At 47.1% G+C, this 69,886-nt stretch overlaps 3 protein-coding genes across 5 annotated transcripts in view; all 3 read right to left on the reverse strand.

Moving 5' to 3' along the window:
- Positions 1-5,909: 5,909 nt before the first annotated feature.
- On the reverse strand, positions 5,910-14,245 carry LOC148125965 (uncharacterized). The gene is made up of 6 exons (XM_087928742.1): positions 14,105-14,245; positions 12,893-13,091; positions 12,271-12,411; positions 11,652-11,795; positions 8,263-8,394; positions 5,910-7,634 (listed from the first exon to the last, which is right to left on the reverse strand). The coding sequence occupies exons 1-6, from the start codon at positions 14,243-14,245 to the stop codon at positions 7,459-7,461; spliced, it is 933 nt and encodes a 310-aa protein (XP_087784868.1). The 3' UTR covers positions 5,910-7,458.
- Positions 14,246-17,202: 2,957 nt separating this feature from the next.
- LOC113452065 (waprin-Phi1-like) lies at positions 17,203-45,774 on the reverse strand. Of its 3 annotated transcripts, XM_087931968.1 has the most exons (5): positions 29,827-30,001; positions 29,378-29,527; positions 20,759-20,926; positions 18,567-18,719; positions 17,203-17,359 (listed from the first exon to the last, which is right to left on the reverse strand). In XM_087931968.1, the coding sequence occupies exons 1-4, from the start codon at positions 29,927-29,929 to the stop codon at positions 18,568-18,570; spliced, it is 573 nt and encodes a 190-aa protein (XP_087788094.1). In that variant the 5' UTR covers positions 29,930-30,001; the 3' UTR covers positions 17,203-17,359; position 18,567. The 3 variants fall into 3 exon arrangements, with proteins under 3 accessions (XP_087788094.1, XP_087788095.1, XP_026579256.1); XM_087931969.1 differs by lacking the exons at positions 29,378-29,527; positions 29,827-30,001 and adding an exon at positions 45,614-45,774; XM_026723471.2 differs by lacking the exon at positions 20,759-20,926 and having other exon boundaries at positions 29,827-30,087.
- Positions 45,775-64,637: 18,863 nt separating this feature from the next.
- LOC113452064 (waprin-Phi3-like) overlaps positions 64,638-69,886 on the reverse strand; it is a 6,685-nt gene continuing 1,436 nt past the window's right edge. Inside the window, exons 2-3 of the mRNA XM_026723469.2 lie at positions 67,274-67,408; positions 64,638-64,841 (exon numbers count right to left, since the gene is read on the reverse strand). Of these exons, the coding sequence (XP_026579254.1) occupies positions 64,831-64,841; positions 67,274-67,408 (146 nt within the window). The 3' untranslated portion in view covers positions 64,638-64,830. The remainder of the gene's footprint in view (positions 64,842-67,273; positions 67,409-69,886) is intronic.

Genomic DNA, 69,886 nt, shown 5'->3' on the forward strand with positions numbered 1-69,886 from the left:
TATTCTCTCAGCAGGCTCTTAAGCACAACAGTCGCACCTTTTTCCTCCTCCAAAACAGTTGTGTCAAATGACAGATTCTGCTAGCAGCTCTTTCATCAGAGTTAATTGTTGTGTCTTATTTGGGACATCAACTCTTTCCCAAAATGTGAGACACCCTCTTCTCTCACCCCCACCCCGCACCACATCTTCAAGCAACTGCAGGAGGTGGAAGGAAGACTTGTTTACACAACCAGGCTGCCAGTCACAACCCAGCCTCTGTTTCCTTCCCTTTGTCCTCACCAAAAGCAGATTCTGGTGAGCTTAGCACAGGGGCCTTCAAACTTGACCGCTTTAAGACTGGTGGACTTCAACTCCCAGAATTCCTTCTTCTGTCATGTTAGCTCAGGAATTCTGGGAGTTGAAGTCCACCAGTCTTAAACGTGGCGAGTTTGAAGACCCTTGGCTTAGCAGAATAACAGAATATCAGCGCTGGAAGTAGCCTTGGAGGCCTTCTAGTCCAACCCCCTGACTAGGCAGGAAACCCTACACCACTTCAGACAAATGGTTGCCCAGTCTCTTCTTAGAAGCCTCCAGTGTTGGAGCATTCACAATCTCTGGAGGCAAGCAGTTCCACTGGTTAATTGTCCTCACTATTAGGAAGTTTCTCCTGAGTTCTAAGTTGCTTCTCTCCTTGGTTAATTTCCACCCATCGCTTCTTGCCCTGACATGATAGAACTCTTCCAATATTTGAGGGGCTGCCACAAAGAACAAGGGATCAACCTAATCTCCAAAGTACATGAAGGCACGAGAACAAACTAATCAAGGAGAGAAGCAACCTAAAACTAAGAAATTTCCAGACAATGAGGATGATTAATCAACGGAATTGCTTTTCTCCTGAAAGTTGTAGGTGCTCCAGCACTGGAGGCCTTCAAAAAGAGACTGGGTAACTACTTGTCTGAAAATTATATATGATCTCCCGCTTGAACAGGGCGTTGGACTAGAAGACCTCCAAGGTCCCTTCCAATTCTGTTATTCTGTTGAGTACCTATCACAAAGTTAAAGTCCCTCTTCATGATTTTGGGGTGAGAAAATCCAAAACAACGGACTTCCAGTTTGGGCTTCTTCAGCGACAGACCAAAACCTCGTCTCTGTGAGTTTTCGATCTGTGATCGCCGCTGGAGCACCTTGAGCTGGCTGGTTTCGGGGCTAAGCCACCCCGTAGAGGTGGTGAAGAGGGGGGAGACTGCCTGCAGGGTTGAGGAGAGCCGCATCTCTCCTCCTCAGCTGGCCATTACTCCCTTTCCCGAAGGTGGTTGCAGCGGTGGTCAGAAATGGCCACCATGAAGAAGAACTCGACCAGAAAATAATGTGCAGGAGGAAGATAAGAAGAGAAAGTTTTGGTTGCCCGGGTCAAACAGCAAAAGCAACAAATAAGGTACCCTGGAATTGAAACTATTAAAAAACAATAACATTGTTCCCTAAGAAGATTTTTAAGCTACGAAGGAGAGAGAAAAGGGAAAAGATTTGGTTTTTTTTCCTCCTTTTCCTATGCTGATAGCTAAGAGACTTAAGTAAGAAATTGGAAAAAAATCCACTTTGACATCAATAGGCATTTAATGCTGAAAATAAAAATTCAAGAGGATAATAAAGATTTCTGGATAATTAAAAGCTTTTGAAAATAGGAAAGGAGAGAGGAAGAATAAAAGGGCAGGATCTGGAAGGGAGGAGACTGCCTGGAATTAAAAAGAATTTACAGCAAAATCTCAACAAGACTTCCAAATGATACATTCTAACTGAAATATTGCAACAAAAACCCCAGGAAGAGAAAGTCGAAAAAGAAACAAGAAGATATAACTTGAGACTATCTGGATTACTTGATGATTTCTGGATTTTTGGTTATTGTATTTGAATGACTAAAATCAATTGGGTGGTTGTTTAAAACTGTTTAAAATGGCTCCACTTTTAGAAGAACTGAAAATGGAACTTAAAAAGTACAAAGAAGATGCACAAGAAGGGAAAGGTTCTTTTGGCTTCGTATTTCAGTTTTTAGAAATGGAGATTTGGAATTATGAGAAACAACAAGAAATGCCTGCAGAACAAGAAGATTGCGACAAAGAAGAAGCCATCTTTAATGAACAAGTAATCTTAGATTGGGGAAAAAAAAGGAAAGTGGGGGAAGAGAATGGAAAGTTTAAGATTGGGGGAAAAAAAAGAGAGAGAGTGAAAAATAAGTATAAAATCAGAAAGCAACAGAAGAGGGAAATGCAGAAGAGAGAATTAGAAGTAGAGAGACAACGGGGTAAAAGGGGGAGGGAGAAGATGAAAGGGAAGAAAGAAAGGAAAAGAAGTCATAAAGGACAGAAACAAAATATAGAGAAACAGGGCCTATTTAGAGATAATGGGTGATAATTTAATGGAAAAAGGGATTCTGCAAAGGTACATAAGATAGTATGGTTATATTAGAAACAGAAATAATTTTAGAAAATATGAAACAATGTATGATTAAAATATCTGATAAAATAGCTATTGTAATTCAGTGGAATGCTTGTCAATAAATAAACGTAACAAAAGGTATATTTAATGATTTATAAAACATATGTAAAGAGAAATAAGGGAAACATTAATTATGGAGATTATATGTGTTTTTAAGGAAGTATGATATTTAATTGAAAAGTGTTAAAGATGTTAAGATTTTAATGATTATTAATGATAGAACTGAACTGGAATGGAATGAGGGTTTATAATTGCATATGTTTACAATCTTTCTTTTTTTTAAAGAGCGCTGGAGAAATGCGTGTTGGAAATGCCAACCCACGTTTCCAGTGTACTCTCCTCTGTCCCGAAGTAGGGTTGAGTGGAGGGAAGGGAGCAGGTCATGTCCTTCTAATGTCAACCACCTAGTATTTCTTAATGTTATCCATTCCTTAACCCACATCAAATTTGTAGCTTGGTAGTACAACTCCCAATTAGGCAAACCAAATCCTCCTCTTATTCTAGCATCTTGCAAAAGTTTTAACTTTATTCTCGCTTTCTTACCTTGCCATATATATTTCAGCACAATTTTATTTAAATCTTCAAAATAATCTTTTCCAAGCCTAATTGGAATTGTTTGAAACAAATATAAAATTCTGGGTAATATATTCGTCTTGATTGTTGATATTCTCCCTATTAATGACACTTGTAAATTTTCCCATTTCACCAAATCTAGCTCTATCTGCTGTTTAAGTTTGATATAATTATTCTCTTTTAGTGTGCTGCATTTTGCTGTCAAGTATATCCCCAAGTACTTGATCTTATTTGTGACCTGAATTTTCAATAGGTCTGCCAATTCTTCCTTTTGTCTTGATAGCATATTCTTTGTCAAGATCTTTGTCTTATCTTTATTTATTTTCAAACCAGCCACCTTTCCATATGTCTCTATCTTTTATATCAATTTTGATGCTGTTTCTAGTGGGTCTTCTAAGATAAAAACCAGATCATCTGCAAATGCTTGCAACTTAAATTCTTCCTTTTCAATTTTCATCCCTTTTATATTCTTTTCCTCTCTAATATTTCTATTTAGCACTTCCAAAGTTAACACAAACAACAGAGGTGATAGTGGGCACCCTTGTCTTGTTCCTTTTCTTATATCGATAGATTCTGTCAGTTCTCCTTCTATCATTACCTTTGCTGTCTGCTTATGATATATAGCTTCTATTGCTTGAATAAATTTTCTAGCAAAGGCCATCTGTTCCAGCAGTAATAACATAAATTGCCAATTCACATTATCAAATGCCTTCTGTGCATCTAGAAATATCAAAGCCATTTGTTTTTTGGGATGTGCCTCGTAGTATTCCAAAGCTTGTTTGATCCCTTCCTGCCTTGGGCTCATCTGCAGATTTGATAGGGATCTTTCAACTTCTTCATCACAGCCGTCAGAGAGCATAAAAAAAGCGAGAGTTAGACTATTTTGGAAAAATACCACCTCCTTCACTTCATCCTCCAGGGAAAGATAGGAAGCAAACGAGATCCAGGCAGAAGAAGAACATTGTGGCTTCAAAATCTAAGGGAGCATTTTGGGAAAAATTCAGAAGCCCTTTTTCGTGGGGCTGTTGATCAAAATAGGATTGCCAACATCCACTGACAGATATGGCACAAGAAGAAGAAAGACTGAGGAATTCTGGGAGTTGAAGGCCATAAGTCTTAAAGTTGCCAGATCTGGAGACACACACACGCACCGATCTAGGTTGTATTTTTTTTTTCATTTTATTCGGCAGAAAAGCAAAGCTGTTCTGTTGGAGGCTGTGCAAAAATCCATTGCATACAACAGTTCTCTAATCTAGTAACCCATTACGAGGGAGGTAAAGTTCAGTCACAACGTCTCTGACACAACTTCGTGTTGACTTCCCTTATTTGTCCAAGCTGATTAGAAGTTGCATAATATTGGATGCAAAAAGATATTGGACGAAAATCCACGCATGGTTGGAAAAAATGACAAAACAACACATACTTTAAACCAGAGATATTTTTCTTGGAAATTATACCGGAAATATATAATAAAGAATTGAAATATTTGATTGTAAATGTCTTAACAGCAGCTAGAATTGTATTTGCTAAGAATTCAAGAAATGAAAAAATTCCTATGCAGGAGGAAGTTATTAAGAAAATCACGGATTGTGCTAAAATGAGTAAATTGACATTTGAAATTAGCAAACAAGAAGATAAACAATTTTACAAGATATGGGATTTATTTTATCAATGGTTAGACAAAAAGACATGGTAATGAAAAATATTAGGAAATTTCATAAGATAAGACTAGTAGAATGATATAAAATATAATATAAAAATATATAACCATTGGATGAATGCATAATATAAATTCATATAAAATTTAGAATATTTTGTATAAAATGAACGATTCATCATTGATAATGTATAAATATATGTTGGATTGATAATGTGAGAATCTATACAAATTGTAAGTGGAGACTATGAAAGGATAGCACAAAAGATCTGTAACCAACTGACACACTGTAGAGGTGTATAACCGGAAGATGTTTTTATGTTTTTTATGTTTTGTCTGTGTTTGTTTGTTTCAAAAATATTTCTTTTTTTATGAAAAGAAAAGATGTTGCATAATAATCCGCTCGAAGAGTTGGACTAGTGTAGACATCAAGATGACAGGTCTATAGTCCCCCTGGCTCTTCTCCTTTCACTTCTTGGAGGTGGGAAGTGCATTGGCCCTCCGTATTTTGCCGGGACATGATTGATTCCTCCAGGAGTCTTCAGAAGGTTGCCCGAAAGACCTGAGGCCAATCATGTTGCAATTAAAGTGGAATTCCAAGAGTGCAGATCATCCCTTGTCCCTGTGGGTGATTTCATGGCACCAGCGAATCCAAAACCCCAGTTAATAATTCACAGGTCTCATGTTTTCAAAAGGCAGCCGGACTATGTTTTCTCCCTGAAGATGATTCCCTTCTCGTTTAAGAAGCTTCTCCAGTTCAGTTCTTCTTGGATGGGAAGCAAAACATCTTCATGGAAAAACCTAGTCCAGTTTCTGTTTGAAAAAGCATCTCTGGGACAACCAAGACGTGGATGATGGAGAATCTCTACAGACATCATCACGCATCACCCATTTTGTGGCTTAACATGATGGGGTGCCCCAATTCACTGCCTGGGTCCTACAGCACAAGGAACCACAACCTACCCCACCCCTGTTTCAATCGAGTGATATGAACTGTCCCAAAGGGGGCATAAGCGCACCGATCGTGCCTACCGTCCCCGTCCTATTGTTTCTTTCATTTTTCTTATATGTATCCATGTATTCATAACTATGTTTTTACTTATACCTATTATCTTGTAAGCAACTGACAAATAAAAATAAAATAAAAATAAATAAATAAATAAAAAGTAGCGGACCTCGCCGAGCGAGACAAACGCTGAAGAAAAAGAAGAAGAAGAAAATAAATAAATAAAAAGGTGCATTTTCAAGAGGCAACTGGACTTCCTGAGCAAGCTGTAAGGTAGAAAATGTGCCTTTTTTTCTCATTCGTTGCTCTTGTTTTATTGTGTTACTTGTGCCTTCTTTATAAATTCTGTGACCTGTTCCAACACTTCTTCGCCTTCTTTTTTAACAGTTTATCTATCTATTTTCACGTCACATACACACGTGCTTAATGAGCAGCATGTTGTCTGGATCAATTTATTTATATACCACAATACTTTCCCCACTCTTAATTTCTACCTCTGCTGCCCAACCATTTCTAAAAGAAGTCCCACGTTCGGAAATACTCAGGATCTTCTTTTTCTTTTCTTTTTAATGTCAATCTATCCATCTCTGCCAATCTAATTTTTAAAAAAAATTACATCATCCTCTGTGGGTACCTCCAGGGCTGGGATCCAAACGTTTCAGCAACCGGTCCTCTGCCCAACTGAAGGGTGGGTCATGGTTGGCATGGCCTAGTCAATCTCCTGCACCATGGCACTGGGCGAAGCGTGTTTTCACCCTCCCCAGGCTCCGGAGGCTTTCCAAATAGATGTGTGTGTGTGTGTGTGTGTGTGTGTGTGTGTGTGTGTAACCTCGATACCTGTGCTTTATTATAAAACGATGTGGTCAGGCTTATTTTGGGTGGGAGCAAAATAAGGGAAAAAGAATCTGCCTCTGCCTATCAGTATCCATTGTCCTGTCAGTGTGTGAGAGAGTTGAGGGCTACTTGGAAACTGAAGCAGTATTTGCTGTGTGAGCAAGGAGACAGCAAGGAGCCTGGGTGTGGCTTAGCTCAACTGTTCTGTACTCAAGTTGCTTGGTGCTGTAAAACTAAAACTGAAACTCCTCTGCTTGTGTGTTGCAGTTGGAAGAGATTTCTTTTCAGGTGGGGAGGGGGAGTAGAACTCCTGCGCATCAGAGAATAATAATAATAATAATAATAATAATAATAATAATAATAACAACAACAACAATAATAATAATGATGATGTAGGAAATACTCTAGATGCTCTGATGGTCATTTCGAAGAATCCTTTCTTAGTGAGCCCCTAGAGGCCAAGAGGAACCTATGGGCCCAATTTCAAGTTTGTAGGCTTGACGGTTCTGGAGATTTTGTGAAGATGCGTGAGGAGTATTCCGCTTTTATATAGATAGATATAAAATCTATCTATCCATTCCATTCCAGTATTTGTTTGTTTCGTTGTTTCTTTGGCTGCCCAGCTCCCTCGTGGTGACCAGGCAGCTTACAGAGGTAAAACCCCAAACTACAAGCCCCCATGGGCCCCCCTCGACCGCTGGGGACAAGGATCGAACCGACCACTCGATGGGCTCCGTGTCCCCCGAGGGTCTCCGGGCCCACTGGCGAAACCCGTCCTGGAAGAGTGTCACGATGGGGAGGCCACCTTATCTCCAACTTTATCCCCAGGCTCCTCAGGGCTTTGCGGGAGAGGCCGGAACAGAGGGAGGAATGGAGAAAGAGAGGGAGGAGAGGGGGAGGGGGATTCCGGGTTTCTCTACCCCCAGTTGGCCGGCTGGCCTTCCCCTGGCTCCTTGCAGACCATCACGCAGCCGTTTGAGCAGCACTTTTGGGCTTCCTCGCAGTCAAAGTCATGGGTGCAGGTCCTCAGCGTCTCTTCCAGGCATGGTCCCAGGGACCCCCGCAACAGCAAGGGACACACTCCGGGCTTCCCTGCAACCAGAGAGTAGCCTGAGGCCCCTGCCTCTGCCCCCACCCCCTAACAAGCACCTAGGCTACCCTTCTGCCTCAGATCCTACCCAGCCCCCCCCTTCCCTCCCCGGTCCTCCCTGTTCTGGACTAGCAGGCTCGTAGCCTGCAAATCTGATTGGCCCGCTGAAAGCCGATCACGATTGGTGGCCATAGACTGATGCGATTGGCCAGTAAACGGGCTGCCGCGATTGGCCCTGCCAAGAGCGGCAAACTCAAATCGCCTTCATTGGCTGCCTAGCCGCAGCCAGCCCTATAAAAGGGGCTGCTGCGGCTGGGTTTGGTTGCTCAGACCTGAAGTCCCAAATAAAGAGCTTTAGTTACTGTCTGAGTCTTGCCTCCGTTCTTGAACCGTCCTCCCAGATATAACACTCCCCTCTGACTTGCTCCATCCTTCAAGAACATTATGGCTCTTCTGAACTTCCTTCAAGAACTTTATGTTAATCCTTCAAGAACATTATGGCTCTCCTGAAACATCCTTGGAGAAATCAAGAACTGCGCTGGCCATGCCCTCTAGGTGCCTTCCCCTTCACTTTCTTAGACTCGGAGGGAGGTCCTTGGGAGGCTTGTGTAATTAAAGTTAGGAATATACCTGGAGGAGGCCCCTGGCACTGGAAGCCACAAGCTGTGGGGTGGCATTTCTCCTCCTTTGCACAATCAGAGTCATCTCTGCAGCGATCTTGGCATTTGTGTCTCGGTGGGTCTGTGCAAACACCGGGACCTTCTGGGGGAGATAAAAAGAGAGATACTTTGAGGACACAATTCATTCTTAGTGGACAACCAGCTAAATATGAGCCAACATTGTACGGTGGCAGCCAAAAAAACTAATGCAATCCTAAGTTGCATTAACAAAGGGATACAATCAAGATCAAGGGACTTACTAATACCACTCTATAAAACCCGAGTAAGGCCACAACTAGAGTCCTGCATCCAGTTTTGGTCACTATATTATAAAAAAAGATGTTGAGACTCTGGAAAGAGTGCAGGGAAGAGCAACCAGGATGATGAGGACTGGAGGCTCAAACATAGGATGAACAGTTGCAGGAACTGGGCCTGGCTAGTCTAGGGAAGAGAAGGACCAGGGGAGACAGGAGAGCATCTTCTGATATTTGAGGGGCTGCCACAGAGAGGAGGAGGGGGTCAAACTATCTATTCTCTCTCTCTCTCTCTCTCTCTCTCTCTCTCTCTCTCACACACACACACACACACACACACACTCTGAAGAACAGTTACAAGAACTGGGCCTGACTAATCTAGGGAAGAGAAGGACCAGGGGAGACAGGAGAGCAGCCTTCCAATATTGGAGGGGCTGCCACAGAGAGGAGGAAGGGGGTCAAGCTATTTTCTAAAACATCCAAAGGCCAGACAAAGAACAAGGGAGGGAAACTGACCCAAGGAGAGACGCAACCTGGAAATAAGGAGAAATTTTCTGACAGTGAGAACAACCAACCAATGGAACAGAATTTGTCTTCCTGAGTTGTGGGAGCTTCATCCCTGGAGGCTTCCAAGAAGAGACTGGGCTGCCCTCTGTCAGAAATGGTGTAGGGTCTCCTGCTTGGGTGGGGTGGTGGTGGGTTGGACTAGATGACCTACCAGGTCCCTTCTGTTAATCTAATCTAATCTTAAAATGGTGATGCCTAAGGAACCCTGATCTGGTGTGAACTTGTGGAGGAAAATAAATGTGGATCTGACACTTCAAGGGAAAAAAATGAAGGGAAATGAAGGGAAGGGCCAGCCATGACCTTGGGGTGCAGAAGTGGGTGATTAGACTGGTAGATCTTTATAGAAATGACTTCTTCATATTATTATGGAAAAGCAAAAAACTGTGATTTGATGCTAGCTTTTACTTTACTGTAACAGAGATTGTCAGAAGTCAATACTTCTTTTTTGTTTCCTTTCTTTCCTTCTCTCTCCCCCTTTCTCTTCCCTCCTCATTTTTTTTTTTTGGTAATTTTTAAATTTTATTTTATACAAACAATCCATCTTCCATTTAAACAGTATGTTGTTTGGGTACAAATATCTTGTGCAATAACAATTACAGTTTATAGATATTCATTACTTTGGTATTAATACTCTATTCTTACTTCGTACTATTATACATAATGCTCCATATTAGCATACTTGGAATACCCTTTTCTGATTGGTCAACAGACACTGGACGATGACTGGTTCAAATGCCCTGTTACCATTGGTTCGCTAAGAATTGCCCGTGATTGGCACGGCCGATCGCGGCAGATTCAAAGAACTGTCATTGGCTGCGAGCCACGGGAAATCCCGATAAAAAGGGCTGCTGCGTCTCCAAGATCTAGCACAGATCTATACATTGAAATAAAGAGCTGAAAAGTCACACTGGTCTCCAGTCTCTTTTTCCCACGATCTAACACATAACATATCTAATTATTATAACAATCCCCTTCTTAACGTATTTGATTCTTATTCACATGTTACTATTTGCCGCTAGTCTTCTTTAATTTTTCTAATTTCCATTTTTATTCTCCAGCCATTGATAAAATAATTCCCATATCGTATAATATTCAGTTTGTTCCTTCTCTTTAATTAGTAGCGTTAGCCTATTTATTTCTGCATATTCTAATATTTTCCTAATCACATTTTCTTCGATCAGAATCTCTTCGCTTTTCCAATTTCATGCAAATATGATTCTAGCTGCAGTTAATACACGAGTAACTAAACATGCATTCTCTTTACTATAAGTTTCAGGTGTAATCCCCAACAGAAATATCTCAGGTTTTAAATCTTCCCTCCTCATTTTTCTTTTGTTTACTTTTGTATTTTGTATTTGAGAATACTTAATAACCTAATAAAAATGCTTGGGGGGTAGTGGTGAAGGAAAAAACATAAAAGAAACACGTCCACTTGCTCAAAATCTTTCCCCTCCCAGGAAGCCTTTGTGTTCTTGGCAGTGGGCAGAGGCCCAAAATGCCCCCTTGCAAGACCCAAATCCCTTGCAAAGAATTCCCCTGAGGCAGGGAGTACTTTCTGCTTGGCTTGCCAAGGGGCGTTTCTTTGCAAAACGTTGGCAGTCGCTCTCTCTCTCTCTTTTTGGTTTTCAGTCGCCCCCCCCCCTCCAAAAGTCAGGTGGGGCCATTGTCTCAGGTGCCAAGGTCAGGAAGGCGGGGAGGGTAGGGCGGGTTGGTGCTTTTCTTTTTTTAATCAATAGAAGCTTTTTATTTTTTATAAGTACAAACAATTTGTCTTCCATTTCCAGGAAAATATCTTCATAGAATTAAACATGGTAAGAAGAGGATTGTTATAATGATAGATATATTATACACGCTAATAACAAGTGAAGATCTAAACATGTTGTTGTTATAGTACAGTGATGGGGAACCTTTTTGTTGCGGTGTGCGAAACATGCGTGTGCTGGCACCCACAATACAATGTGCCCCACCTCCCCTGTGCATGCGTGCACAATACCCCCAGCCCCCTGACCTGCACTGCACATGCGTGCACCTCCCAGCTGATTTTCGACCCATTTGAGGCTGTTTTTGCCCTCCAGGAGGCTGAAATTTGGGCTCTTCTGGTATTTCCGGAAGGCCCATTTTCCAGCCTCCCGAGGCCGCAGAGGCTTCCCTCGAGCCTCCGGGAGGGCGAAAACAGCCTCAAACAGGTTGAAAGTCAGCTGGGAGGCACGCGGATGCGCAGTGTATGTAGGTTTGGCTGGGGTTCGTTTGCCTGCACAAATGGCTCTGCGTGCCACCTGTAGCACGTGTGCCCTAGGTTTGCCATCATGGTTATAGTGTAACAGATATTATGTAGATGAATAATAAGATAACAACGGAGAACTGATATCGATGTAACGAATATGGTAGTTATTTTGATTATTGTCATGCAAGAGATCTACACCCAGATGACACACCGTTAAATGGAAGATGAATTGTTTGTATTTGCACAAAAATTTACCAAACTTTTATTCATTAAAAAAAAAGAATGAGAAGGGATTGATTCTCAGTGGGGTGCTACCTGCTCTGGGTCGCAGGCACTCCAGGCCGCAGCCGGCGAAGCAGCACTTCTGGCCCAAGGGGCAGCCTCTGTCATCCTCACATTGGTTTGGGCAGGGGTTCCCGCTGGGCAGCACCCTCCTCCTCGGGCACAGGCCTGGTCGGGCTGCAGCAGAGACAGGAAGATGCCAGGGATAAGCAGAGCTGGCCCAGGGTGGGTGCCTGCCCTACGGGTCTTGACCCTGAGCTAGCTGGTACAGCAGCTGCCCCTCTCCCTCGCCCCCCCTCCCCCAGGAGACCCTCCCTCTCTCCAGCCAGGGTAAGCCCCAGAGGTGGTGAATTCACCCGGTTCTGACTGGTTCTGCAGAACCGGTAGCAGATATTTTGAGTCATTTGGAGAACTGGCCAATGCCACCTCCGACTGGCCGTACCAACCCCATATCTCTTCTCTGCCTCCCATTGAGTCCCAGCTGATCGGCTGCCCTGCATAGGAGAACAGAGCTGGAAAGCAGGTTAGTGGGGTGGGGAGAGAAGGGAAGGGGGATTTTGCAGTATATTCTTCCCCTTCCATTCCCACCAAGCCATGCCCACAGAACCGGTAGTAATTTTTTGGGATCCCCTCCACTGGCGAGCCCCCTCACCTTGCTCGGCCACCATGCAACGCAGCTGGCACTCCTGGAGGCAGCATTTCTCCCCGGGGCCACAGGCGGCATCGTCCAGGCAATAAACCCAGCAGGGCTCCAGGGCCGTGGGGCAGGCCGTGGGGCAGTAGCCGGGGTTCACTGTAAGAGAAGGGGTAGACGAGAAGGTCCGTATTGGCCTGTCCTAGACTGGGACGCAGGTTGCACCCCAGCGCCCTGGGCTCTGCTTGTTCCTGCCCCCAGCCCCGGGAGAGGCTGGCCTGGCCCGGCATTGGGCAGAGAGAGACCGAGTCCTTTTGCCAATGGGGGCAGAAGCCCTCCCCCACCACCCTTCAAGAGGCCCAGAGTGGTGCATCCCCTTCACAATGTGACCGGCCTGGTTCACAGGTACGGCCAAAGCAGGCAGGATGGCAGCCACAAAGTGAGACGAACATAAGAAGCAGGCAGAGTTTTCATGGCCTACTGAGACCCTGATCCCCGCTCACGTGGGGAGCCCAGCTCTGTTTGCACTGCTCTCTCCTCCCAAACCATTTCTACGCAGCCTTCAAAACCAGGCTGGCAAGGGGCCCTGTGGGGGGGGGAGCCACAAGGCAGCCCCTCCCTCCCTTGCAGCCCTCCTTACCCAGCGCAGGCTGCACGCAGATCCTCATCCAGCCCAGGATGCAGCACTTCTCATGCCCTGGACATGAAGCGTCGGAGAGGCAGTACAGTTTGGAGGGCAGGGGCTGCTGGGCACTTCCCGCTGGGCACCGGCCAGCTTTTCCTGGGACCGACTCCTGAGACCGGAAGGGGCTCGGGGTTGCTCCCTTGGCAGCTGTGAAGGGGAGTCAGAGAGGAGTCGGGTCTGATGGAACGGGGGTGCCAAGGCTGGGAAGAGCAACAGTGCCCCTCCTGCCCTGGGAGTTCCCCCAAAGGCTTTGGAGGGCACCAATGCCAAAGACTTCGCTTCTTGCTTTGGGGTAGGGATTCCTGTCAATCAGGCGTGGGATTTAGCCAGTATGGACCAGTTCAGGCGAACCGGTAGCTCTGGCAATTAGTTGGCCCCACCCAAGCACCCCTGCAGTCGTCTGTCCTGTATTCCTTTGTTTTTCACCCCGGCTGACTTGCTTGGCACAGTGGATTGCTGTGAATCAGCTGTTTTTACTCACCGCAGCTGCAGAAGAAGGGAAGTTTTAGTTGAAAAAGGGGCCGTTTGGAAGTGCTCACTCACCAAACCGGTGGTTATACCAGCGGCATCCCGCCCCACTGCTGTAGATTCTTTGCCAGAGACCCCCACCCCTCTGTCTTCCCAGTGCCATCTTTCCTCTGGGGTCCCTCCTTCAGTTACCACATCCAGGGAGGTGCCACACCCAGGAATTCCTTCCACAGAAGCTGCTGGTTCCTGGGCACCGCAATCAGGCTCAGAGCCCCATGAGGTGCCATGCCCCTGGGGAGGGCCTTCGGGGTCTGGAGTAGGAGCACCACCCTCCCGGCTGGGCCTGGCCACCAACTGGAGAGCTGCAAAGGCACCCACTCACCTCCTCTCCCTTGCTCAGCCATGGATGTGACCATCCCCAGGAGGAGCCAGAAGGACGGAGACTTCATGGTGTTGCCTAGAAGAGGCTTGGAAGATGCCAAGCCAACCCATCTTGACTGTCTTATATACCTGGCCGGACAATGGGGGTGGGGCTGGGTCCCCCACCCCCGCAGTTCTCTCCATCAGCCAGGGCTCCGGAGTTTCCCACCCAGAGAAACAGTGCCAGCATTGACACGCTGCCCTTCTCCAGGGCTTGGTTGGCACCTCCCTGGGCAGAAGTGATGGATGGCACTTTCATCCGGATGGGAGCAGAGCCACCGGGTCCCTGTGCTGGAGGCCGGCGTATCCCTGCCACTCTTCTTGGTATCGGGCCTCTGACCTGCCTCCCACGGGCAGGGCTGCCCCTTTCTGCGGAGGGAACTGGCATCCTGTGGGCGAGGGCTCACCCAGGGACTCCATGCGGCGCCCACAGCAGCAGGCCGGAACTGCATTGCTTGGGTGCAACGGCAGTTCCTGCTGTGAGGAGCCTTGGTTTGTGCCAGGCTGCTATTCCCCAGCTGCTTGGCATCACTTCGGGCAGAAAGCCCAGAGCCAAGCAACAGAGATGATTTGGGGACTGGAGGTTAAACCTCGTGATGAACGGTTGCAGGAACTGGATGGAGAGAATATGGGACCGTGGATGATGGGATAGCGGTCTTCTACCATTTTAGGGGATGCCGCAAGGAAAGGTGGCGGTCAGCTTATTCTCCGAAGCACCAGAAGGCAAGATACAACGGATGGAAACGGATCAAGGAGACAGCCAACCTAGAACTAAGGAGAATGGAATAGAATAGAATGGAATAGAATAGAATAGAATAGAATAGAATAGAATAGAATAGAATAGAAAAGAATAGAATAGAATAGAATAGAATAGAATAGAATAGAATAGAATAGAATAGAATAGAATAGAATAGAATAGAATGGAATGGAATGGAATGGAATGGAATAGGGATAGGGATAGGGATAGGAATAGGAATAGGAATAGGAATAGGAATAGGAATAGAATAGAATAGAATAGAATAGAATAGAAAATATGGAATGGAATGGAATAAGAATAGAATAGAATAGAATAGAATAGAATAGAATAGAATAGAATAGAATAGAATAGAATGGAGTGGAATGGAATAGGAATAGGAATAGAATGGAATAGAATAGAATAGAATAGAATAGAAAATATGGAATGGAATGGAATAAGAATAGAATAGAATAGAATAGAATAGAATAGAATAGAATAGAATAGAATAGAATAGAATGAGAATGGAATGGAATGGAATGGAATGGGGATAGGGATAGGATAGGGATAGGAATAGGAATAGGAATAGGAATAGGAATAGGAATGGAATGGAATGGAATAGAATAGAATAGAATAGAATAGAATAGAATAGAATAGAATAGAAAATATGGAATGGAATGGAATGGAATAAGAATAGAATAGAATAGAATAGAATAGAATGGAATGGAGTGGAGTGGAATGGAATGGAATAGGAATAGAATGGAATAGAATAGAATAGAATAGAAAATATGGAATGGAATGGAATGGAATAAGAATAGAATAGAATAGAATAGAATAGAATGAGAATAGACTAGAGTAGAGTAGAATAGAATAGAATAGAAAATATGGAATGGAATGGAATAATAATAGAATAGAATAGAAAATATGGAATGGAATAATAATAGAATAGAACAGAATAGAATAGAATAGAATAGAATAGAATAGAATAGAATAGAATTTCCCCTACTATTCTCTCATCTAAGTCGTTAATGAAGATATTGAAGAGTCCTGGGCCTAAGACTGAACCTTGTGGCACCCCACTGCTTCCTTCCCTCCATGTAGACTTAGATCCAATAAGGACTACTCATTGAGTACGGTTTGCCAGCCAGTTGCGACTCCATCTAGTGGTGGTGCTATCTATTCCACTTTTTTCTAGCTTACCAAGAAGTAGGTTGTGGTCTACTTTGCCGAATGCCTTGCTGAAATCTAAATATATTTTGTCCACAGTATTTTGCTGGTCTACTAATTTAGTCACCATGTTGAAGAATGAAATCAGATTGGTTTGGCATGATTTGTTCTTAGCAAACCCGTGCTGACCGCTAGTTATTACTTTACTTGTTTCTAGATGTTGGCAGATCTGCTTTTTTATTATCTTTTCCAGTATCTTCGGTCTCTACGGCCCGCTCCCTAAAGCAAAGGGATCTCTTCATTTTCATTTTTATGTGTATTTTATACTTTGATAAGTTTCATACGATTATGTTTTTTAAAAAGTGTGAGTGCCCCTAAGCATGGGGGTCCCAGGTGAGGATTTAAATCTAATATTTGGCTACCAATGTCTGATGAGTCTCAAGGAAAGAGAAAACTGGTCAAGTGCTGCCCCCTGGTGGTGCATGAAAAGAGAACATTCAGAGGGGTTGTTTTTTTGTTTTTGTTTTGTAGTCATAAAAAAGAATATCTTGGCACGATGCCCACTGGAGACATAGCATCTTCTAGTGTCCTCCAACCACTCTTGGGTGGATTTTGATGTAGTTGTTTAAAATATTGGCCTTCCAAGTCTGGGTGATGTACAAGACTAGAGAAAAAAACATAAAGGTAAAGGTGTCCCTGCCTGAGTTGTTTCCAACTCTGAGGACGATGCTCATCTCCATTTCTTGGCCAAGAAACCCAACATCACCCAAAGACACTTCAGTGATCATGCGGCCTACATGAATTTATGCCAAAGGCACATGGAACGCTGTTATTTTCCGACCAAAGTGGTACCCATTTATCTACTCGCATTTGCATGCTTTCAAACTTCTAGGTGCGCCTAGCGTGAAGGATACTTCATACCTAAGGATGAAGAGATTGAGAGAGGCATCTGTAGCCTCTACTTGCCCTTCCTTATCAGCTGCCACGCTTGCTTCCATCACAGCTGGAGGCTCCCTGAATCAACCAGAGGGGCCCATCAAACAGCCAGCTTGACTTTTTCCTCTTACATTTGAGACATTTTGAACTACAACCTTCAATTTCAAAAGGGAAAAGTTTGGGGGGGTGGAAGGGATGGCCAGGTGTTGTGAAACAGCCAGACCAGGCTGGAAGGAGAGGCGAAGCGGGGATCTAGTTTGGAGTCTTCGTGCAGCCACAAGAGCCTCTCTGAGTGCCACGAAACCTTATCTGGTGTTTCCAATGGCAGGCAGGCAGTTCACGGAGATTCTTGTATCTCAGGCAGAAGTCAATAGAGTTGCTGACTCTGTTGCGGAGTAGCTCTGGTTGCTTGCCTGACACCAGGGGAAGGTCCCACTTGTCCTCCCTCCCTGGCCAGAGCTAAGCAGAGGAGAGGGCCCTGCTGCCAAAGGGAAGGTTAGCCAAGCAGTTGGCACAAAACCAGAAGACTCGGAGGCTGCTGTGAGAGATGAGAGCTTTACTGAAAAAGAGGGAGGCTTGGAGGGTCTCCAGCGTAGAGGCCTGGGTGGGCCTGGGCAGGAAGGAGGTCACGGGTATCACGGCCATTTCTTCAGAGTCCAGTCCTGTGAATGCATCGGATTCCCCAGCCTGAGCTGTATCTGCAGAACAAAGGAGAAATAAAGCCTTAGTAAGGCCCCACCTAGAGTCCTGCATCCAGTTTTGGTCACCACAATGTAAAAAAAGAGGTTGAGACTCTGGAAAGAGGGCAGAGAAGAGCAACCAGGAGGATGAGGGGACTGGAGACTAAGGCATATGAAGAACAGTTGCAGGAACTGGGCCTGGCCGGTCTAGTGAAGAGAAGGACCAGGGGAGACAGGATAGCTGTGTTCCAATATTTGAAGGGCTGCCCCAGAGAGGAGAAGGGGGTCAAGCTATTTTCCAAAGCACCAGAAGGCAGGACAAGAAACAACGGATGGAAACTCATCAAGTAGAGAAACCACCTGAAATTAAGGAGAAATTTCATAATTAACCAGTGGAAGAGCTTATCTCCAGAAGTCATGGGCGCTCCATCGCTGGAGGTTTTAAAGAAGAGACTGGACAGTCCTGTAATGGTATAGGTATAGGGTCTCCTGCTGTAGAAGGGGGCTGGACTAGAAGACCTCTAAGGTCCTTTCCAACCTTGTTATTCTATTAATTCTGAGACTCTCTTTTTTCTTGCCTTGCCTTCAGGTGCTTTGGAAAATAAGTTAACCCCTTCTTCTTTGTGGCAGCCTCTCAAATACTCGAATACTTCTATCACGACACTCCTAATCTTTCTTTTCTCCAGATGGTCTCCTTTCCTGGACCTCTTTTTCCTTGTGGGGGTTTCCTTCTGTCTGAACCAGTGGTTGGATTCAAATTTTTTTTTACTACTGGTTCTGTGGGTGTGGCTTGGTGGGCGTGGCAGAAGGATACAAAATCCCCATTCCTTCCTCACCCCGCTAACCTGCTTTCCAGCTCCGTTCTCCTGTGCAGGGCAACCAAAGGAGACCCAGCCCATCAGCTGGGACTCAATGGGAGGCAGAGAAGAGGTGGGGTTGGCGGGGCCAGTCAGAGGTGGGATTTGCCAGTTCTCCAAACGACTCAAACTTTCCACTACCGGTTCTCCAGAACCGGTCAGAACTGGCTGAATTCACCACCTCTGCTCTGTACTCCATCTTGCACCTTGGTGGTGGGTCCAGGCTCTGGGTTGGTGTCCCTCCCCTGTCTGGGGAGAGGGGCTTCTGCTGAGCCAGGGAGGGCTTTTTCTTGCTCTCTGGCAAAGGGGCCCTTTGCACCCCAAGACATCCCCCTTCCGTGGGTGTCCCATGAACCGAAGATGCTCACCTCAGGCTTTGGGCGTTGAACAAGACATGAACCCGCAGCCATTTTTGCAGCACTTCTTGATGTTTGGACAGTTCGAATCTGATTGACACGTGGTTCTGCAAATACCCAGAGGTGGGATGGGCATGTCCACATCTGGGCAGGACCCGGCTTTCTCTGCCAAGAGAGAAGAGCAAGGTGTGAGTTGGGAAGTCCTTGCTGGGGGTGTGGGGGGAACATCACAGAAACCAGAGGGAGCCTGCAAAAGTCCTGGGGAGAGTATCTATCGGTCCTGCTCTAGGGGGGATTTGCTGCTTGTAGGCACAGCCTGGGGGGTGGGGTCCCGAACCAGGGGTGGGCTTCACGTTTTTTAGCAAGGGGCTCTCTGCCCTAATGACTGGCTGGGTGGGTATGGCAAGGTGGTCCTATGATCAGGTGGTCCTGTGATCAGGTGGTCATGTGATCAGGTGGTCATGTGGCTGGCTGGGTGTGGCCAACTCGACCGCTTCTTTGCCCTAATAACCTAAAAAAAGATAATGTACCCAAATGTTGTTTATTATTTTGTGCGTTTAATACTTAAATCAAAGACCGGGTGAAAGCAGGCTCAACAGCAGTGACTGTGAGAGGGATCTTGGGAGTCTTAGTGGAGTTTCTGGGGAGTTAGCGGATTCTTATTATTTGGGAATGAATCCCCTCGGAGGCTTGTGGCTGTGCTATCTGATTTTCTCAATGTTTCTCCCTCATAAGCGCTGAGTGGATTGTTTATCTAGCTTGCCTCACTATTACCAGGTGTGAAATGCTTTGGCTGAATGCCCAGAAGTTCAATTAAGCCTATTAAGAGCTTTCCCTCGCTGCTTGTCTTTCTGAGTTATTGGGGGCTCTCTGAGCCCTGCAGAGTCTTAGCTAGGGGCTCTCCTGAGCCCCTGTGAGCCCCCCCCCAGCTGCCCACCCCTGTCTTGAACCCACTGTTTCGAGAGAAGCCCTGGAGTGTCCTTCGAAGTCCCAGCCAGGAAGAACCAGGAGCCTCTTCATTGGAACGGTCTTCACAAAGCACGGCAGGAGCTGCAAGAGCAGAACCGCCCAGAGGGATTCCTAGCTGCCCCCACCCACATTTTGACACTGCAAGAAGCACATTTGGGGCCTGACCCCCAGCTCATCCACACCGGCTCTCTGCAGCTGCTATTTTGTTGTGTACTCCAGAGGCTGAGAAATCATGCGGTCTGGCCCTAGTCTAGGCACTGGGTATACTGTGCCTTGAACAGCCCCCAATTCCCCACCCCCACAAATTGTTTAACAGTGAGACTGGGGGCAACTTGGTGATTTCTTACCATTCTGGCAAGAAGGCTGCCTGGACTCAAGGCGGCCCAGCCTGCTTCAAGCTCTGCAGCAGAAATTCCAGGCCTCGTCTGCAATTCTGGACAATGTCCAGATTGGGGGGAGGGGCCCCCTTAAACAACCGGCTCTGAGCCATGTAGAGTTTTCAAACCTTGTTAGTTTCAGCTGGACAGGCGCCGGAAACCAAAACAGAACCCCCAGCACAAGCAGCTGCTGGCATCCTCAGGGTGCCCTGCAAACAGCTGCCTGTTGCACAACGCCAGATAGGCTTCAGGAGGCACCTCGTATGGGCAGAAGCAAGAACAGAAGCAAGACGTGAAGGGGTGGAGAAGCGTCACCCAATCTGGGCTGCTCGGAGGGGTCTACTTGCCGCAGCCAACTCCCTGTGGCCGTTTTGTCGTGCTCAGCTCCGGATGGACATTTCACCACGGCCAACTCACCACGGGACAATCCACGTGGGATCACTCAATGTGATAAACGTTTCCCCACCCCTGTTTCTTCTACGTTATTTCCCTTTGGGGGACATTTATCGTGTGGAGTTATCCTGCATGGAATTCTCCCATGGCAAGTTGTCCTGTGGGGAGAGTTGGCCGCACTGAGATAGCCGCGGCCCGATTGCCACACTGGTTTGGCCATGGTGAGACGGCCCCAGTGAATTTTCCCACCTCAGGAAGGGACACGGCTGATGCACTATGGCACGTGTGTCCCAGGTGACACGACGCCACGCCTCGGGATGAGCATTCATGACCCCCAACAACTGTCCTTGAAGGCATGCCCTCTTCTCGCGTGGTTTTCGGAGGCTGTTGGAGAAGAAGGCAGAGTGCCCACCAGAAGCCGCAGGAGGGAGCGCCGTGCCCTCTGTGGCCTCTGGAGCCACTCACCTTTCATCCGCTTGGCTAATTTCATCATCTCTATCCTCTCTAGCAGTTTTAACGTGTTGCAGCTCTTATAGAAAAGCTGTTTTCGAAGCAGGTCCAGTAAGGTAAACCGCGTTCCACCTGGAGTGGGCACGGATGGGCTGCAAGGGTCTTTCACAGAAATAACAGCGCCTGAAGGGAAGTGGCACACAGCAGACCCTGAGGCTCACAGACACAATAGGGCTGTATTTAAATAAAGATAAATACATGAATACAGGTAGCCTTCGGCTTACGACTGCAGCTGAGCCCAACATTTCTGCTGCTAAGCGGGACGTTTGTTAAGTGAACTTTGCCCCGCGTTGCAATCTTTCCTGACGCGGTTATTAAAGTGAATCACTGCAGTTATTCAGTTAGTAATACCGTTGTTAAGTGAGTGCGGCTTCCCCCTTGACTTTGCTTGTCAGAAGGTTTCAACGGTTGATCACATAACACCCTGCCCCTTCCCCACGGACAGTACAACTGTCATAAGTATGAGTCAGTTGCCAAGTGCCTGAATTTTGATCATGTGACCATGGCGGTGCAGCAGTGGCCACAAGGGTGAAAAAGGACAAAAAGTACGTCACTTTTTCAGCACCGTTGAAACTTTGAATGGTCATTAAATGAATTCCTGTAAGTTGAGGACTACCTGTATGTAAAAACATATGTTTCCCTTGTATGTGTGTGTGTGTGTGTCTGCATAGGCATAGGTGTGTCAAGTTAGGCATTTTTCAATTTTTTTTTTTGATACATTGAGCCCAAAAGGTTCTTCATCATTTCAGCAGACTTACTTATACCAAAGATCTCCTTGCCTTCGTGTCACCAGCTCTCCTGATTCGGCTGTACCGGCCCCCCAGATTAATTGGACCCCTTTCCATCAGGGTGTGGCCTTGATATGGGAGGGACACCTCAGTGGTCCCCACCGGTGGTGGTGGGGGCAGCAGGTCCGCCCCGATCTCATAAGACTTCTTGAGTGGCTTTGTAACTGTTGCTCGTGGGATTGTCAAGACTGAAAAATGCTTCCGCTTCTTGTGACCATCATTGCTTTTCAAGTTTCCAAAGATCTTGGGGCAAAGGAAGGGCGCGACGGGATGCGGAGGCTACAATCTCCAACCGTGAGAGCCAAGGACGCTTCTGGAGGTGTCTGCCAAGACGTGGACTGTTATCAAAACAACAGGCCCCATTCCTAACTGGACAATGGGACCGATTCCCTGGGAGGAGGGGGTGAAACTTACGTTTAGCTTTGCAGGGTTGCGCGAGAAAATTTAGAGTCGGCTTTGCTTTCTTCCGTGTCGGAATGATGTACTTTGAGTTCCTGAATATACCTGCTTTTATTGGATCTATTAGTCGGACAGTTGACAGGCATCCTCCTTGTTGGGTTGGGGGGCCCTGCGTGAGAGCAGTTCCCCTCCTTCTTCTGTGAATGTCTCCATTTGAGGGTTGTGGGTGAGGAGAGATTGGCCCAATGGGCTCTCCCTTGGAAGATTATCATCCTCTCCCTCATTCGTTTTTAACACGATATGGAAACTCTCGAAGATGTCAGTCTTTGGTTCAGAGGGACACGTCATCAACAGATGCTGAGGGTACCCAACGGTGCCTCACACCTCAGGCAGCACCAGTAACATCTGGAGTCTGGGATTGAAGGCTGTGCAGGTCTCAATGGAAAGAGATGGGCTGAATTCAAGCAGGACACAGTTGCTATTTGCTCATCCAGGCCCACCACACTGTCCGTTATCATTCAGGGGTGAGAATGGATCTCCTGGGACCTCCTTCTCCAAAGAACTCATAGAAGATGCCGGAGAAGGGCCAACCACATCTCAGCCCCTGCATGAAGAAACATCTCCATTCTAGAAGAACACTGAGGCTTCTGCCCCTTCCCAGGACTTCCAAAGGGCCACCGGGGAAGATTTTCGAGAGTCTTGTCCTTTGCTTGCTGGAATACAAGCAGGGCCTGGCATCCAAAGGCAAAACTGCTCTGGCACGATATAAGGACCGTGACGTAGAATATCCTGATATGCTCAGGAACATTGCTGTCTACACAGAAGAAGCTACAGGACCAAAGGAAGTTGACTTGCCCTGAGAAGCCGAGTCCTCAGTCATCTCCCTACAAGCTGAGACATCTTCAAGGGATCATCCCCCATCTCGGTGGCTGGATTTGGTTAGCTCCTCTTGGGAGGTAGGAAAAAGGACAGATTGAAACAGGGTCGGAGTCAAGAGAGGAACCAGCCTGGAATCCTTACGCTTCCATAAATGATCCAAGTCAAACCCTTCTCGAATTCTGTTGATTCTAATCTGGTGCCAGTTTAGTGCTGACCTTTAGATGATTAGATTCACGTAGTGAGGAATACGTCAGCTTCACGGGAACTTAACCGGGGGGGCCCTGATTCTTGGCACCTGACAGGGGATGAGCTATATTCGTCACCTTTGCTCCTTGAGCAAGAAGCCCAAACCGTGGATGGTTTTCTTCCTAGCCAACTTCCTAGAAGGACTCAAGGGTTGCCGCTGGAAGAGGAGACCCGCCACTCCCCACCCCACTCCTGGCACTACCGTCATCCTGCCAGGCTCCTCTGAACCTCCTTCCTCGCCCCCCCCACCAGCCATGTTCCCCCCCCCCTTGTTCTTCTCATGGTAAGGAATGCAGATGAAAGCAGACCGGAGGACCCCGCCCAGGAAAAACACACGCCCGGAGACAATCCAGTAGCTCCGTTGCCCTCCGCTCAGCTCTGAGTCAGCTGGGAAAGGATGGCAGGTGTGCTTTTTTTGGGGTGGGGGGCAGGGGAAGTCCTCTCCGTGTGCCAGAGGAAGCACACAGTGTCCCAGGAAGAGCCTCGCAATTCTGCAAAGAAGAGAGAATTAGCCCAATTCCAGAGAAGCCTCCAACCTTGGAGGAAGCAGCTCCTGGGCCACCCACACCCCTAATGCCAAGCTAGGTCGGTGGAGAAGCAGCTCCAGGATGGGAAGGAGGCTGGGGGAAGAGAATTGGGTGGGGCAGAGGGGGAATCTTGGGGAAAAGAAGAAGAGTGTGGGGTAAAGCTCAGCAACATATGGAAGTATATATATAGATATCACTTCTGGGTTGGGGTACAGCAACGGCTGGAACATCGGGAGCTGGGAAAGTAGCCCAAGACTATTATTTAGCTCAAATTAGATTCAGAAAATACCATGAATGGAAATCAATGCGAGAGAGTCCGGTTGGCTCGGGGCCATGGAGAGCAACCTGGTGCTCAGCACAGGATCCCAAATCAAAGGATCCCAGACAGGGGACTTGCAGAGCACCGTCCAAACACACAAGGAGGCAACAACACAATCAGAGTTCTGCCTGTTTTTAAAGTTGTGCATTCATTGCAGGTAAAAAAAACTTCACACAGACACACAGACAACCACAAACAAACACATGCATGCACATGTACACACGCACACACACACACACACAGGAAAAATGGGCCCTAGACAACAACATGAAACTTAATGTGGAGATATGCAAGATTTTACACCTAGGCAGGAAAAGCCAAAGGTATCAGATTAGGCGAAATCCGGCTCAAAGACCAGGAACTGTGAGAAGGACCTTGGAGTCCTAGTGGACGATCCCTTAAACATGAGCCAGCCATGTGTGGGAGCAGCCAGAAAAGCTAACACAATCCTGGGTTGTATATAAACAGAGGCGTCGAATCAAAATCGCGTAAAGTCTTAGTACTGCTTCCTAAAGCCTTAGTAAAGCCACACCTAGAATACTGTATCCAGTTTTGGTCACTGCATTACAAAAAAAGATGTTGAGACGTTGGAAAAGATGCAAAGAACAGCCGCCGAGGGGATTAAAGGCCTGGAGACTAAAACACACGAAAAAGAGTTGCAGGGTTTGGGTCTGGCCAGTCTAGAGGAAAGAAGGAGGAAGGGGGACATGATAGCAGCCTGCCAGGATTTGACCGGCTGCCAAAAAGAAACCAACTTATTTTCCAAAGCACCAGGAGGTAAGAAAAGAAACAAAAGTTGGAAACTAATCAAAGAGAGAAGCAACCTAAAACCATGATGGCGAACCTGTGGCATACGTGCCGGAAGTGGCGCTATAGAGCCATCTCTGCTGGCACGCAAGCCATCGCCTTGGATCAGGACCACTGTGCATGCGTGAACGCCTCCCACCAGCCAGCTGATCATCAGGTATCTGCCGTGCATGCGCGAGGGGTGGGGAGCACACCGGACATGCATGTGCATGCACAGAGGCACGCAGTGCACACAGGAGCAGGGATGGGATTCAATTTTTTTAACGACTGGTTCTGTGGGCGTGTCTTAGGTGGTGGGCATGGCTTGGTGGTCCTGTGACTGGCTGGGTGTGGCCAACTCAACATCACTCCCATCGAGGCATGCATCTCCTCGCCTGGCCTCTCATGACGGTGGGGATGCTGCAACAGTCGTAAGTGTGAAAAAGGGTCATAAGTCACTTTTTTCAGTGCCATTGTAACTTTGAATGGTCACTCCACACAAGCAAAGTACCAGCAAAGGAGGGGAAAAAAACCCCAGAGAAATTCCTGAGACAGGAAGTCTAGTCCTGCCAAGAATGTAATCAGGGTTAACGGAGAGGCAGTTTCTGTAAGCAACACCAGAATGTTTCCTTCCTGCCTCCCTTACAGGATTAGCCCAGTAATTTCTTCTAACAACCGGTTCTCCGAACTGCTTAGAAGGTTAACAACTGGTTCTAGCGAATAGGTGCGAACTGGTAGAATCCCACCCCGGTGCAAGGGGTGTCGAGCACGCATGAACAGGGGGTACGGGGGTTACGTGCGCATTGCATTATGCACGCAATGACGAAAAGGTTAGCTCTTACTGACCTAGAATTCAGGAGAAGCTTCCGAACAGTGAGGACAATCTATCTGTGGAATTCCCGGCCTTCAGACGTTGTGGCTAGGCTCCAACACTGTTGTTTTTTTTTTTTTGTAAGAAAAGACTGGACAGCCATCTATCTGGGATGGTCTAGGGCAGGGGTGTCCAACCTTGGCAACTTTAAGGTGTGTGGACTTCAACTCCCAGAATTCCCCAGCCAGCCGAGCTTACTCTCTTGCAGTCCCTTCCTCGGCAATCTCTTTCCACTTTAAGAGGTGAAGAGAGAGAGAGAAAAAAGCAGGCCTAGCTGGCTAGAGAATTCTGGGAGTTGAAGTCCACACACCTTAAAGTTGCCAAGTTTGGGCACCCCTGGTCTAGGGTTTCCTCCTTGAGCAAGGGGTTGGACTAGATCAGCAGTCGCCAACCGGTGGACCACGGCGCACTGGTGGGCCTTGAGAAAATTTTGGTGGGCCGCAGAGAAAGCTCACCCCAAGAGCCCCCCCCCAAAAAGCAATTAATCCAGGCTGCGCAGAACCACAAGGCTGCACCATCCACATGGCCTGCGGGAACCCTCCCCATCCGCTCACTCCTTACCCAGCAAACTTGCCTGCTAAAAATGTTATTTTTCCTTTTTCCAACCATCATCTGTTCTGCCGTGCCGGGAGATTTAGATTAGCTAGGAAGCAGGAAATGGTTGGATTTTTTGCTTTCTAGCTAGTCTTTAGATCTTCGGCTCTGCTTCCCTTAGGACTGAAGGTTTTCTTGCAAGCAAATTCAGTGCAGACTCACGGCAAGCAAAATTGAGAGACTGAGCTAGCCGATGGCAGATAGATAGATCACTGAATGATTCTGTGAGCAACTCAATCTGGCTGCTTTGTCTGATTTTGGGTAAAAATTGTTTTTTTTAAATAAAAAATTCAATATTTACATACATGGCGTGTTGTGAGTTAATTTTGTGAGTTTGCTGGCAAATTTTATGTGACAGACTGAGCTAGCTGATGGCAGATAGGTAGATCTCTGAATGAATCTGTGATTCTGTGAGCAACTCAATCTGCCTGCCTGCTTGGCCTGATCTTGGGTAAAAGTTGCTCTTTTTTAATAAAAAAAAAATCAATATTTATATAAATATTTATAATATTTACATACAAGCCGTGCCCAACCAAGCCACACCCACAAATTAGGCCACACCCACAGAACCGGCTAGTGGTCCCTGGGATTTAAAATTATGAGTTTGGGGGTCCCTGAGGTCCAAAAGGTTGGCGACCCCTGGACTAGATGACCTCCAAGGTCCCTTTCAGTTGGCAAGGAGCCAGCACAGTTTCACCGTTGCCAGGAAGTCTGTCTGGGGAAAGGGGAGGGTGTGTCCTATAGCAGGGCACCTGACCAGCAGCTGAGGACCATGAAGGTTTCACAACCGCTCTCCCCGAGTAAGAAGGGTCCAGTTGGTCAGCAGAACCTGGTCATTTCCAGCAGGGGGCCTGCTCCTCCGCCTGGGATCGACACATGGGCGGCAGGGCCCTCTGGCCTCACCCACGTGCCCAGTGGCAGATTAAAACTCACTGGTGCCCTAAGCACTGACAAATCTTGGTGCCCTCCCTGCTCTGTACATATTGACGTTTAATGGTTCATACACCGCTGTGCACGCCCCCTACAGGAGCTGCCTGGGAGATGCTCCTGCCAGCCCATCTCCCTCCCTCTACAGCGGGTGAGTTGGAGGGCAAAGCTTCCTTTGTGTAAAGAGGTGGGGAATTCTCAGATGTCACCATTGCCAGAAAGCAGGATAAACATGCAGAAAATAGCTAAATATCTTTAATGTTCATTGGGAAGCAGCCAACGGTGGTTATAAGATTGAGGGCTGTATCACCGTTCTAAAGAACGAATGGTGCTTGATTTACAATCGTCCATTCATTAACTGTTTGAAGTCAGGGTGATGCTGAATGAGGCTTACAACTGGGTCGCTGGAATTCCCCTCCTAACTGGCACCTCTTGCGTGCCCTTGCTTTGCAATGAAATTGCTTAGCGATGGACATTTTGCTCCCAATTCCAGAATAAGGACTGTCTGTAACTAAATAACTAAATAACAACTAACCAATAAAACACTGATGATGTTACCTAGTTGGGTCATGAAAATAAACAAGCTCAGAGAACTCCAGGATCCCACAATCCTCCTCTTCCTCCTCCTTTCTACAAACCACACTCTATCACTGATTATGTTCCCTAGTTGGGTCATGAAACATCTGCCAGAAAACCACAAAGCTCAGAGAGAACCAAGGACCCTCTAGTCCTCCTCCTCCTGCTGCTGCTTTCCTCCTCCCCCTCCTCCTCCTCCTCCTCCTCCTCCTCCTCCTCCTCTTCCTCCTCCTTCTCTCTGCAAATCCCACTCCCTTCTACAACTGATGATGTTCCCTAGTTGGGTCATGAAATGTCTGCAAGAAAACCACAAAGCTCAGAGAGAACCAAGGACCCTCTAGTCTCCTCCTCCTCCTCCTCCTCCTCCTCCTCCTCCTCCTCCTCCTCCTCCTCCTCCTCCTCCTCCTCCTCCTCCTCCTCCTCCTCCTTCTCTCTGCAAATCCCACTCCCTTCTACAACTGATGATGTTCCCTAGTTGGGTCATGAAATGTCTGCAAGAAAACCACAAAGCTCAGAGAGAACCAAGGACCCTCTAGTCCTCCTCCTCCTCCTCCTCCTCCTCCTCCTCCTCCCTCCTCCTCCTCCTCCTCCTCCTCCTCCTCCTCCTCCTCCTCCTCCTCCTTTCCACCTCCTCTTCCTCCTCCTCCTCTTCCTCCTCCTTCTCTCTGCAAATCCCACTCCCTTCTAGCACTGATGAAGTTCCCTATTTGGGTCATGAAACATCCTCAAGAAAACCACCAAGCTCAGAGAGCATCAAGTCCTCCTCCTCTGCCTTTCCACAAACCCCGCTCCCTTCTAGCACTGATGATGTTCCCTAGTTGGGTCGTGAAACGTCTGCAAGAAAACCATCAAGCTCAGAGAGCACCCGGGACCCCTCATAACAACAACTAAACTGAGGTCAGTTATTGAAAGCCTTAGAAGTTATCCATATGGTAGCTGGGACAGTTTCCTCCCCCCCTTTCATGGCGTGCCAGTTCTGCCACCCACAACGAGTCCTGCCCTAGAGAACGTCCCCTCCCCCACACTCAGTTATGCAAAAGCCCATCAAGCACAAATCTGTTCCCTTCTCTTGACCCCTCCAGCCCCAAATCTTTGTTTCAAGGGATAAGATCTTCAAGGGATCCAGATGGTCCCTTCTGATCCTCTCTTTCTCGATTGAGCACAGTGGAGCCGCTCAGAGCCAGCTGCTCAGGAGAAGCTCCGGGAACAGCAGGCGGCTCCACCCATGGACCTTCCACTTGGCCAATCTTTGGAAAAGGTCTTCGGGAGCAGGTGCTGCCCAGAAGGCCTTGGAGACCGACCGATTCAAGAGATCAAGAGCTCCTGGACCCCATGATGGCAGCCGGCAAACCCAGCCTCTTGGAGGTGACACTAAGGGCCGAAAGGCAAGGGGAGAAGTGGTCCCATGAGCCACAGCATCCCCCTGGGGCTCTGCTAAAGGGGTTTCAGTGCCAGACTCCCTGCAGTCCCTGCGGTGGTGTTTTTCTATGCTCCCGAGCAAGTGTGTGTGTGTGTGTGTGTGTGTGTGTGTGTGTCTTAACCCCTTGCACAAATTCTGGCCAATTGCTACCCTGTGATTCAGCGTTTTGGGCAAAGGCAGAAGAGGGCTGATTTTGACCAGCTGAAGAGCAGCTGGAACCGTCAAGAGCCGCCTGGGAATACCGTCTGGGATCCGGCAGGAAGTCCCACATCCTGTCCGGCAGCACTTCTGGTTCCCCTCGCAGCGGGCATCAGATTGGCACTCCTCCGTGCAGTTCCCATCGGGCCTCTCCAGTTCTGCCTGGGGACAGACGCCAGCTTTCTCTGCAGCCTCTGGAAGAGAGGTTGAGCCGTGGGTGCCACCTGGTGACGGAGCTCCCTTGCCAGGGATGGTGGGCATTTCTCCCCCCCCCGCTCCACTGCTGCCACCCAGATGCCCCCAGAAGAGGGGCTAGAGCGGGAGAGGGTCCTCGGTCCACCCAGGTGCCCCATGGAATCTCCCCCCAGCCCACCCTCCCATCCCTGGAGGAGGCAGGCCTGTGCCGAGACTACTCGGGGGACAGGGGGCAGAGAAGGAGGCCTCCTTCTTTCTTCTCCTGGGGAGGCTGGGCAGGGCCGGCCCTTCCACCCACCTGTAGTGTTCTGTCCGGCCACGCCAGGCTCCTGAGCACAGGCCATGAGGAGACCCACCAGGGAGAAGAGGAGGAGCGGGCAGCTGCCTCTCCTGGGTGTCATGGTGGCTGTGACCAAAGGAAGCTGTGGGATCCGGCCTGCCTCAGGCCAAGCTTTAAGCTCTCCCAGGTGTGGCTGGCAGAGGGGGAGGGTGGAGGGAGGGGAGGGAAAAGACGGCACCCGGGTGAGCAAGCAGCTCTCGGCTCTTGTGCAATTGCAAGGAATCAGGTGTCACAGCTGGTTCTCCCTCCCTCCCCCCCCCACCCCATGCAAAAACCAGGAAGCTGCCAGTTCTGAACGCAAGCTGGAACTGACCGGTCGACCAAGCAGGTGATTCAGACGTGCCAGGAGAGTTCGCTCCACCTGCTGGGCATCAGCTCTCGGATTCCTCAGCCTTGGTGGATCCTGCAGCCTCCCGGCATGGGCCGTGCTCAGCCTGCCTGGGGCTTTCCAGAGGAGAAGCAGGAGCCCGGTCAATGCCTGGGGTGGCTCCGGGCCCTGAAGTGATGCAACTGGGCAGAGCCTTTGGCCACATCACAGCTCCAAGGAGTTTCCCATGCGTTGGGGCTGCTGGCTGCTGGCAATGGGTGCTGGTGGCTTCCTGTAAGGAGCTCTTGGGTAGGGCACCTCAGAGAGGCTGGTGAGATAGCAGGAAAAATGGGCCAGGTGCAGCGGTGGGATTCAAATGTTGTAACAACCGGTTCTGTGGGCGTGGCTTAGGTGGTGGGCGTGGCTTGGTGGTCATGTTATTGGCTGGGTGTGGCCCACTCAATATCACTCACATCGAGGCACGCATCTCCTCGCCTGGCCTCTCGTGACCGTGGGGATGCTGCAACAGTCGTAAGTGTGAAAAACGGTCAAAAGTCACTTTTTTCAGTGCCATTGTAACTTTGTGAATGGTCACTCCACACAAGCAAAGTACCAGCAAAGGAGGGGGAAGAAAACCCCAGAGAAATTCCTGAGACAGGAAGTCTAGTCCTGCCAAGAATGTAATAAGAATTAATGGAGAGGCAGTTTCTGTAAGCAACCCCAGAATGTTTCCTTCCTGCCTTCCTTACAGGATTAGCCCAGTAATTTCTTCTAACAACTGGTTCTCCGAACTGCTTAGAATGTTAACAACTGGTTCTAGCGAATAGGTGCGAACTGGTAGAATCCCACCCCTGGCCAGGAGGATGAAAGGCTGCTCTTGGTGTCCGAACAATGGAGAAGGTGCTCAAGGGGTCAAGTGAAATATTGGGCTGGACCTAAAAGGTGGGAGGACGTGTGTATGGACCTCTCATTTTACAGGAAAGGCTTAAGAAGACCTTGGGTGATGAACATGTCATGCCAGCAGAGAGTGGAGAACATCTTCACTCCGTCCTATCTTGACACTCTCTGGTTCAGCAAGGAGTCCACAGTGTAGAACATTTGGGCTTGGAATGACCACGGTGATCTTCCTGCGCTTCAGACTCCAGGACAAGAAGGATGCTGGGCTCACGTTTGCTGGTGGACTTTCCAGAAGCCTCTGGAGATACAAGGAGGAACACAGAAAGGGAATGACTCAGTGCAGGAAAGGAGCTTTGGGCTGGATTCAACCACAGGTACCATAAATGGATTTGGGCCAACTTCTCGGTTTGCATCCAGAAATCGATGCAGGGGAGATTTTTTTGCTTTCTGTGATATCTGGATCCTTTAGCCTAGACCCCAAATGCTGGAGAGAAATCACTTGAAGATTTGAAATGCCACTTGGGTGAATCCTGTTCTTCCTTCTCACCTACAAGTAAGTTGGTGAAGGTGTCTTGGATGAAATGAAATCCTGAGAGACAGAATGCCTCTTGGTCGGCAGAAAATCCGAGATGGGTGCAGTGCAGGAAGGCCATGTCTTCTCTTAACCACAGTCCTTGATCTTGGACACCCAAGGGGCGGGAACAACCAGGTAAACAATTGTCTTGGCACACTTGTGGAGTGGCGGCTGACTTTCATAGACCGGGCAAAAAGGAGCATTGTCCAGACTAATGCAGCGTCCTCGACACAGAGCAACAGCTCACCACACTCTGTGATTACTGAAGAACAGGACAACAGAGTCGGTGGCGGGCCTTGGAGTCCAATCCCTGCCCAAGCAGGAAACCGAATATGATTTCAGACAAATGGCTCTCCAGTCTCTTCTTCAAAGCCTCCAGTGGTGGAGCAGCCACAGCTTCTGGAGGCAAGTTGTCCCACTGGTGAATTCTTCTCACTGTCAGGAAATTCCTCCTTAATCCCAGGTTGCTTTTCTCCTTGATCAGTTTCCATCCGTTGCTTCTTGTCCTGCCTTCAGGGGCTTTGGAGAAGAGGTTGAACCCCCTTTTATCTGGGGCATTCCCTCAAACATCACAAGACTAACGCCATGTTGCCCCTAGATTAGGTAAAGGTTCTTCCCTTAGCACCTATGTGCTAGTCGTTTCTGGCTCTGGGGGGCGGTGCTCATCTCCGTTACAAAGCCAAAGAAGAGCCAGTGCTGTCCGGAGACGTCTCCGTGGTCATGTGGCCGGCAGGACTAAACGCCTTCGAAGGCACACAGAATGCTGTTCTCTTCCCACCAAAGGGGTCCCTATTTTTCTACTTGCATTTTTTAACATGCTTTTGAACTGCTAGGTTGGCAGAAGCCGGGACAAGTGACAGGAGTTCACTCCGTTACGTGGTGCTAGGGATTCGAACCGCCAAAGTGCCAACCTTTCAGATGGACAAGCTCAGCACCTTAGTCACTGAGCCACCACGTCCCTCGCATAGCCAATTTCTGCAACTGTTCTTCACATGTTTTAACCTTCAGTCCCCTAAATTAGAATAGAAATAGATGGCCCTGAATAATGGGACCTATGGCTGGTCCTCGCACACTGACGGGTGTCGCATAATCCTGGCGCTCACCTGAGTCTGTCTACAATGGATGCAGTGATCAGAAAGGTCGGCAGTTTGGCGGTTCAAATCCCCAGTGCCGCGTAACAGAGTGAGCTCCCGTTCCTTGTCCCAGCTTCTGCCAGCCTAGCAGTTCGAAAGCATGTAAAAAAATGCAAGTAGAAAAATAGGGACCCTTTTGGTGGGAAGGGAACAGTGCTCCATGCGCCTTCGAAGGCACTTAGTCATGCCGGCCACATGACCATGGAGACGTCTTCGGACAGCACTGGCTCTTTGGCTTTGTAACAGAGATGAGCACCACCCGCTAGAGCCGGAAATGACTAGCACATAGGTGCGAGGGGAACCTTTTACCTTTTACCTCTAAGGGCAAACTTAATTCTGCCTACAGTATCCTAATTTTGTTGCAGTTGCTCTCTTCAGTCCTTATGGGCACCTGTGAGATAATAGCAGCATCGTCAGCCTATATGAGTATCAGGATTTTTATATGTGCTTTTCGGCAGCACATATACTACAATCAGATTGCAGGGATTCCCTTAACAATGGTGGCATAAAATGAGGCAAAACTCCCTTAAACAGTGGTCTCACTTAGCAATGGAAATTAGGGCTCCATTGTAAGTCGTAACTCAAGGACTTCCTGCGCTTGGTATTACTTTTTCTACTTTTTTTTCCCCCCAACGTCCAAATAATTTATTGATTTCCAAATCTGCATATACTGAGCAGTGCAATACATAAACATGAGGTAATACACTTCTTCCCAAAATAGCAAATTCCAGCCATGTGGTAGCTTGTTCTCAAGTTTAACGTACAACAGAATATGTGCCAACTACAGGTCTGGTGCCCAGAGAAAGCTTAATTATAAAAGCTGCTTGCAAGGTTTGCCAATCATATTGGAATAGTTAATTTCAAACTGCTCAAAACAAAATTGTTCCATGGTTGCTGGCAAAGATATCAGAAAGCTATCAGGTGGCTATTTAGAGCAACGGAACATCTAAAGCAATACAATCAAAACCATGATGTCTTTGAGTAGAATTACAGGTTTCAAGAAGAGAATGGACTGCTATTTGTCAGAAATGGTGTAAGGCCGTCATGGTGAACCTATAACACGTGTGCCACAGGTGGTACGTAGAGCCATTTGTGCTGGCACACCTTTTTCAACCTCCCAGAGGCCTGAGGAAGTCTTCTTCAGGCTTCCGCGGGCCCAAAACTAGGCCCATTTCGTCACTTCCTGTTTTTCCGGAAATACCGGAAGTGAAGAAATGGGCCTAGTTTTTGGCCTGCAAAGCTTGCAGAAGCCTGCAGAAGCCTTCCTGTAATGTCTGGGAGGCTGAAAAAGGACTCAAACTAGCCAAAAATCAGCTGTGAGGTGCAGTGCAGGTAAGGGGGTGGCAGGGTGGGCGGGCGGGATCGTGAGTGCATGCGTAGGGGGCGTGGGGGAGCGCACATTGCCTTCTGAGTGCTGGCACATGAGCATGAGCATGCAAGCACGTGCACAATTTTTTGGCACAGGAGCCCAAAAAGGTTAGCCACCCCTGGTGTAGGGTCTCCCTCTTGGGCAGGGGGTTGGACTAGATGACCTATAAGGTCCCTTCTGATTATCTGTTATCTGTTACATGTGTTTCTTACCCTAAATACTAGGGCACAAAAACCTTTATATTAAAATATATATATATAAAGAAAAACTTTTTCTACTTTTGAATCGCTTCTACACTGTGCTCTGTTTGGTAGAAAATGAGGATCTCACCCCCCCCCAGCACCGGGGGGCAAAGAGGGGACCCTCTGCATGTTTGGGAAGCCCCCCCCTCTTAGTCTCCCCCCCCCAGGTAAGCAGACACGCCGCAGCCCAGCCAGGCTGATTCAAAGCCACGGATAGGTGCAATTTACATGGGGCTGATCTGGCCTGACTCCCTCCTGGCTCCTGAGTAATTTGCCCCCTCGGGGTTTTGGGCTTCCCCTGTGCTTGCTGTGGCTGATGGGCTTGGCAACTCCTGCGGGTGCGCGAAAGGTCGCTTGGCAGGCCTGGAGTCAACAATGAGGCAAGATCTGAATGTGCCGCTTTGTTTCAAGAGCTCCCTGCCCTGCCCTGCCCTGCAGAAGTGGCTTTACGCAACTCGCCCAGCACAGTCTGGGTCCTGGGGAGGGGGCTGAAAGGGGAGAGGCTGGAGAGAAAGGGGAGGGCCCCAGAGGCTGCAGTTGAGAGATCCACCGAAGCCCCCTCAAGAGGACTGTCTCCTTGTCCAGTGGATCTCTCCGCCTGAGACCAAGTCAGAATGGCAGCCACGCAATCAACAAAATGAAATTCAATGTAGAGAAGAGTAAAGTCCTACACTTGGGCAAGAAAAACCAAAAGGACACATATTGACTGGGTGAAACCAGATTTCTCCATAGCAGGAACTGGGAGAGGGATCCTGGAGTCTGCGTGGACAACCAGCTACATGGGAGCCAGCCGTGTGCAGCCACCGCCAAAAGAGCCAATGCAATCCTATTAAATTGCATTAACGGAGGGATACAATCGAGATCAAGGGAGGTGGTAATACCATTCTATAAAGCCTTAGTAAGGCCACACCTAGAGTCCTGCATCCAGTTTTGGTCACCACACTATAAAAAAAGATGTTGAGACTCTTGAAAAAGTGCAGAGAACAGCAACCAGGATGATGAGGGGACTGGAGGCTAAAACATACAACGCACGGTTGCAGGAACTGGGCTTGGCTGGTCTAGGGAAGAGAAGGACCAGGGGAGACAGGAGAGCAGTGCTCCAATATTTGAGGGGCTGCCCCAGAGAGGAGGAGGAAGGGGGTCAAGCTATTTTCCAAAGCACCCAAAGGCCAGACAAGGAATAATGGATGGAAACTGAACAAGGAGAGATTCAACCTGGAAATAAGGAGGAATTTTCTGACAGTGGGAGCAATCAAGCGATGGAAGAGAAGTTGCCTTTAGAAGTTGTGGGAGCTTCATCCCTGGAGGATTTCAAGAAGAGACTGGACTTCCACCCTTCAGAAATGGTGTAGAAGGGTCTCTTGCTTGGGTGGAGGGGTGGATTAGATGACCTACAAGGTTCCTTGCAACTCTGTAAATCTGTAAAGCCTGGGGCTTCCCCTTGTGCCTAAGCAACCATGGATGAGAAACCACTGCTGAGTACACTTTGAGTAAGATTTACTTTGCGAATTCTTTTTCTGATATCAATATCTATTCTGCTTATATTACCGCCACAGTATTGTTAAGGAAGTTAGTAGACTGACGGAGAAGTGAAGCTAATCTACCAAGATTTATTCTTCACAATCTGTGCTTCTAGCGTTTTCAACAGGACTGCCCAACTCTCTCTTTATGACTTTCTCTAGCCTCTTGGCAAGCCTCAATTTCCGGGCTGGCTGGTCTTGGGTTCCTCCTCCGCCCAACTTAAAAAGCAGGAGCAATGGGCCTCTCCCCCAGTTCTTGGACACACTTCACCCAGGCTCAGAGATAACCCGTAAAAATCCAGCCATGCTGCCAACGATCTTGCTGGAACTGAGAAAGCAATTTGTCCCTTTCAAGAGACTTAAATTCCCCCCGAATTTAATATGAGGGCCTTGGCACTCTCTGAGCTTGGTGGTTTTCTTGCAGATATTTTCTTGCAGATAAAAGTTATGCAAGAAAATCACATAGAGAGCACCAAGAACTCACGGTCTCCTCCCTGTAAACCCCCACTCCCTTCTAGCACTGATGATGTTCCCTAGTTGGGTCATGAAACTCTCTACGAAAACCACCAAGCTAAGAGAACACCAAGAACCCCACAGTCGCCTTCTCCTTTTTCCTTCCCCTTTTTCCTCCCCCTCCCCCTCCTCCTCCTCCTCCTCTTCCTCTTCCTCCTCCTCTCTACAAACCCCCTCCCTTCTAGCACTGTGCTCCCTTCTAGCACTGATGATGTTCCCTAGTTGGGTCATGAAACATCTGCAAGGAAACAACCCAGCTCAGAGAGCATCAGGGACCCCATAGTCCTCCTCCTCCTCCTCCTTTCTACAAATCCCACTTCCTTCTAGCACTGATGATGTTCCCTAGTTGGCTCATGAAACATCTCCAAGGAAACCACCAAGCTTAGAGAACATCAAGTCCTCCCCTCCCCCATTCCTCCTCCTCCTTCCTCTCCACAAACTCCACTCCCTTCTGGCACTTTCGTAGTTAAGTAAGGAAACATCTCCAGGAAAACCACCAAGCTCAGACAGCACCAAGGACCCCACAGTTCAGCCCTGAGCTGCACATGTTCTCTTCCATCACTACCTAAATATTTCTGCTCTCAAACTTCAGTCCTGTCCCATCATCCTGCTTTAACAATTTCCTCTTGTAGGAGAAGACTCAGCCCCAAAAGCTGAAATTGTTGATTTCTGGTAGATTTAGACTTGTTTGTGGAGCAGCTGGTTTCCTTATTTATTTATTTATTTATTTCGAACTTAGTAGAGGAGTCTCTCAATCAGACAACTTTAAGACTGGTGGGCCTCAATTCCGCGGCTGGCTGGGGAATTCTGGAAATTGAAGTCCACCAGTCTTAAAGTTCCAAGATTGGACACCCCTGCTCTGGGGTCTCCTGCATGAGAAATGGGTTGGACTAGAAGACCTCCAAGGTCCCTCTGTCCTTCTGCATTCTTCTCCCCGCTGGCTCTCTTATCCTTGCTTTGAGCTTCTGAAAATCCACCTTGTTTCCAAGCCAAGAGACCTACATTTAGATTTATGTTCCTTTTTAACATCAAAACCTCCAGCGTGACCAGGCGCATTCCGCCGATGATTCACTTCCTAATTCAACTTTCTTTATCAGTTAGGATCTAGTCAAGGTCAGCCGATTCTCTTGTGCTTTCCCACAACCATGGGAAGGAGAAAGTGGCCGGCAAACAAGCCAAGAACTTCCTGAAAGGACCTCTTGCGGGTTGAACTTCATTCTTGACAGGTGTCTGCTCCTGAGATGTCAATCTAGCTTTTTGGGGGGACTTGGGAGCTCACATATGTTGTCTTCCCAGCTCCCAGTTTTAGAACTAAAATTCTGAAGATGGAATAATAAAGAACTGGGCACGGCCAGTCCAGAGAAAAGAAAGACTAGGGGTGACATGACAGCAGTCTTCCAGTATTTGAGGGGTTACCACAAAGAAGAGGGGGAATCAATTTATTTTCCAAAGCAACTGAAGGGAGAAGAAGGAGCAACAGAGGGAAACTCATCAAGGAGAGAAGCAACCTGGAATTAAGGAGAAATTTCCTTAACAGTGAGCACAATTAACCAGTAGGACAACTTGCCTCCAGAAGCTGTGGATACTCCAACAGTAGAGGTTCATAAGAAGAGACTGGACAGTCACTTATTGTTCTGACCCAGCTGACCAAACACGACAAGCCCTCTGAAGTGAACTCAAAGATTCCTTTATTAGGAGCGCCAACAGCCCCAGCACTGAGGGCTAACCCCCTCTCACTGCGGACTAACAAGTCCATCAGGCCGGGAGATGACCAGTTGTCTGCCACATCCATTCATCTCTGCCCCCTGCCTTTGATCCCCAGAGTCAGGGTGGGGCTTTGCTAGCAGCGGTGGCTCTTCTGTCCTGAGGACTGGCCCATAGATTTCCCCTGCTCTCCTCTCCTCTGCCTTCTGTGCAGCTGCAGGTCAGGCACTGGACCCGGCTGTTCCTCCTCTTCCTCATCAGCCACCTCCAGACCTGGCTCTTCTGTCCCAAGGACCGGCCCATAGATTTCCCCTGCTCTCCTCTCCTCTGCCTTCTGTGTAGCTGCGGGTCAGGCACTGGACCCGGCTGTTCCTCCTCTTCCTCATCAGCCACCTCCAGACCTGGGGGCTGTTGACTCTCCATCTGAGGGTGGATGGCCAGCCCAGGCTCCGCCTCTGTCTCTCTCTCTCTCTCTCTCTCTGCCAGCTCCATTCCCTCTTCCCCCTCAGAGCTCCCAGTTTGCCTTGATGCTGACCCTGACTCCCACACCACCTCTTCCTCCTCCTCTGATTCGGCTGCTGGAAGGGCCGGTGGTTAACAGGCCACAACACTTGTCTCAAATAGTCTCCTGCTTGAGCAGGGGGTTGGACTAGAAGACCTCCAGGGTCCCTTCCAGTGCTATTTCTGATTGGTTGATTAAATAGAGCAGCTGGCAGAGAGTGCCTGGACCTCCTCCAACAGATACCTCAGCCTAGAGTGTGAAGCTCCATCTCTGTCTAGAGGCTGAGTTTGCACAATGTGTGGATTCCTGCCCAGCACAGAGAGTCCTGGACCTACAACTATAAGTGAGATCTGAATGTCCATTGCTAAGCGCTCTGGTTTTTAATTGAGTCACGCCCATTTTTTAATGACCATTTTTAAAATTGCGGCTCCCAAGTGAATCGCATGCGGTTGTTGTTTGTGTCTCTGACGTCCCCCTCTGACTTGCTTTGTGCTCCCTTTCCTCCCTTCACCCCCAGGGAAGATCACAACTAGCGGTCATGTGACCCTGGGGATGCCGGAACCATCCTAAATACATGCCGGTTGCCAAGCGACTGCATTTTGGTCACATGACCCTAGGGATTCTGCAATGGCCATGAGTCTGTAGATCGGTTGCAAGTCCGTTTTTTTTCGGTGCCGTCATCACGTTGAACGGTTGCTAAGTGAATGGCCGTAAGTCCAGGGCGACCTGTAAGAACAAAAGTTTCTCCCGCCTTTAGAGAATCCACCTTGGGTCCCTTTTCTAGACCCAAAGCTGAGGGCTTCTGATCTCTGCCAGATTTGGGTAGCTATGGAAAAATGAGGGGTTTGTACAGCGCTTCCCAGAATTCTGAAAGTCCACAGTCATCCCTCAGGCTGAACTACTGCATGTCTGTCTGTCTGTCCGTCCATCCGTCCATCCATCCATCCATCCATCCATCCATCCATCCACCCAATAACGTAAGCCAAAGGAACTTCCATCCATCCATCCATCCATCCATCCATTCATCCATCCATCATCCATTCATCCTTCCATCCATTCATCTATTCATCCATCCATCCAATAATGTAAGCCAAAGGAACTTCCATCCATCCATCCATCCATCCATCCATCCATCATCCATCCATCCATCCATCCATCCATTCATCTATTCATCCATCCACCCAATAACATAAGCCAAAGGAACTTCCATCCATCCATCCATCCATCCATCCATCCATCCTTCCATCCATTCATCTATTCATCCATCCACCCAATAATGTAAGCCAAAGGAACTTCCATCCATCCATCCATCCATCCATCCATCCATCCATCCATCCATCATCCATTCATCCTTCCATCCATCCATCCATCCATTCATCCATCCATCCATCCATCCATCCATCCACTGCCCATCCAATAACGCAAGCCAAATCAAATTAAAGGGATCTTTGGGGGACAGTAACAAAGCATTTCACATATGGAAAAAAGAGGAGCGGGCAGAGAATGAATGGTGACCAGGAGGGAGCCTGGAGAGGTTTGGACCTCAGTGTTCAGTGGAGAGAAAGCTGCCCAAGGTTTCATTCCAGTCTCCCAAGCATAAACCCCACTGAATTCAGCAGGGCTGACCCCCCCATCCATATGTTTGCTACTGCAGCTCCTGTGCCACAATCATCCTCCCTTGGGAAGCGTGCCAGGCATTACGTACCCAGGATCCTTGGCTCTGCTGGCACAGACTGACAGCTCCAGCCCACCTGGAAATCCTTCAACAAGAGCTAAAAGAGAGAACTAAGGTTGCAGGAGAGAAGGAAAACTCCAGCTGTAATAAATTTACTTGCCTCTCTGCCAGCGCAAAGCAGTGAGAAGCAGTGGCAAAGCCCCCAAAACAGCTACAGATGCCACACTGAAGAAGCCCACGCAATGGAGACATCACAAACTCAGCCATTGGTCAAAAACGAGTGCAGAGAAGAGCAGCAGAGATGACCAGGGGCCTGGAACACTGGTGGGTTTCAAAAAATTTTTACCACTTCTTCTGTGGGTGTGCTTTAGCGCACGCACTTTGCGTGCACACACACACACCAAATGCGTGCATCATGCACGCGCAGAGGGTTTGCTACTAACCTTCTCCTGCAATCCTACACTTTCCCTGTGACTTCAACAGCGGACGCCCGGCAACCGGCTGTGCCGCGCTAAGCAGCTGAGGTCGAAAAGCAGGAAATAAAGGTCAGTATATAGCTGGGGCGGGTGGGAGGGCCTATCAGCTGATCGTCAGAGCAAACTGGTTGGCTCACAGATGATAATTGGAGCTACCGGTTTGGCCGAACTGGGTCAAACAGGTAGAATACACCACTGGCCTGGAGGCTAAACTGTATGATGAACGGTGGAAGGAACCAGGTGTGTGATGGTGGTGAATATCTGTAGGAGGGAGTTTCGTTCTCCGAGCTCGTGGGGGTGATTTTCCAAATGTTTTGTTTCCAAGCTAGGTAACAACTTCAGTGGAGTTTAGTGGGAGGGGGGGTCAGTGTTGGTGTTCTCCTGTTTATAAGGGCCTTGTGTGGTCAGTCACTCGTGTAAGGTGAGGTCACATCAGGTGAGGGTCTTGTGAGGGGGAGGTCATGTCTGGTGAGAGTCAAAACCATCAAACTCTGAGAGCACCAAGGACCCCACAGTAGCCAGATGGGAGGGAATGGATTAAGCATGCTGGAGGAATGGGGGGGGGGTAGGATTGGGGGGGGGGTATTTCCCCCAAAATTCCACTGTTACCTGTGCTGGTAATGAAACATTCAGAAACCCACCTTGGAATGAGGTCTGTCTAACCCAATGAACAGAACTAGGGGGTGACCCAATAGCAGCTTTCCCACATTTGAGGGGCTGCCCCAATGAAGAGGGAGTCAAGCTAGTCTCCGAAAACACCTGAAGGCATGAGAAGAAAGAATGGATGGAGACGAATCAAGGAGAGGAACACCTAGAAATAGGGAGAAATTTCCTGACAGGGAGGACAATCAGTGGAAGAATTGGCCTCCAGAAGTCATGGGTGCTCCATCGCTGGAGGTTTTCAGAAGTAGCTTGGAGAACCATCTGACTAGGACGGTATAAGGTCTCTCTCCCTTGGGCAAGGGGTTGGAGTAGAAGACCTCCAAGCTCCCTTCCAGCCCTAGGATTCTGTGTGACTGCTGACTCTTCCTGGGAGCTTGGAGAGGGTCTGGAGGCGGTCCTGGGCTCAGACCCTGGAGTGATCAAACCAGGAAGAAGCATGGGCCGGGCAGGCAGTGATTCAATGTTTGTTGACCTGGCAACAGTTAATGTTCACAAGAACCTGGTGACCGTTTCCCCCCTTTCACTCCCTCCTCCTGCTCCTGTCCCACCGCATTCCTGAGCCAGCTGGGGAGGTGAGGGGTCACTGAGGACAAGAGGAGGGGAACAGACTCACGGTGCACCTTCGCTTTCAAAGCAAGCAAAAAACGCAGCTCTCCTTCCTGTTAGACACCCAAGAGAACTGTAGACCCAAACCAGCTACAGGAGAAACTCCGGGAGGCCCCAGCAATAACTCCCTGTGGACTAGATACTGCAGGAACCCACTCTCTAGAGTTCCAGAACCCATGGTCCCCAGCTCCTTCCCTGTCTGGAGTGGGTTTAAATCCCCCTGGCACCCACCAGCTCAAGTTCTTCCAGCCTTGGAGCCTGTACGCGATCTGGTTGCCCCCCAGAAGTTTGAAAATACTGAGTCTGAATCCTAATTTGTAGTAGGACAACGTGGAAGGGATGAGACGCCCAACAAGAATACTTATATGATCAACATTTAGTACAGAGAAAAATCCCTTTTCATTGCCTAACTCCTTTCTGCAGGAGGGCTCCTGACTGTGACGGAGGTGGACCTCAGCCCAGCGGAGCCTCATCTAGTCCAGAAGATCCCAACTCCTCTCGGGACAGCTCCATGGCCACAGCACCAAGCCATTCCACACCCTGCCACCCCTCCTCCCTCTGGCCAATCTGCCAGTGATCGGATGAATCCTGGAAGTTGAAGGAGTCCCCAGCTACCTTACTTCTGTCTGAGCAACAGTGGAAGGTTGATCCCAGAGGTTTGACTGGCGGCGGTGGTAGATCATCAGGATCCAGTCCCTGAGACTGCTGGTTAAAGGGATCAGGAGAGCAGGTGACGGGTACAAGGACTGCTCCAGATCCTACATGAGAATTGTGTGCACATTTGCCATGAAGCCCAGCAGCTTCAGTTCCTCTGTGGGACTCTACTGTGTTTCTCATATAATAAGGCCGGGTCTTATTTTTTTTTGAGCCCTGAAAAAATGGCTAGGCTGTCTTTTCGGGGGTGACTTAATTCCCCCCCCTTGCATCTTTGGGCGGGCGGGTGGCAATGGCTTGGATGTTGACCTCGGCGTTGGTGGGGCACTTCGTATCAGGGGCAACGCCGGCAGCACCATATCCAGGTGTGCAACAAAAGTACTTCCTAAGGGCAAGCCCCCCCCACTCCCCCCATTTTGCATGTTTTAATATAGGCCTTAATTTGGGGGGAAGGGCTTAATTTCATTTCATGCCTATAAAACATGCTGAGACTTCCTATTGGGGGAGGCCGTCTTGTTGGAGAAACAGGGTAGTTCTCACTGTGGCTGTTGGCCACCAGGGATGGAAAGGATGAGGGTTTGGTCCAAGGTGGCCTGGAAGGGACCACACAGAGAATGATCGCTCTGCAGCCATTGCTGACCCATCCTCAACTTTGCCGTCCTCAGGTGGCTTCCAATCTGCCCTTGGGTGCAACAATTCCCTCAGAGGAGCAGGAATGGGACCGAGATGGAGAGGAAGAAGAGGCCACCCAGAAGCCTCACCAACAAGCAGCCAAGGAGAACCCAGACCGCCAAGGTCTCAGGGGCAGATGCTCCTCGTCTGAATGATGGAAGCCTAGGCCCACGAGAAGGTGCCCCCGACCAAGTGGGACCATGGGACAGCCCAGGTCTCCTCCACTTTTGACCACCCACTGTAACTCTTTCCCCCACTCTGTTCTTCAGGCCATTCCCCAGCTCTGAGAGCAGACACTCTGGGCAAGGTCTGAGTTCTGCAAGGTGATGGTCATGAAGGTGTGGTCGGAGTGGCACCCGAGAAACAGCTGGAGCTTCAATCTCCTCGTTATCACCATCTCGTTCTCTGATCATGTCCTGCAGAGCCCTCTGGCTGTGGGTCAAGCCCAGGAAACCCCTTTCCCTTCCCCAGACCAGGTCATTCATGCCAGACTGGGAATCTCCCTGCCTCACCTGCACCCAGAGGGAGGTGGGACATCTGCCGTGCACTTCAGTGACTCTGACTCTCCATCACCTTCCTTCCATCCGGTGTCCTCCAGATGTTCTGGGGACTCCCAAAATCCAGAGACAGAATGGGATGGGGGAGGGCGTTGACTGTGCTAGAATAAGCCTGCCCAGGCATGGTGGGGAGCCCCCTGGCCTTCATCCATGGCTTGCAGCAGGCTGCCCCAGATCCAGGGGCTACTAAAGGGGTTAGAGCTTGGCTATTTTCTTGCAGACGTTTCCTTACCCAAACTAAGTAACATCATCATCTTCAGACATCACTTATGATGTTATCGAGATGGGTCATGAAATGTCTGCAAGAAAAGCAGTCCTTGGGCTTCCGATTTGGACTTCCCCAAAGACAGACTGCTGACCGCGATCATCCGTGGCTTTGGTCCGTGCTTCTTCGTTGGAAAGCCCCGATCGGCTAGATCTGGGGCAGAAGCTGCCTTGTAGTGGCGGCGGAGGAAGGGGAGACCGTCAGCCGGGTAGAGGGGAGTTGCAAATCCCCTCCCTGGCTTGGCAAATGCTCCCTGCTGAAGACGTCTGAAGCGGTGGTCTAAAATGGCCACCCTGAAGGGGAAGAGACAGCTGGAATAAGATTGTACAGGAGGAGCAGTGAAAAAAGAAGACTGCAGAGAAACCAGGAGAATTTTGGCAAAAGGTACCCTGGTTTTGAAAGTTTTTAAAAATTTTAAAGAGGATTTAAGTGGCGGACAAAAAAATTAAGAAAGAAAAATTGTGACAGATGAAGTGGTTTTTGTACCTAAAGGAAGAAGCCAGAAGAAGAAATTTGTATTTGAAATAATTAAAAATACAACCCTGACACCAATGAGTTTTTATTAAAGCTGGGCTGGGCTGTGTCAAGGTGGAAAATAAAGCTTGAAAGTTAATGTTTGGACTTATTGTTATTGGAATTTTAAAATTTTGAATGAGTTAGAAAAAATCCAGAATAAGGAAAAGAGCAGTGGTCTAAAATGGCCACCCTGAAGGGGAAGAGTTACGTGGAATAAGATTGCGCAGGAAAGAGAAAGAAGCGGACTGCAGGAGAAACGGGGTGCTATCATTAAATGGAAGGTACCCCAGGACTAAGGCAGAGTCACCAGCCACTTCTATCGACCGGTAGAAGCGGCCTAGAGGCGAGCGCCCGCGTGCACTGCCCCGAGCACGAGGCCATTTCTATCGGCCAATGGAAGCTTCCCGAAGGCAGAGTCAGCAGCCACTTCTAAAATAGAAAATGTATAAAAAGCATTGTTAAGATAAGAAGTTGAATATAAAAACTGAATATGCAACTATGGTCATATTTGTATGTTAATGTGGAAATCTGTAATCATGCTGTTCACTAAAAAGAGACGTTTTTAAAATGTGGAAAACTGAAATAAAACTTGTTTTTTTTTTTTTAAAAAAAAGGAAAAAGAAAAGCAATCCTCCTCCTCCTCCTCCTCCTCCTCTGCACAAACCCCTCTCCTTCTAACCCTAATGATGTTTGCTAGTTGGGTCACGAAACGTCTGCAAGAAAACAACCCAGCTGAGAGAGCGCTGAGGGTCCCACCAGTTCAACCTTGAGCTGAGAAAAGCTTCTCCTGCGTTAGCAAAGGAGTTCTTTGCAGTTTCGTCCGAGACCCCTGCCCCACCCCACCCCCACCCCCACCCCCCACCCAGGCCTCTCGCAATCCCTCGGGCAATCTGCGCTCACCTTTTCCAGTTGAGATCACAGGCCACATCATCCCCAGCAGGATCATTGTGAACAGGAGGAGGAATCTGGCCTGCATGGTGCTGCCCAAGAAATAAACCTCCTCCCAGGCTAGCAGAGCAGGCATATAAAGGGCTCCTTTTGGGGGGGGGGTGGGGGAGATGGGGGTGGGGGAGAGCATCAGGGGAGGGAGGGGCGAAGCCAAGATGCGCTTTGCTAATGACTCATGCTTGCCCCCCCCCCCTCCCGGGAGCAAATCATTTCATGCGTGGGGCTGGCAGCCTTGCCCGAGGCGTTCGGGCTCCAGACACGCAACTTCCTTCTGCAGCAAAGCCAGCTCTGCGTCCCTCAGCCCCCTCCCTCCCCTCCCCCTGATGGGTTTGCAGAGTTTGTGTCAATAAAGTTCTGGCACTGGCAGGCTGCCTGTTGCAGGAACCGAGGAGGCGCATCCTGCTTCCTCGGTCTACAGAGAATCCCCGGGGCAGCACGGGAGCCTCCCTGCCCCTCCCTGCATGGTTTCCCAGGTGACCTTCACATCATCTCCCCCGGCTGAGCCCAACCTGGAGAGCTTTCCCTACCTTAAATCCTCTCTGTTCTTCTTTTAAGATTGGAAGACCGTTTGTCTGAAAGATGAGCAGGGTTTGGACTAGGACAGGGGTCTCCAAACCTTGGCAACTTTAAGCCTGGAGGACTTCAACTCTCAGAACTGGACTAGAAGGCCTCCAGAGGTCCCTTCGAACTCCCCTCTTATTCTGGCACTTGGCATCCGCGTTGAATTGAGAGACCTGATGTGCAGCCATGTCTAACCTGCCTCTCTTGGAAAGATCTTGCCTTGAGGTGCCCAAGTACCCCAACACTTGTGCATTATGGAATCCTAGGGTTGGAAGGAACCTTGGAGGCTTTCTAGTCCAACCCCTCGCCCAAGGCAGGGGATCTTATCCATCCTGGTCAAAAGGTTGTCCGGTTTATTTTGGGAGTACCCACAGCTCCTGGAGGCAAGCTGGTCCACTGATGAATTGTTCCCCATTATTAGACAATTCCTCCTTAGTTCTAGGTTGCTTCTCTCCTGGATGAGTTTCCATCCATTATTTCTTTTCTTTTCTTTTTTTTTCCAAAAGTTTTATTCAATTTTTACATATTACAGGAGGGAAAAAACTTTTTTTTAGTGAACTGCGTGATTCCAGATTAACACATTTCCATTACAAAGTTGACTTTCATTTCCTATTCATCGTTCACCTCTAATAACATATCTTAATCTTACTTTATATACTTCCCTTAATTTTAATCATCAAATTTTCCATCTTGTTTTATCATTTTTCCAATACATTGCATAATCTATTTCTTCACATCCTTAGTACATCATTATAGTATCTTCATATTGATTATATTTTATCTTCTCATTCTGTCAGGTCTGCAATTTACTCATCTGTATTTAATTCAACGTTCCAGAATTTCACACGTTTGCAACATAAAGAGAAAGAATAACAATACAAACACCCCTATTATTCCCAATTTCAAGGTGCCATCCCTGTGGTTAAAAATATCCCATATTTAATCCCCCCTAAGATTCCCATAATTAACTTTGAATTAACACTTTAAAAAAGAGAAAAAAAGATACAATAATAGCTTTCTAATAATTACTACATTACATATATCTCTTTTAAGTCTGGGTCTGCAAGTTCCCTTTCTCATTATCTAAAAATTATATCTAGATTAAGAGAATTATTGACAAAACAAACATAGTTAATCCCATCGTTTCACAAGAGCTAATATTGTTTACCCCTTAACATTCTTCCAGCTCTGTTTGCCACAACCTATTAATTTATATATCTTTATTCTAATTATCTCTTAATTTCATAGCATAGAAAAAAAAACAATCACTGCAATAATGAAACAATAGTTCCCATCTCCCATCCTAATCCTCTCTATTTCATTATTTTCTAGACAAATTTTATCGTTTCTTATGTTATTGCTTCTTAATTCATTTAATATTATTAATATTTATGTTTTGGTTATCTCTCATAATTTCACATCATAAAATAGAAAAAGCAAACAATCACAGCAATAACAAAACAATATCAGTCCCTATTTCCCCTTTTAATAATCTACATTCCACTATTTTCTAAACAATTTTATCATTTCTTATTTATTCAAACTAATCCTCATATTCTTGCAGAATCCCCTTCTTATAAAACTCCATCAACCATTATCTCTGTGCCATTTAATTAAACAGTTCCATTTCATTGTTACACACTTGCCAAATTCTATATGTACCAATAACAACTCCCAAAACAAAACAAACAAAAAAAAAACAGATTACCCATAACAATAAGGAAGCTTCAATCCAAAAAGAGATCACTTTGGCGGAAAAACAAATCTGGTCACGTTGCCAATTTCAAAAGCCGATACAAAAATTTATGCCACCAGATAAAGACTGGATGCACCAATTAACACATTAAACAAGAGGAAAACCTTCTACACACCAGTTCCACCTGCGCTTTTTACAATTTTGTAAACAACAAACTAAAAGACTCAAGGTCCATCCCTCCCCTGAAAGGACCTAATGGTAAAGACCGCAACAACGACACCATTAAAGCCAACCTCTTTAACACATTTTTTGGCTCAGTATTTGTAAACAGCAATGGATCATGCCCAGTATTTCCTAGCCGAACCACAGACAACTACCATGATTTAACATATATCGATTTTACAGAAGACAATGTTGAAAAAGCACTGCGCAATCTAAAACCATCTCTATCTATTGGACCGGACGGAATATGTGCCTACTTCTTTAAAAAGCTACCCACTGCCATAGCCGAACCTCTAAGCATAATCTCTGAAAAATCTTTCAGGACCAGCTCCTTGCCAAAACTATGGTCACAAGCCACGATCATCCCCATCTTCAAAAAGGGAGACCCCAGCCTAGATGAAAATTACAGACCAATCAATCTCTTTATGCTGCATCACCTGTAAAGTCATGGAATCAATTATTAACCAAACCATTATCCTCCACTTAGAGACAAATAACCTACTCTCTAATAAACAATTTGGTCTCAGAAAAAAAACTATCCTGCAATCTGCAACTCTTACACTGCAAAAACACATGGACTACACAACTCGATCAGGGCAAAACAATGGACGCAATCTACTTAGACTTGTGTAAAGCCTTTGATTCAGTGGTACAGGACAAACTACTCCTAAAACTAAAATCTTATGGTATCTCTGGACTACTGCATAACTGGATAGAAGCATTCCTGTCAAACAGACAACAAAGGGTCAAAATTGGGAGCGTCCTCTCAAATTCTATACCTGTCAATAGTGGTGTTCCCCAAGGCAGTGTTCTAGGACCAACTCTCTTCATACTCTACATAAATGACCTCTGTGATCATATTAAGAGCAATTGCATTCTTTTAGCTGATGATGTAAAGCTGTTCAATACCACAGACAATACTGCTACCCTTTAAAAAGATCTTGACTATGTATCAGAATGGTCAAACAAATGGCAACTTCAAATCTCAACAAATAAATGCTCTGTCTTACATATTGGCAGAAAAAAATCAGAAAATAAAATACAAGCTAAATAGTCAAGGCCTTGTTGAGGATCCAAACTTTGTCAAGGACCTTGGAGTACTCATCTCAAATGATCTAAGTGCTAAAGTCCACTTTAACTACATAGCCAAAAAGGCATTAAGAGTTGTTAATCTAATCTTACGTAGCTTTTTCTCTGGTAATATCACACTACTAACTAGAGCGTACAAAACATTTGCTAGACCAATACTCCAATACAGCTCATCAGTCTGGAACCCACATTACGTATCTGATATTAGCACAGTTGAGAAAGTCCAGAAATATTTCACAAGAAGAGTTCTCCACTCCTCTACTTGTTGTAGAATACCTTATGCCACCAGACTTGAAATTCTAGACCTAGAAAACCTAGAACTATGCCGCCTTTGGTCTGATCTAAGTATAGTATATAAAATCATACATTGCAATGTCCTACCTGTGAATGAATACTTCAGCTTCAACCACAACAACACAAGAGCAAACAATAGATACAAACTCAAGGTTAACCGCACCAAACTTGATTGCAGGAAATATGACTTCAGCAATAACAGAAGGGTCAATGTCTGGAATACTCTACCTGACTCTGTGGTTTCTTCCCCAAACCCCAAAAACTTTAACCTTAGACTGTCTACTATTGACTTCACCCCTTTCCTAAGAGGTCTGTAGGGGGCGTGCATAAGCGCACCAACGTGCCTACCGTTCCTGTCCTATTGTTTCTTTTATTTTTCTTATATGTACCCATTTCATGTATTCATAACTATGTATATACTTATACCTGTTATCTTGTAAGCGATTGACAAATCAAAATAAAACAAACAAATAAATAAATAAATAAAAATTTCCGGGTTCATCCTTGCCCTCTTATTATCACTCCACTTGCTATCTCCCTTCTTTTCCATTACTCCCCACTGAAGTTTCCTTTCCTGCTGTTTCCTTTTCTTTTGTTTGGTTTTTAAAGTTAACCCCTTTTTCATTACAATGTTGAACCTCCTGTTAGTTCTTTTTCTATTCCTCCTTTGCTTAAATTTCTGTTGATTCAAGTGTTCATTAAAGACGGCCACTTCTTGTGATGACTTGTCTTTTTCTTGTTGCTCTTGGTATTTTGAAACCTCCATTTCCAAAAATTGCAATGCAAAACCAAATAGCTTTCCTGTTTTTTTTGTAGTATATCTTTCATGTTTTTAAGTTCCAATTTAACATCCATTAACATTCCTGCCATCTTTAGACAATGTTTATGAAAGTATGATTTTTTTCCCAACAATTTCCAGATTGGTTCCACTTTTCAATATCCATTAATTAAAGTTATAATTCAAAAACACCAAACTCTTCCACCATTTCCCTTTATTTACAGTTTTCACTCTCACTTTCCAAGGTCTCTATTTTATAGTATCCTAATTTCAGTTATTTTGTCTCGAATAAATCTTTAACAGATCCACGTTTTAAAGTAGAAAGGGATGTGCTTAAACAATTCACTTCTCCACTAAATGACACTATTCACTGTATTTAAAGTCAGTTCTTTTCCTTATTCCGGATTTTTTCTAACTCATTCAAAATTTTAAAGTTCCAATAACAATAAGTCCAAACATTAACTTTCAAGCTTTATTTTCCACCTTGACACAGCCCAGCCCAGCTTTAATAAAAACTCTTTGGTGTCAGGGTTGTATTTTTAATTATTTCAAATCCAAATTTCTTCTTCCGGCTTCTTCCTTTAGGTACAAAACCACTTCATCTGTCACAATTTTTCTTTCTTAATTTTTTTGTCCGCCGCTTAAATCCTCTTTAAAATTTTTTAAAAAGTTTCAAAACCAGGGTAGCTTTTGGCAAAATTCTCCTGGTTTCTATGCAGTCTTCTTTTTTCACTGCTCCTCCTGTACAATCTTATTCCAGCTGTCTCTTCCCCTTCAGGGTGGCCATTTTAGACCACCGCTTCAGACGTCTTCAGCAGGGAGTATTTGCCAAGCCAGGGAGGGAATATACAGCTCCCCTCTACCCAGCTGGCAGTCTCCCCTTCCTCCACCCCCCCTACAAGATGGCTTCTGCCCCAGATCTAAGCGACCAGGGTTCCCAGCTGAAGAAACACGGACCAAAGCCACGGCCGATCACGGCAGTTGTCCGTCTTTGGGGAAATTCAACCGGAAGTCCCCACCCATTGTTTTTTGTCCTGCCTTCAGGTGCTTTGGAAAATAAGTTGACCCCCCCTCTTCTTTGTGGCACCCCTCAAATACTGGAATACTGCTATCGTGTCGTCCCTAGTCCTTCTCTTCATTAAGCTAAACACGCCTAGCTTTCTTAGCTGCTCATCGTATGGTTTAGCCTCCAGACCCCTGCTCATCATTCCTGCTTTTCTCTGTACTCTTTCTGGGGTCCCAGGATCCTTTTCCTTCCCCTCTCCCTCACCCCCTTCTTCCCTTCAACAGGATTCCATCTAAATGACAGGAGTAAACCCTTTTCTCCGCTGTTGGGAAGACTATCTTGAAAATCTTTCTAGAGTGGATGGTGTTAAGTCTGGTAGATCGGTCCCGGGTAGATCGGGTCGCATAGAGAGGCGAGACTCAAAGTGCACATTCAGCTCTTTATTGAATATACAGTTGGGTTCAAGACCTGCGAGCCGCTTGGCTTTATTCAGACGGCCGGCGGCTCGGCGGCCAATGGCAGCGCCTTGAATTTCCCACGATCGGCTCGGCCAATCGCGGCGGATTCTTAGCGCACCAATCACAGGGATTTAGTTAGCCAATCAAGTTGTGGTCCGCATGGACCAATCAGAATTCAGGATTTCGAGAATGTTAATATAGAACAGATGGACTCTCCTTCAGGTTTCGTACCTCATACTTGGCGCCTTCAATTATTAGGGCCATGGCTGCAGGTACTGCATTCAGCCATGGTCATCCTTCCCAGAAAACTCTTTTAAGGAGTCTGAGAAGAAAAGCAGTTCTTGGCAGCTGTCAGATCTGTCCTGTAATTCAAGGATGGCCAATGGGGCAGGAAAAAACCACCAGGGGTTGAGAGATGAGCCAACTCCCTGGGTTGGCTCAGCTGCAAGAATTTGCACCAGTTTCAGTGTCCAGGATGCCTTTGGGTCAGGGAGGTGACCGTCCATCCTTTCAGTGCAGGCTGAAACAGCCCAGGTCCCTCCATCATGACCAACTCAACTGGGATAGTTTACATGCCACAGCAGAGTCAGGATTCTCCTGGATCGCACCTTGCATGGTCGTGTGGCAGGGGTGGGATCCTACAGGTTTCAAGCAAACCGGTAGCTCCGAGGATCATCTATGAGCAAACAAGCTCTCTCTGACGATCAGCTGTTGTGCCCGTCTGGCCAGCTTTATTCTGAGCTTCATTTCCTAGTTTTCAATCTCAGCTGTTTCACGTGGCACCTACAGATCCACCCGAGCTACAGATATTCACCACCATCACCTACCTGGTTCCCTCCACTATTCATCGTATGGTTTAGCCTCCAGGCCAGTGGTGGTATTCTACTGGTTTGGCCCAGTTCAGCCAAACTGGTAGCTCTGATGATCATCTGTGAGCGAACTGGTTCGCTCCGACAATCAGCTGCTGGGCCCACCTGTTTTCAAGCTTAACCGCTTTACGCGGCATAGCGGATTGTGGATTTCAAGCGTCAGCTGCTTAACACATAGGGAGACTGCAGGATTGCAGAAGGTCAGTAGCAAACCCTCTGTGTGTGCGCAAAGCGCTCACCAAACCAGTTGTTACGCCAGTTGAATCACACTCCTGCTGTGTGGTGACTGTCCACCCTGAAGCTGTCCTGTCCGAAGCCATCTTGGACCTTCAGTGATGCCACACTAGAGTTGAGAGATAGGGAGGAGGAGTTAGAGGTAGCTGGGGTTGTATAGTCAAAACAAAATACTTTTTCTTGGGAACCAAGGACTTTCTCAGATCTGGCTGGAGGAAGGAGGAGTGATGTCACCAGACAAGTGGGCACTGCGGTGATTGGGCCATGGAACTGATTGTTTGGGATTGGGGGGAAAACTTTCTTTTTTTTTTCAATTAAAAATAACTTTATTAATCATATTTTCATCATAAAGACACATTTCCACATTACAGCATTTCGATATCGATGTTCACTCACATTGACATATTATCTAATTATGAAGATTGCTACTATATATTACATATTTGTTTTTACATTCAACCATAAACCAAATATTCACAGGCTTACAAACAATATATATCTCAACTTACTATAGCTTCTATATGTTTCCTAGTATGATTGGATTGCTTATTGTACCCTCTGACTATCATTAAGTGTTGCACCTGATGATTCTTGACTCTTGACGAATGTCTCTTTTCTTTTATGTACACTGAGAGCATTTGCACCGAAGACAGATTCCTTGTCTGTCCACTTGGCCAATAAAGAATTCTAATTCTACATATCCTTCATTTATCTGCTTTGCATCTACCTTTCAACCAGTTGTACCATAAATTCCAAATCTCATAGTACTCCATTTCTTCTCAACCCTTTAATTCCACTGATCTGCACATTCTAAAACCTTCTTTATTATCATTATATCAGGAGTATTGTCTTGTTTCCAGTTCTGGGCAAAGGCAATTCTGCACGCAGTTATTATATGAAGCATTATGTATTGGAATTTTTTTTTTTACAAATATTCTCTCTTCATATACCCAATAAAAATATCTCAGGTTTCATCCTGATCTTTTGTTTCGTAATTTCTTCTAGCCAATTCTTAATTTTGTGCCAATATTTCTTAGCTTTGGGGCAGGTCCACCACATATGAAAGCAGGTCCCTTGTTTATGGTCACATCTTTTAATTAGGTGAAAACTGTGGGAGTCTTCAGATTTGGTTTTCACCAGAAATGTGCCAATTCGATATTTCCAATAAAGGTTTTCTCTGATGAATCTACCTGCCTCGGAGTTCTTGCTCACAATGGATCTATTCAGGAATACTTTGCTCTCAGAAGTTGTGGGAGCTTCATCCCTGGAAGCTTTGAAGAAGAAACTGGACTGCCATTTGTCAGATATGGTGTAGGGTCTCCTGCTTGGGCATGGGGGGGTTGGACTAGATGACCTACAAGGTCCCTTCCAACTCTGATTATCTGTTATTCCTTGGAACCCTGACATGGACATCATAGCTGCATGTCCCAAAAGTGCTTTTCAAAAGGCAAATGACCTTTCTCAGGTTTTTTTTTCCCCTTGTAAACATTTAATTTCTCATCGGAGAAGCTTCTTCAGTTCTGAAGTGCAAAAGGATTTTTGGATGAGAAGCAAAAAGTTTTCAAGCAAAAAAAAAAAAAAAAACCCAAGAAAGTCCACTTTTGTGACAACAATGACCTGGAGGATTGAGAATCACCCCGGATAAATGTGGCAAGGAAAGGACAACCAGACTCTGGAGAGGGCACGGAGGCACCGCAATGCCATGCCTGTCTCTACGCAATACAGAAGACCCAAAAGGAGGTTGAGTTTGTATTGTTGAAAGGCTGGAAAATGCCTTTCTTCTGAGGGCTCGATTTTCCTGCTGGGAGAGCTCCGGTGCAAGGACACAGACAACTGCTTGGAAGCGGGTTCCTTTTATTTTTCAGGAAGGCAAGAGATAGCAAGAAGTCTGCGTTCCTGGGGCTAGCCATCTTTGTATAATAAACCCCTGATTTTTATACTTTTTTCCTCCTTTTGTATGTGTGTGCTTGTGTTTGTATTTCTTAATGTTTTAAATCCTGTCGGGAGTTGTTTTCATTTCCGCCGGAGGGTAAACTCCGTGGGGTGGTTTGATTGGATTATCAGTTTCATCCTGATGTTTTCTTATATTTGTTTGGTGGCAATCTCCTGTCTGTCTCCTTTGCAATATATTTTGTGTCTATTTGTTCTGCTGATTTGGCAAGACCTGTTGTTTGTAAGGGATTTCTTTTTCTTGTTTCCCTAGCTTTCTTAATGACTTGGCTTTTGTCTAGGGGGCTTCTTTCAATACCTTTTATTAAATCACTTTTCCTATGCAAGTTTGTTTTATGGCTGGCCTGATGTTCCCTTTGGGCTTTTCCTGCTTGGGTGTCACCACTGTCCTCAGGAAGTTCCCTTTCCACAGTACGTTGCGGGAAAACGTTGCAAGTTGGAGACAACAAACTTCCCATTCTGAAAAAAAAAATACTTTCTTTGGGCCTCATGTTTCCTTAGGCTGGGTTTGGAACACAGCTTGTTGTTGTGGGACAGAGAGTTTATGAGTCTACGTGAGATTTGGCATGGCAGGTGTGAAATATGGATAATTATGATCAGCCCTACCAGGAAAGGTGGCTTTATAAGGTGTATCTGCACTGGCTTCCCAGCAATAAAACCAACGTGGTTTATATATTCTTTATAAATCTCATATAAAAGACCGGGAAGATGGCAGAATAAAAACTGGCAGATGGGAGGTGGTGGGGTGGTGGGGTTGTACATTCTTTTAAAATACAAACAATCCATCATCCATTAAACAGTTTGCCACCTGGGTATAAATATTTTGTGCAATAGCAATTAAAATTCAAGCCATAATCATTATGTTAGTATTAGTTCTCTTCTCTTAGTTCATTACACACACACACACACACACACACACACACACACACACACAGAAGCAAAAACAACAGTTAATTACAGGTAGGAGGCAGTTGGAGGGCTAAATTAATTAATGATATATAAAGGCATGGATCTCTGTAATGGTAGTTTAATACTCTGACGATGTCAGCAGAAGCTGATGAAAGCTTAGTAAGTATAATAAATATAATTTTAGTTCCAAAGATCACAAGTTGTCTGTTTCTCCTCTTACAAGTATACCTGGAACTCATATTTTTAGAATAGTTTGTTTTATATATATATATTCTTTTTGCTAGTCTCTAATGTTCATATTTATTCTCTGATAAAAGGATTCCCATATCATATATTCCGTTTGCTCCTTCTCTTTCATTGCAAGTGTTAATCTGTTCATTTCTGCGCATTCTAATATTTTCCTGATCATGCTCTCCTCAGTAGGAATCTCTTCACTTTTCCAATATTGTGCAAATACAATTCTAGCTACAAGTCCACAAGTCTTTTTTTTTATATTTGAAATGGATCTTTATTTCATATAGCATTCATCTCTGAATCAACAAACCAGACCAATTAAAATATCTAAAATGATAAAGAATTTAAATATGTGTTGCTTGCAAGAGAAGCAGCTAAGGAAAATTGATCTTCGCTACAGAATTTTTCTAAAGCTTTTTAAACAACCTTAAACACTTGACTGATAATTCAGAATCACCAGAAACCATTCAGATATAAATGTATCTGAATCACTAAAATGGCAACTATAAAGCAATGATTATGAGCAATTGGAAAATGAGAAGATGTGAAAAAATTGAACGTATGCACCTCTGACAAAATAAGAAAACCCATTTCTTATCTGCACATATATTTATACCCATACATAGAGTTTTTGGACTACTGTGTACCTTAGCATCTGTTAAGATTACCTTATCTTATTCACATTTTTTTTTTATAAATTTTTATTTTATTTTAACAAGACAACATAGACATACCACAAAAAACATAAAAATATCATCCTTCTTCATGAATTTACATACAGTGCATCGATTGGTTTACCACTTTTTTTTTTGTGCATCCATTTCCTAGTCACTAATATAATTATACTACATAATAGCTCATATTATCAATCAATAATTGTATAACCTAATATCATCACTAAAAAAATCATTTATCTATAATTTTGTTAATTCATATTTTAACAAGATAACTATAGTTTACTTAGTTTGTTTTGCAATAAATCATAAGATCATACCAAATCTATCTTGATAATGTTTTATAAAGAAAATATCAAGAAAAAAATTTTTTTATGCTAAATCTGAATATTCTATTATTATGTTTTATTATCTAACCATTGATAAAAAAGATCCCAAACTTCATAAAATTGTTTATCTTCTTGTTCTCTGATTTCAAATGTCAATTTACTCATTTCAGCACAATCCAATATTTTCTTAATAATTTCTTCCTCTGATGGAGTTTTCTCACTTTTCCAGTTTTTAGCAAATACAATCCTAGCCGCTGTTAATATATTTACAAGTCTTAAAGTTGCCAAGTTTGGAGACTTTTGTTCTAAACCCTGATTCCGTCGTGATTAGGCTTAGAAAGAAATTCCAAACGGCCGGTTTCTAAAGCCAAAATAATTGGATTTTATGGGCTCCTAAAGTCAATCTTTGCAAAAATTCTCACATGACACACATTGCTTGTTAACAATGCTCAACGAGTATTGCAATGCACAGGGAAAGGGTGATTTTTCTCAGGGTGCTTGGCTAATAAAACTCTGCTGAAGTCACTTGGTTCCTTGTTATTGTTTACTTTGTTGTACACCACCCAGAATCAGGTTGTTTGAGTTGGGTGGCCACGTAAACTCATTCAGTAAATAAAGTTAATCATTTAACAAAGCCGCAAGCTGGTGTGGTCTTCTAACATCTGCTTGCGTGGACTTTGACGGTGATTCCGGGAGGTCACGTCTCTGGGGCAATGCTAACCGTGACGGCTCTCTGGGTCCCAAAGGAAGAGAAGAGGCATTTCCAGTCCCAGTTGGAGAAGAACATGGAGCACGGATGATGTCTCCATCAAAGCAAAGCCTGCAGAGGAAGGTCAAGAGGTTGAGTAGCCAACTTTCCAAGAGAGTTGGGAGGCACTTTGGAGGTCTTCTCGTCCAACTCCTGGCTCAAGCAAGAGACCCGGCCTATATCATTCTGGATAAATGGGTGTCCAATCTAGAAAACCTCCATTGTTGGAGCACCCACAACTTCTGGAGGCAGGTTGTTCCACTGGTTAATTGTCTTCCCTGTGAGGAAGTTTCTCCTTAATTCCAGGTTGCTTCTCTCCTTGATCGATTTCCATCCATTGCTTCTTGTCCTGCTTTCAGGTACTTTGCAGAATAGCCTGACTCCCCGTTTCTTTGTGGCAGCCCCTGATCATCTTAGCTCTTCTCTGCACACTTTCTAGACAACCACGAGGTCTTCAGGCAAAGTACCAGGAGGGCAATCTTGCCCAAAGATGCTTTTCCGAAGGCGGCTGAACATTTCGCATCTCATCCAAGAAGCTTCTTCAGAGAACTGAAGGTCCAGTTGCCTTTTGAAAAGCATCTCTGGGACATCCATGGCCTGGATGTTGGAGAATCCCCACAGACAAGAGGGCAAGCTGAATTCTGCTGCGCCCGTCCAGGTGCAGCGCAGACTGGTGAGGTTGGGAGCAGGGGGCAGGCAGGGCAGCTGCAGGCCTACAAGTCAAGAGTCGAAGTCAAGGGCTGATAAGACCTTGGAGAGCTACTCTAGGCTCCTGAAGGATTCCATTCCCCTGGGTCCAGCTCTTCTTGAACCCTCTTTGAGCAACGCTCATGATCGAACAGATTAACAAGAGTTGGAAGGGACCTTGTAGGTCATCTAGTCCAGCCCCCCCAAGCAGGAGACCCTACACGCCAATTCTGACCGATGGCAGTTCAATCTCTTATTGAAAGCCTCCAGGGATGAAGCTCCCATAACTTCCGAGGGCAACTTCTGTTCCATGGGTTGATTGTTCTCCCTGTCAGAAAGTTTCTCCTAGATTAACAGAGTTGGAAGGGACCTTGTAGGTCATCTAGTCCAGTCCCTTGTCCAAGCAGGAGACCCTACACCATTTCTGACAGTCTAATCTCTTCTTGGAAGCCTCCAGGGATGAAGCTCCCACAACCTCTGAAGGCAACTTCTGTTCCAGGGGTTGATAGTTCTCCCTGTCAGAAAGTTTCTCCTTATTTCCAGGTTGAATCTCTCCTTGTTCAGTTTCCATCCATTGTTCCTTGTCTGGCCTTCAAAGGTGCCTTGGAGAATAGTTTGACCCCTTCCTCCTCCCTGGGGCAGCCCCTCAAATATTGGAAGATGCTCTCCTGTCTCCCCTGGTCCTTCTCTTCCCTAGACTAGCCAGGCCCAGTTCCTGCAAGTGTTCATTGTATGTTTTAGCCTCCAGTCCCCTCATCATCGTGGTTGCTCTTCTCTGCACTCTTTCTAGAGTCTCAACATCTTTTTTTATATTGTGGTGACCAAAACTGGATGCAGTACTCTAGGTGTGGCCTTACTAAGGCTTTATAGAGTGGGATTAGTAACTCCCTTGATCTTTATTATATCCCTCTGTTAATACAATTTAGGACTGCCTTGGCTTTTTGGGCTGCTGCTGCACACGGCTGGCTCCTATTTAGCTGGTTGTCCACTAAGACTCCAAGATCCCTCTCATAGTTTCTGCTAGGGAGCCTGGTTCCAGCTATTTTGGGATTGCACCCAAGGCACCTATACCTATAGATCCTACCTATGCTTTCTTCTTCTTTTTTAGTTTTTTAAAATTTTATTTTATGCAAGCAATCTGTCATCCGTTTAAACAGTGTGTTTTCTGGGTACAAATATCTTGTGCAATGAGCATTACAAGTCATACATATTCATTACTATATCAGTACTCTATTCTTACTTCATACCACTACACATAACGTATCTAATTATCATAACAATCTCCTTCTTAACATATTTGATTCTTATTCACGTGTTACTATTTTTCGCTAGCCTTCTGTAATTTTTTTCTAATTTCCATTTTTTATTCTCCAGCCATTGACAGAACCTGCACTTTCTTCCATGACAGTCATTCTACGACACCCCGCCAAGCCAAAAGGGTGCTGACAGGGCATCTGTGGGCATGGAAATCTGTGGCTCAGAGCTTTCACTCTGGAGGTTTCCCCTCCTTTCAGCCGAGTCTGGCTTGCAAAAGTGCCAATGCCCCCTCTGGAATCGCATACACGGCCCTTGATTTTTGACCTTGGCGTGGGTGGGAGCTGTCTCGTGCCTTGGCTACTTTGAAGACGTGACGTGGGGCCGAGGTCAGGAGAGGGCACGGTGGGCCTGGTAGAACCGGAGCCCTGACTCGGCCAGGAGCCAAGATTTTGGCACGCGATGCTTCTGTATAAACAGCCTTGTGTACCTGATGCCGAAAGGTGTGTCTCTTACACCCAAGAGGGAAAGGGGTCGAGACCAAAGCCTGGGCATTCCCAAGGAAAACAGGACATGGCAAACTCGAAGAGAGGAGAGGAGGAGGAAGAGGAGGAGAGGGAGGAGACCTAACCCCCACCCCCCACCCAAGAACCCAGAAGGTCACCTCTGCAGCCATTCCACTTCCATGTTTACACGAAGAGCACCTTATCAAGATTGTAATAATAAACACAGGAGTGTAGCATTGCCAGAAACTGGGCGATAAGCCATTGGTCGCTCTCAGCTGCACAGCCGAGTGGCATTCGGTGCCCATAAGGGCCTTGGTGTAATATAAACCCAAGTATCCAAACTTGGCAGCTGTTCTTGAACCCTGAATTTACCCCTGAACCATCCCTCCTTCCCCAATTCCTCTTTCCTGGCTCCACCAGAGTCTGACTTGGGCTGCACCAGTGCAGAGTTTTTGCTTCCATGCACAGGTCGTCCTCAGTTTACAACCACAATTGAGCCAGTGGCGGGACTCGATTTTTTTTTAAACTCCCGGTTCAGTGGGTGTGGCTTGGTGGGCGTGGCAGGGGAAGGATATACTGCAAAATCCCCCTTCCCATCCCACCCCACTAACCTGCTTTCCAGCTCTGTTCTCCTTTGCAGGGCAACCCAAGGAGACCCAGCCCATCAGCTGGGACTCAATGGGAGGCAGAGAAGAGGTGGGGTTGGCCGGTTCTCCGAAGGACTCAACATTTCTGCTACCGGTTCTCCAGGACTGGTCCGAACCGGCTGAAGACCACCTCTGAATTGAGCCCAACATTTCTGAGATGGTCATTAAATGAGTTTTGCCCCGTTTTTACGAACTTCCTCGCCGTAGTTTTTAAGTGAATCCCTTGCAGTTGTGAGAGGTAGCCCCATGGTTATTCCATGAATCGGAGCGACCCATTGACCCCCTTTCTTAAGTGAAGGGCTGCACGTCCCAAAAGTAACCTGGTTACTAAGGGAATCTGGCTTCCCCATTTATTGGTCCGAGGGTCGAAAAAGGGGATCGCGTCGCCTCCCCCCGGGATGTTGTAACCGTCATAACTGCGAAACCAGTTGCCAAGCGGCTGAATTTTGATCGCCCCCCGACCAAGGCCACGCTGCCAGTCGCTTTTCTCATTTTTAACATTGAACGGCCACTAAACGAATTGTTGTAAGTTGAGGACTACCTGCAGTTTGCCTGGGCATCTTCCCCCCCCTTCCCCCCCCCCCAAGTTCCCTGTTTTTCAAAAGAGGCTTGGGATTCCTTGGGGGAAACCCCTCAAAAATGAACAGGAGTGGCCTCCGGAAGTTGTGGGAGCTTCATCCCTGGAGGTTTCCAAGAAGAGGCTGGACAGCCATCTCTGTCAGAAATGGTGTGGTAGCATCTCCTACGTGGGTGGGGAGGTTGGACTGGATGACCTCCAAGGTCCCTTCCAACTCTGTTAACCTGTTAAAATGGGTCTCCCGCAGTCCCCAGCCGTTTCTTCCCAGAACCGGGAAGGCTCCGCGCTGGTGGAGACCCTTCCCCACGCCAGGACCACCACCCCTCCTCCCTCCCCGGTATTGCAAACCCCCAACCCTGCGGGGAACGCCCTCCTTTCCTCGGGCACCCCCAACCCGCCGCCCCTCTGTAGATGGACCCCTCCAGAAGCCCCCCCCACCATTGTGGCTCCAGGGGCGGGGAGGGGAAGGAGGGGGGGAGGAGGAGCGGGACATTTGTCCTGTTGAAAGGCTTGAAAATGCCTTTCTTCCAAGGGTTCTTTTTTTTCCTGCTGGGAGTGCTCCAGAGTAAGGACACAAACAGAGGCAGCTGCTTGTAAGCAGGTTCCTTTAATTTTCAGGAAGGCAAGAGATAGCAAGAAGTCTGCGTTCCTGGGGCTAGCCAGCTTTGTGTAATAAACTCCTGATTTTTATACCTTTTCTCCTTTTGTGTGTGAGTGCTTAAATCCTGTCAGGGGGGGGGGTTCCGTCAGAGGGTAAACTCTGCGGGGTGGTTTGATTGGATTATTAGTTTCATTTCTTATATTTGTTTAGTGGCAATCTCCTGTCTGCTATGGGTCTTTTGTCTTATTTGTTTTGCTGATTTGGCATGGCCTTTTGTTTGTAAGGGATTTGTTTTTCTTGTTTCCCTAGCTTTAATTACTTGGCTTTTGTCTAGGGGGCTTCTTTCAATACCTTTTATCAAATCTCTTTTCCTATGCAAGTTTGCTTTTACGGCTAGCCTGATGTTCCCTTTGGGCTCTTCCTGCTTGGGTATCACCACTGTCCTCATGAAGTTCCCTTTCCACAGTCCCCACCCTGGAGGCGGGCAAGACCCGCTGCTCCAAAATGCTGGCCCGCCGCGGGGTGAGGGTCACCCAGCTGCGGGGTACGAGCAGCCCGGCCTCCCTTCGTCGCGCCGGGTTGGAGCCTCTCGGCGGGTCTCCCCTGGGGGGGTGGGGAGGGGGAGAAAAGGGGGAGGAGAAGAAGGAACTCCTTAGGGAGGGGGGAGATGAGGGTGGGGTGGGGGAAATCCGCCCGTCTCTGGTCGGGGAAGGTTGATTCCGATTAACAGAGTTGGAAGGTACCTTGGAGGTCATCTAGTCCAACCCCCTACTACAGCATTTCTGACTGAAGTCTCTGCCCGCGGGGGTGGGGTGGGACGCGGCACCCGCTCGCCTTGGCGCTGCGGCGGAGGGGCTGCGGGATCCCGGCCGGCCCTGCTTCTTCCCTCGGCCCCGGGGTCTGCCCCAGCCCGGGTTGCAGGGCGTCCCATCCCCCTTGGAGCCCCCCCACTCCACCCCCGGCCGGCCGGTCGGTTCCGCGGCGACCGTCCAGCACTCCTCCCACTTGGGAGCTCCGCCGGGCTTTGCCTTCCGGCTGCCTTTTCTTTCCTGACCAAAACAATGAAATGGGGGGGTTATTGTCATTGTTTCATCCCTCCAACCGTCAGGATTCCGGGCAGTTGGCAACAATCCAAGAAGAGCAACAGCAACAGCAACAAAAGGCGGCAAGAGAACAATAAAAGCCACTTTCGGAAGAACGGCCGTCCAATCGGGAGGAATGAGAACTTTCCCCTTGCGAAACCTGCAGAAGAACTTTCTGCAGAAGCCGTGTGTGTGTGTGTGTGTGTGTGTGTGTCTGTGTGTCTGTGTGTGTGAGAGAGAGAGGGGGGGGAGGAGAAAGGGGGCTGTGGTTGAGGCTTCCTCTCTTTTAAGGGCACCCAGAGCACCCATCCCCCCAACTGTGGAGAGGCTGCTGGGAAATCAAGAACAGGGTCAGCAAAACCCGTTATTAAACCCTCCCCCCACCCCCCAAAAATGTTTCTTTCCTAGTTGCTCTCAGACAATTCGGTCTTGGGGGGGGGGCGGTTGTCTTTCTTTCCTAAATATCATTGAGAGTGTAGAAAGTTAGCACCCACCCCCTCTCCTAGAAGAATGAAATATTGTGGGGAATATTAAAAAACCTGACTTTCTGGTTTTCATTTGAAGAAGTTTCACTTCTCATCCAAGAAGCTTCTTCAGCTCTCGCTGGCTGGAATCCTTCCATTCCCCTCCATCCAGTCAGAGCTGAAGAAACCAGAAAGTTCAGTTGCCTCTTGTAAAAAGCAATTTGGGGACAACTATGACCTGGATGACTGAGGATCTCACTTGAAAGAAAAGGAGGAGGAGGAGGAGGAGGAGGAGGGGAAGAGGAGGAGGAGGAGGAGGAGGAGGAGGAGGAGGAGGAGGAGGAGGAGGAGGAGGAGGAGGAGGAAGAGGAGGAGGAGGAGGAGAAGGAGAAGAAGAAGAAGAAGAAGAAGAAGAAGAAGAAGAAGAAGAAGAAGAAGAAGAAGAAGAAGAGAGGAGGAGGAGGAGGAGGAGGAGGAGGAGGAGGAGGAGGAGGAGGAGGAGGAGGAGGAGGAGGAGGAAAGGAAGGAAGGAAGGAAGGAAGGAAGGAAGGAAGAAGGAGGAGGAGGAGGAGGAGGAGGAGGAGGAGGAGGAGGAGGAGGAGGAGAAGAAGAAGAAGAAGAAGAAGAAGAAGAAGAAGAAGAAGAAGAAGAAGAAGAAGAAGAAGAAGAAGAAGAAGAAGAAGAAGAAGAAGAAGAAGAAGAAGAAGAAGAAGAAGAAAACACCTAATAGAAGGGAAAGTTCAGGAATTAGTTCAGGGATAGTGGAATCCTTGGTGGTCTCTGAGCTTGGCAGATGTTTTTTTTTCTTTGCAGATGATTCATTGCCAAACTAACCAACCTTCTAAGACTGATGATGTTACCTCGCTGGGCAATGAAACATCTGAAAATGATGCAACCAAGGACCCCACAGTCCTCCTCTCCTCTCTCCCCCTCTTATCTGCAACCCCCCCTCTCTTCTAGCACCGAAGATGTTCCCTAGTTTTGTCATGAAAGGTTTGCAAGGACACCCCCAAACTCAGAATATCAGGGACCCCACAGTCTTCCTCCACCTCCTTTTTCTGCAAACCACTCTCACTTTTTGTGAGAAAAGGCCAGTAGACACCAGAATTTTCAATGCTGAATTTATTGAGGAAGGCCCCTTTCTGGAGCGAGGACTTTATCCGGCGTGAGAAGCGGGGTCAGCCGTCAGGGAGGCCAAAGAGGAATGGGCCACACAGGAGGAAGACGTTCTTTGGCCCGGTTGGACGTGAGGATGGAAGGCTGGTGAGGGGCTGGCTCCTCCTCCATCGGGTCTTGGGGCTCAGAGCGGTCCTGAGGAGAGAGAAAAGGGGCGCTGAGAAGGAGGAAGCATCTCGGCTGGAACGGAGCTGCGTCTTCCTGGTCAGCAGAAGGTGCCACGGAATGGATGAATGCAATGGGCCAGAGTCCCAGGAGGGAGGGGCCACCCCCCAAAGAGTAAGTGGCAGCAGATAGTCTGAGAGAAAGAGGGCGAAGGCAGCCTCTCCTCAATAGTTCCTTGGTTTTAGATAACAGGTGGCTTCAACGTGGCAAGATTCTGTCTCTAGATGCAGAACAGGAAAGGAATGTGCTTGGGAGAATTATTGCCTGTCCGTCTGGGGTTTTGGAGCCTGAGTATCCCCTTCTGACTTGGAGGAAAGTAATAGGGCCCTGTGGGCCCCTCTGGTTCCTTCACTCTCCTGAATGCTGGAGTCACACCTGGGGCTTCTTCGTTGCTTTCTATACTTTTATTCGGCAGGGGACAAGTCCAGGAGGGAGCGACATACCAGAAGAGGGAGAGACAGTGGATAGTCTGTGTGAGAGAAAGAGGGCGGGGACAGCCTCTCTTGAATAGTTCCCAGAGGATATCGTGCATTCGGATAGCGGAGTCTTTAATCTGGCAATATTCTGTCTATAGGTGCGAAACAACACTCATCCTGGAAGAATCATCCTGTGTTATTCTTGGCTTGGGGCCTGAGACGGGGTGGACTAAGGAATTCTGGGAGTTCACACATGATGTGATGGAATATAGCAAGGAGCGGGGAATCATAAGAGGGAAGAATGCATTGCAGAGGAGTAAGAGCCAACAGATAGCGTGTGCGAGAGAAAGAGTGAAAGAAAGAGTGTTCTCTATTGCTACATTAACATTCTTGTAACCCCTCGTCCTGATTGGCCAGAACGCACGGCGCTCGGATTGGCTGAGCCAGCCGCAGTGATTGGCCCATTGAAAAATTGCCCGCGATTGGAGGAAACCGATCGCGGGGGATTCAAAGCGGTGTCATTGGCCGCGGCTGGCAAGGCAAGTTCAATATAAGCCGCCACCGATCCGAGGGAGAGCCGAGCCGATCTCAGAACTAAATAAAGAGCTTGAAAAGAGTCACTGAGTCTCGCGTCTCCTTCTTGCGATCGTCGAACGTGACAAAGAGGATGAAGACAGCCCCTCCTCAATAGTTCTCAGAGTATATCCTTGGTGTAGATAGCAGGTTGCTTTAGGGTGGCAAGATTCTGTCTCTTGGTGCAGAACAAGAAAGAAATTGAATTGGAAGAATCACGGCATGTTTTTCTGGTCTCTGAGAGCCCGAGAGTGTCCTTCTGGTTTTGAGGAACGAAATAGGCCCCTTGGGCCCCCTCCCCCCATTCCTCTGGGCCTTCCTGGATATCAGAGCCACACCTGGGATGAGGTTTCATCATTCATTCCTATGTCCTTTGCTCGCCAGGAGACCAGGCAGAAGTTCCCCCTAGGCCTCTGCAGCTCTTTGAGTCCTTGGACTGAGAAACAGCTTCCTGTTCTGGGCCCCAAGTGTCTTCACTGCAGAGGCCCTGCCTTGAGTTAGGGACCCTTCCAGAGGGTTATCTGGGTCCTGGAAGGCAGAAGGGAAGGAGGGGAGGGGGTGTCAAGACTCCTTCTCATTCCAATGCAGGAAGAAAACAGGTGAAGGATGCCCTTCATGTTTCCTGGGACATTCCCTGGGTAGCTGGAGCGGTTGCCCTGCGGGAGGAGCAAGGCCTGGCCGAGCAGGAAGGTTTCCCCTCTGAGGGAGGGAAGCCGCTCAGAAACGTGTAATATCAGAATAAAGGAAGGAGAACCTGCTGTGTGAGCTGGGAGTGTTTGCGGATAGGATGAACTCCTGGGAAAGGCCGTGGCTGCCAGTTCTTTTGTGGGCTGGAGGCGGGCTCTGCCAAACCCCAGCATCGGATGTTGCCAGGAAGGAAACCCCACAATGGAGGAAGAGGGAACTTCGGGGTTCACGAAAGGCTTCAGAACGAGACGGGAAAGAAAGGATAGGACAGAGGAAGAAAGAGAAAAAAGAAGGAAGGAAAGAAAGAAAGAAAGAAAGAAAGAAAGAAAAGGAAGGAAGGAAGGAAGGAAGGAAGGAAGGAAGGAAGGAAGGAAGGAAGGAAGAAAGAAAGAAAGAAAGAAAAAGAAAAAAAGAAAGAAAGAAAGAAAGAAAGAAAGAAAGATGAGCAAGAAAGAAAGGAAGGAAGGAAAGAATGGAAGGAAGGAAGATAGGAAGGAAGAAGGGAAGGAAGGAAAGAAAGAAAGAGTAGGAAAGGATCAAAGGAAGGAAGGGAATAAGGAAAGAGAAAAAGGAATGAAAGGAAGAAAAGAATGAAAAAGAAAGAGAAAAGGAAAGAACAGAAAGAAGAAAGCAAGCAAGGAAGGAAACGAGGAATGAAAGGAAGGCAGGAAGGAAGGAAAGAGAGAGAGAGAGAGAGAGAGAGAGTGAGTCTCGCAGTCCCCTCACCTGGGCTGAAACACTCCCTGGCGCATCCGACTGGGCAGCATTTCTTATTCCCTTCGCATTCAGAGTCGCAGGCACAGTCTTGGTTACATGGGTGGTCAGGATCAATTTTGACCTTGGGACACTCGCCCGGCTTGACTGGAAAAACAGAACATGAACTCTGAGGTTGGCCCAGAAGGATGGACAGTGCTGCTCAACAGCCCCTCTGCCAGCTTCTCTGCTAAAAGTTAATGGCTTGGTGTTGGACACCCCCCACCCTTGTGGCAAATGTGGTGCCACTATGCAAACAATTAAGCACATTGCGCAAGACAGCCCACAGTAGGGACTCTCTGGTTCCCTAGAAGATCTGCATGAAGCGACGCCAGAGGCCATCACCCAAAGAGCTGGACTGAACGTCCAGTCATGAGGCCACTGCTTTACCCCCGTGTAATTTTGTGGGGTGTGCGTGTATGTTTACTTCTCTTTGTCACGTCTTCATCATATGAAAACTAAATGATTGCATGTTATACGTGACTGTAGTGTGTGTGTGTGCATGTAGGAGCCCTTGCTCCTTCGTCCCAGATAATGGACCCCAATCTGGACGTGGTAGGCACACTTTCCTTTCCCTGAGTGCACCTCATTTTCAGTCTTTTGCCTTCAAACTGATGGGAGATCCCTGACTGCTTGTATGATCAGCTGGGCAGGGGCACCTGCAAGGCCTGGTCAAGAAAGCCCAAAGGTGCTGGGAGAAGGTGGAGCTACGTCGCTGCGATACAGCTGCAATCTCGGGGCTCCGAGATCGCAGCTGATATCTTCGCCCCTGGTCAGTCCCAACGGACCTAAACCATCCCGTAGAGACGGTGATAGTAAGGGGTGCATTCTGTTGATCCCAGGGACATTGCAAAGTCCCTGGTTGATCCAGAAGAAGCTCTTTTACCATCGGCGGAGAGGCAGCCATCAAGCTGCTGAAGCTGGGACAGCTCCGGAAGGAAGAGACTTATGTGTTTTTGTTTGTTGTTAAAGTCAATAAAACTTTTTTTCAAAAAAAAAAGAAGAAACCCCAAAGGTGCTTTTTCAGGAGGCAATTGGACATCTTTTTTTTTCTTTTGAAGACATTTCACTCCTCACCCGAGAAGCTTCTTCAGCTCAGACAGGATGGTGGGGAAGGGAAGGATTTGTGCTCCTTGCAGACAGCTGGTCATTTGCATCCTTTTAGAGGGTCGTTGAGGCCACTTGGAGGTTTAATCTGTGTCCTCTGAGAACCTCCATAGACACGGTCAAGAAAGCCAACAGGCTGAACTTCAGTGAAACTCCATCTTGGTTATTTTTTTCCCCCTCCCACCATGCTTTCAGGGAATTGTGCAGCAGGTGTCCATGGGAAATAAGGGACTCTGACATGAATTTTTAGTTTTATTTAAACAAATGCATCTTATATCAATATTTACAACAGACAAGATAGGCTAACAGGAACATCATGAGGTATATCAACCAAGGAAAATGTTAAGGTATTGAAGAAGATTTCAGAGCTTCTCTAAGGCTGATGCAATGAGGATGAATCAGGATGGTTATTGCTGCTTTAAGACTGAGGATGGGTCCCACAGGGTTTTACCACTTTAAGAAACTGTATATACATAGACAGCCATGAGAGGGCGACTCTCTCTCTCTCTCTCTCTCTCTCTCTCTCCTTGTGTTCTGTCTCCATTATAGTTCTCTATGAAGAGTAAAGATTGATTGCTTGCCTGGTATGTGTCACACTGCAAACACTCTGACAGAAAATCATCGTGAGGTAAATTACAGAGCACACAGGAGAAAAAAAGGGGGGGGAACATCCCCCTCCACACCCACAGCAAACAGTTGCATCACAGATTGCCTCATGACAGAGCCAGTGCTCTTCAACTAGTTAACCACAACGGTGTGCTGTGATGCATTGTACAATTCCACTCTTCCAACTGCTAAGTTTAAATATCTTAACACATGTCCCACAGACACCCCATATTTTCTATAAACCTGCTTTGCTAGACCTGAAAAGTTGACCTGCATCGTGAAAGCCACCCTGAACTGGGGACCACCAGACCATCTACATACACACAGCAGTTTCTCCTCTCAGTCTTTAGACATTGTCTGAAGAACCCAGATTGGCTGCATCCTTGCAAAGAAAGGAAGAGGCATTTGTTGGTCTGAGCTCCGATCTTGGCAATTCGGTTGCAAACGTTTCATCACCATTCAAGGAGACATGGTCAGCGTGCTTGGAGTTGGGTTCGTCTGTCCGAATGCCAGCCTTTAAATACTTTTCATGTGATACAAATTAGCATTAGTGTTGTTTGTTCACATACTTCTGAAGTAAGGAATGTGCATCACATAAAATTTGCATCACACAAAAAGGTATTTAAGGCTGGCATCCTGACAGAGAAACCACAATTCAAAGCACACTGATGTCTCCTCGAATGGTGACAAAACGTTTGCAACCAAATTGCCAAGATTGGAGTGCAAACCAACAGCCCAACTACCAACCTGAGTTACTAATATTCAAAGACATTTCATATGACAAAGTTACTGGCTTCACGTCCTACCGCCTGGTTGAGAAGTGTACACTAAATATGAACTTCACATTCTAGGAAGTATGTTGGGCTCTTTCTT

Source organism: Pseudonaja textilis, chromosome 3 (genome assembly GCF_049901715.1).
Source record: "Pseudonaja textilis isolate UNSWEBS1 chromosome 3, rPseTex1.2, whole genome shotgun sequence".
Taxonomy (NCBI): Eukaryota; Metazoa; Chordata; class Lepidosauria; order Squamata; family Elapidae; genus Pseudonaja; species Pseudonaja textilis.

Excerpts from the sequence above, each read along its gene's own strand:
- LOC148125965 (XM_087928742.1), bottom strand. The coding sequence starts at position 14,245 with ATGGAGTCCCTGGGTGAGCCCTCGCCCACAGGATGCCAGTTCCCTCCG. Across the intron at positions 11,796-12,270 it reads TTGCATGGTGGCCGAGCAAG|CCCGACCAGGCCTGTGCCCG; the intron begins GTGAGGGGGCTC and ends TCTCTGCTGCAG. Across the intron at positions 7,635-8,262 it reads GTGCCAGGGGCCTCCTCCAG|GGAAGCCCGGAGTGTGTCCC; the intron begins GTATATTCCTAA and ends CTCTGGTTGCAG.
- LOC113452065 (XM_087931968.1), bottom strand. The coding sequence starts at position 29,929 with ATGACACCCAGGAGAGGCAGCTGCCCGCTCCTCCTCTTCTCCCTGGTG. Across the intron at positions 29,528-29,826 it reads GGCCGGACAGAACACTACAG|AGGCTGCAGAGAAAGCTGGC; the intron begins GTGGGTGGAAGG and ends CCTCTCTTCCAG. Across the intron at positions 18,720-20,758 it reads ATTAGCCAAGCGGATGAAAG|AGAAAGCCGGGTCCTGCCCA; the intron begins GTGAGTGGCTCC and ends CTCTCTTGGCAG.